At 47.4% G+C, this 72,089-nt stretch overlaps 1 protein-coding gene across 1 annotated transcript; it reads left to right on the top strand.

Moving 5' to 3' along the window:
- Positions 1 to 35,026: 35,026 nt before the first annotated feature.
- Positions 35,027 to 39,544, top strand: LOC120693466 (thaumatin-like protein 1b). Its single transcript, XM_039976912.1, has 2 exons — positions 35,027 to 35,982; positions 38,962 to 39,544. The coding sequence occupies exons 1-2, from the start codon at positions 35,219 to 35,221 to the stop codon at positions 39,146 to 39,148; spliced, it is 951 nt and encodes a 316-aa protein (XP_039832846.1). The 5' UTR covers positions 35,027 to 35,218; the 3' UTR covers positions 39,149 to 39,544.
- Positions 39,545 to 72,089: the final 32,545 nt, after the last annotated feature.

Here is a 72,089-nt window from a genome sequence, read left to right as displayed (position 1 = left end):
CTCGGAACTGGGTAATTAGGGGCCCGGACCTCGTTCTAAGCTCAAGGGTTGGCTTCCTAAGTCCTACACGGCAGGTCCAGCTCCATATCTCAAAGGTTCAAATGCGACAGAATGACCACACCCACTGCTAAGAGGGGTCTGGACCGTCAGAGCTAGGTCCGGTAAAGTCGTGTTTGTTTCCTGGAGTGGTCCGGAGCCCTGTTTAGCGCCTTAGCCTGGTTCCGCACCCTAAGCCTACACACTGCACCACTCTGTAACAAGCATTGAACTGCCTGGACCTGTTTATCCGGAGCTCCGAACCTCGTACTAGCCTGGGGGCCGGTCCAGAATAGGTCCCGCGGGTCTGCTACTAAGCTGTGACTTTGAAGTGGTACACAGGTTAAGCCTTGACTGGTGGTAGCTAGCCTCAAACCAATGAGCCTACCTACCAGGGGGTCCCGGCGTCTGCTTTAAAAGTTTCATGCAGATCGAAGGTCCAGTCTCGGTGGTAGACAGACTCAAAACAACAGAGCCTGTCTCCCAGGGGGCCCGGAGCATTTGCTTTGAGCCAGACATCACGGATCTGCATGCATCAAATAGCTAAGTTGCAGTATCATTACTACCATACAAGCGAGTTTGAATCTCCTCTCTGTAGTTCTACCTACTACACAGGGAATAAGACGCTCGTTCGATTTGCAATCTATGCTACACCTATCCCCAAGAACGCTTGCTCAACTGCATACGGGGGTCCGGAGTGTCTTCTTCGGCTCAGATGGCAGATAGGTCCAAACAACTGAACCTATCTGCCAGGGGGCCAGGGCGCCGGAGTGCTGCATACCGCAAACCAGCAATTGACAAACAGCTAAGTTGAAATTTTCCTCTATTTAAAATTTCAACAAGTACGGTACAATGTTTTTTACATAACACGAAAAACAAAAATAAAAGTACAATGTCCAGCTCAGGAGTCTGCAGGCTCCCGCTTGAAGTAGGTGGCGACAAAGTCGACGACGTCCCGCACGCCTTCCCGAGCAGAGGCCTCCGTCTCCGCCACTAGACCATCGACCACGGGAGCTAGCAAGATGGGCGGTCGTGGCTCCGGAGGCAGGTCAGGATGTGCTCCGCCACCATCCGGATCAGCTCGCGGCCCTCAGCTTCAAGCTGGCCAGCAACGACCGGCTCCAGACGCCGGAGCCTATCCGAAGCGGAGTTCAGCACTAGGATAGCGTCAGCAATCGAAGCTGGTGGCTCCGCCACTTGGATTGGGCTCATTCCAAGTGGCACCAATGCTAAGCTCGCTTCGCTCGCCCAGTCGATGATTCGCTGGGCCCCCACGCGCTGGTCCTCCTGCAGCTTCTGGACCACTTCCTGGACGCACGAAGATGGCCGTCAGGAGGATGGAGTGCGGCGTGAGGTGTTGAAGCTGGAGGCGAAAATCTTCCAGCATCAGCAGAAAGAATGAGGAGATCGGCAGCCCCAAGCCGGTGGAGATGTGCGAGATGAACAGCACAAACTCCCCGGCGCGCAGGTTGCCGAGGGGAAGCGAGCTTGCTCAAATCCCCCAAGCAGTCTCCTGTGCACTCCACCCAAGCAGGCGGCGCACTGTGTTCAGCTCCTCCTCAGTCTGGAAACGGCGGGGACAACCAAGGGATGCCATTTCGCTACGGAGGTGGGGAGCAATCTATGCAGGGAAGCAAGGTGTGAGGAGGCTCGAAGGCAAAGGAGCGCAAAGGTTGGAAGGAAGAAGGCGAATGCGGGAAAGTAACCACGGTATGCGGTTCGTCCCTTTATGAAGACTGACCAAACCGGCGCGCCCCGGAACCGTCGCTGGAACCCAAGCGACGCTCACGCCTGGTGTTACCGCCAAGTCCGTGACAAGGGGGCCCAAGCCCTCCTATCAGGGAGGGCGGGTAACAACAAAGGTGTGAAAAGGCGGGATATGAACCGTCACCCGCGCGCGAAGCGAGGCGGAAGCTGAGCTGACGTGCGCGCATCAAGCGCCGGCATGACCAAGCTTTTCGAGAACTGCGCCGGTGGTAAATATCCCATTTACTCCGGCCGCAACAATGCCGAGTGTTGGACGCGTGACTAGGAGAACCACTGTGCGTGGGGGCCACTAGTCAGTAAGCCGTTACGATGTGATGAGGCAGAGGAAAACCCGATAGTTTGTCAAAACCGGATAAGACTCCTGCAGTAAGAGGCTCCAAGTTATATAGAGCCAAATCGAAGTAGTGGCCCCACCTGCGGGTTCGTCACCTCTCACGAGGTGGGCCCGGGGGCTACTGTCGGTACCCTGAAGCAGGGATACCCACTCTTACTGCAGCAAGGCAGGACTCGCGTAGCCATCCGTAGCTACGCCATAAGGGGCGGAGCAGCCGGGCCCCACAGGTCAAGCTCTTTCCTCACCAGACCAATGGCCCCGGACCCGCTCCCCACTCTGGGAGGGGTCCAGTGACGCCATGTGTCCTTGAGGAGGGGAAACTCCGAGCCAACAACCGAGGGCTCGGAACCCCCATGGGGGTCCGGGACCTCCCCGCGCCCGCCAGACCTCCCGCGCACATAGAACCAACATACCGCCGAGGGGGTCCGGAACCGCCACGTGTCCCGCAGGCGCGGGCGCGAGCCTTCCGCTGGGAGACTCGCCCACCCTCCGCATTCAATGCGGGTGGTTGAGGTGTGCTCTGCCGCCACGGCACGCGGGGCAGCCTTTTGTCAGATCTCACTGTAGACCGTGTATTACCGAGGTACACAGTGCAGCCACCTGCGCCGCATCAGCACAGAGCCCGTCTGGCGTATTAATTGGATACGACGGCACGGCACTTTTCCATCATGCCACCTACGCTGCAAGCTACACGGCCCGTTCAGCTGTGTGGCAGGTGACGCCGCAAGCTACGCCTGGCGCCGTTTCGACAAGACAACGCCTGGACAAGCTGAACGGGGGATTCCAGGAGCAGGTAAGAAATCCAGGAATGAGATCCCCTTCGCCTGCGACGCCATAATGTATGAACTGTATGTTATTTTATACTACATTATTTGGGCCCACCTGTCGGGGACCCAACGGCCATGTACGCGCCTCCCTTGAGATATAAAAGGGAGGTGCTCGCTGTACACAGTGGGGGGGCTTCCTCGAGCACACACAGACACACGCTGGACTCAGCACAAGCTCTGGCAGACTCTCTCGAGGCAAGGCAATACAACACACAGTGGACGTAGGGTATTACGCTCCGGCGGCCCGAACCACTATAAACCTGCTGTGTTCATCGAGTTCCTGAGCGGGATCGAACTAGTCCTAGCTAACCCCCGAGTACTCACCCTCTGGGCTTAGGCGGGTGCATTCCGCCACCCGGCTGTGGTTTGCCACACCACGACACTTTGGATATTTTAGGAAATTCCAACCAAGTCCTTTCTGTAACACCCTAACTTAATTTTCCTAGTTAATAATAAATTTAATTGGCTTTATTTAATTTTCTAAGGATTTATTTTGCTTAGCTTGCATTTAATCTAAATGTTGTTCCTTAAGTAATTAAAATTTTATCATAGGTCTACTTTTAATGTTGCATTCATGCTGGTGCATTTATTTTACTTGTTTGAGTGTTTGAGTTGAATTCAAATTCAACTTTGAATTCAACTAGTTTGGTTGGGTTTGAATAGGAATTAGAACTAGAGTTAGAAAGGAAAAGAAATAGAAGAGGAAAAAGGAAAGGAAGCCCAAAACCCTCAACCCAAGTCAGCCCAGCCCTCCCTCTCATCCCGCTCAGCCCACTCCCACGCGGAACCCGAACTCACGGCCCAGTCCGGCCCATGGCCAATTCCCTCTTCCGCGCTGGCCCAACGCCCTCTCGCCCACGCGCCCAGCCCAGCGCCCGCTCCCACCTCTCCCGCACGGCCGCCACCCGCACGCCCGCGGCCCATCTCCCTTTCCCCCCCGGTCCGCTCGCACACGGCCCAGCGCCACGCCCCGCTCCAGCCCATCCCGGTCCGGTCCAGTCTCCTTCGCAGCCCAGGCCGCGCGCGCCGTTCTCCCCGCTGCCACTGACCCGACGACCCCACCCTGTCAGAGCTGCCTTCCTCCTTCAGCTCGCCCGCAACGACCGCGCCGAGATCATTGCCGTGATCTCTGGCGACTCCCTGCCATAAACCACCTCCGAAATCCTCGGCACATCGCCTTTAAACGCGGCTGCGCCATCTCTGTGCCGCAGCACCCCCAACGCCATCCACAGCTCCCAACCCTAGAGCCCCGTCGTGCCGTTGCTCGGAGCAGAGGTCAGCGCCGCCGCATTCCCGGTGCTCCCTGGCGCCTCCACCACCGCGAGCCGCAGGAGGAGCTCAGCCCGGAGTCCACAAGCTTCCCCGAGCACGCAGCCTCCGACCTCGGCCCCGCTGCCCCGTGGAAGAGCTCCGCTGTTTGACGCCACGCCGCCGTGCTGCCGCGGATCCACCTCTGCACCGCCACTCTCCCTCCTCTACGCCTCCCCGGACCTTCGCGCCGCGGTAACGAACCTCCCCGCGCCTCTTTTTGCCTCGGCCTGTCCCTGTCCCGTGCGAAATTTGTCACCGGTATGCCGCCGACCCGCCTCGCTGCCGAGCAACTCTCTCCGAGCCTCCCCGTGCTCATATGTTGCATCAGGTGAATCACGCATGGCGTGATGAACCTCCTGGGCTGAACCGCGCCTCAAATTGAGCCCCGCAGCACCCTTTTCGCCATCTCCGGCGACCTTGCCGCAGAGCGCCGCCGCGCGCCACCGGTTGCGCCGCCGCCCGAACGCCCAGCAGCCCTCGGCCGTCCGATCTGAGATCGGCGCGCAGGATTAGAAATCGCGTACCGCTTCGCCCGAGCCGCGCGATCAAGATCCAACGGCTCAGATCGGCGCATACCGCTTCGTCCTAGAGTTTTTGCATAAGAGCCCCTCCTTCTCTTTGAATTCAACCCGCAGTCCACTTCTAGTTAAAAGTATTTGCAGGTTAGTCCAGAAATTAGCGCCCGACCCCCCTGAGCTTTCCGGTATTAGTAACCGCCGTCCAGAGCTGTCAGTTTTGCACGATAGCCCTTAGATCTAATTGTTAATTACGTTTTAGTCCCTGGTTTTTGCAGAAAACCCCCTGGAACTTCAGTTTTCTTACAAATAAACCCCTAGAACTTGTTTTTAGCCTAGATTATGCGTTTTAGCTCCGTTTTTAGCGTTCTTTATATCCACGGAATCGTTGTAACGCGTAGAATAGTTTTAGACTAGTTTAGTGTGCTGTTTTTATGTATTGTTGTACTGTTTCTTAGTTTTTGTTAGAGTTTGCTTGTATGCTTATTTTTGTGCATTGTTTTGGCCATGTGTTCGTGAGTAGACGTTGATCCATCTGAGGAGCCCCAGTACCAGTTTCCGGAGCAGCCGTCTTCGGAGCAGTTTGAGCAGCAGCCAGAGCAGTACGAGGAAGGCAAGTATAACATGAACAACCCATCACTTTTAAATACATTTTCATACTGCATTTAATACTGTATGCCTATAAGGACTTCCCTAGCCACTTTATATCCTATATATATACCTTTGGGTTGCATTTTGGTTAGTTGTGCTAGGTTGCTGCGCTATAACACACTCTGGTCCTTTTTAATTAATTTGATTAATGGTTTACTTGAACTTAATTCTGAGAGTGGCACTCTGTGTGGCTTGAGTGGCTCACGTCTCGTTAAAAGATGGTTTTTGTAGAAACATGGTTTAGGGGGCCAGCACGGTGCTTAGTGCCTGGTTGGCCACTCTCCATAAGGACCGGTTCATAGAGCGACAACCTGGGACAACAGCGCTACCACAAGGCTAGAATGGGATAGACTTGGCTTACTAATTAGGTCTTTTTGGTTTGGAGTAACTTACCTGCGGGGCGAGAGTAGCAAGCTTCAATGGTCCCTGCTCCTCCGGCTTGGTCTGTGCTACGTGCTTGTACCCCTGGAGGTGGGCCCCATCGTCGCCGACCTAACTCTCGCGGTTACGCCTTACCAACGAGATTCTTTTTAAAGGCCTCGTAGTGAGTCGCTGGCCATCTCACCTAAGGAAGTGTGATGAACAACTGGCGTAGCTCACGACTTGTGGGTAAAGATGTGCAACCTCTGCAGAGTGTAAAACTGGTATACTAGCCGTGCTCACGGTTATGAGTGGCCCAGATCCTCCTTTTGAATAGTGAAGTTATCTCCTTCCGACGAGGGAGGTGCTTCTCGGGGTTACCTTGGTGGCTTGGTTTTGGTTTGGTTCTCAGTAGTATCATGATTAAATTTGACTAATTACTATGTAACTGGGTTAATGGTAATTCATCAACTCATAGTAAATAGTTTTAATAAAATTTTGCCAACACTTAAAAGCTAATGCAGTCGAGTCAGCCAGCCTAGAGCCTCATAGTTTGTGTTATACTTGTTGAGTACAAGTTGTGCACTCACCCTTGCCTCTTCTCTACTTTTTCCTCTTGGCTACGCTACTGCTGCTCAGTTCCTGCCGACACGAGGGAGTTCGTCCAGCGCTACCAAGACTACGAGGACTTCTAGGTGCTTCGTCTCCCAGTCGACGTCCCTGTGGCGCCCTGCTTCAGCTTCGGAGAGCTTTTATCGTATTTTGTACTTCGCTTCCGCTGTATCAGACATTTTGTCATTATTGTAATAAATAACATTCGTATTTCGATTTATTATATCTTTTTACGTGATATGTGCTATGATATACTGTTCATTCTGTTGTATATACGTGTGACTTGATCCTGGCACGTATATGATTGCTCGGTTTATGTTCTTTTATAAACCGGGTGTTACACTTTCACTCCCAAAAATATTTATAAAGAAGCCCCTCTCTTATTTATTTTAATGAATAAGCCCATCCACTATATAAAATATTTATGAGCAGGTCCCTGCCTAATTTCCAGAGTAGGCCGAACCTTTTCCAAAATTCTATTCAAGTCCTATCACTCCCAGAAATAATTACAAATAGGCCCCCGGATCCTTACTAAGCCCCTAAACCCCTCTACGGCCTATCATTTCATGCGCTAAAAATCCTCCGATTACCCCGAAACTTTACCACGCCATTTCTAACATAATTTCGGCCATGCCATTAAGAAATCTCCCATAAATATTCTTTCTTCCATCGTTTCTTAAGTTATTCCTGATTCGAGCTCAATGATGAAATGTTTATTTCTTTTTATTTATTGTGTGTCTGTTTGTGTGCGCCGTAGATCACGGAGTGACCGAGGAAGATCCCGTCGACGAGCAGTACTGCGAGCAGGTGTGCGAGGACCAATACCGCGAGCCCGAACCCGAAGGACAGTACTTCGATCAGGACTTCCCGGAAGGCTTTGCGAACGGCAAGTCCAATTCCATCCTTTGAACTGCATATTTAACCCAGTTTTTCAAACATAATCTATCGGCCTGTTTTACATAATTGCATATGATTTACTGCTGAAACCCTTTGGATAGCCACCCCTTGATTGATATGATTATTCCTTCATGACCTAGGTTAATCTCTAAATATGATTCGTTCTATTTAGATATTAATCACTGCTAGATATGCTTAGGACTTAGTTACTCTACTACACTTCAAAAATGATTACAATGAGTTTTCAAAAGGAAAATGTGTGTGTGTGTACAAAGGGAAAGATGGGATATTTGAGAAATTAAAGAATGTTAAGATGGGATGGATGAATGGCATTCCCTGTGTGGATTGTCATATGTTGGAGGCTCGTACCAATGTGGTTGAGCAAGAAGGTTGGGAGATATCCATCTTGTCACAATTAAGGACCGAGTTGATGTGTCATCTTGCCTAACTCAACTATCGTGCAAACCACTCGACCGTTGTGTGTGGCAACGGCTTAGCATAAACCCCACTAGTTAGTCTGATAACCATCAGGAGAGCTGAGAGCAATGGGTGATCAAGGAGAAGGGATAAGGTCATGGTGACTTATTGTAACACCCTAACTTAATTTTCCTAGTTAATAATAAATTTAATTGGTTTTAATTAAATTTCTAAGGTTTTTTGTGATTAGACTTGCATTTAATCTAATTTTTGTTCCTTAACTAATTAAAATTTTCCTAGATTAAAACTTTGTTGCTGCATTCATGCTGGAGCATTTATTTTGCTAGTGTGCTTTGGGTGGTTGAATTCAAATTTTGTTTGAATTCAAATAGATTTGTTTGAGTTAGAATTAGAATTAGGAAAAGAAAGAAACTAAACCAAACCCAGCCCTCATCCCAATCCAGCCCAAAACTCAGTTTCCCAGCCCAACCCGTGCTTCAGCCCAAGCCCAGTTTTCCAGCCCACTTCCCAAAACCCCAAACCCAGCTCTCTTCCTGCGCGGCCCAAATCTTTTCCCCTCACCCCGGGCCCAACCCGTTTTCCTTCCTCCCCACGCACCCGGCCCAGAACACTCTCAGCGGCCCGCTCCACCGCGCACCCCGCTCCACCCCGGCCTATCCCGCGCCCGACCTCACTCCGGCCCAGCACCGCAGCCTCTCCCCGCGCTCGCCCCAAGTGCTGCAGCCCGGCTCACCTCTCACTCACGCTCAGCCCAGCACCACCCTGAGTCGCGCCCCCGGACCCACCTGCAAGCCAGCACCCGCCCGCGCACGCTCGGCCCAATTCGCCCAGCGCGCTCCCCACCTTCGACTGACAGGCCGGTCCCGCGCCCTGCTCGCCCCACCTGGCAGCCACCGCAGCTGCGTCCCGCGCCCGCCGTTCACCCGCTGACCACGTGGCCCCACCGGTCAGTTTCATCTCCCTCCTCACCCCGTGTTCCCCGCTCGCGCGCACAACGGAATCCCGAGATCTTCGCCGGCTTCCTTTCCTGGGCACACCTGCCCAAGATGCCCGGGCCTTCTTTAAACGCACCTGCGACCCCCCTGCGACGCATCTCGCCACCGCAGACGCCCCAAACCCTACCCTCGGCCGCCTTGCTTTGCTCCGCCTGGAGCAGAGCTCTGCGCCTCCGCGGGCGCACCGCTGCCTCTGCGCCGCCGAGGTCCAGCACGCCCAGGCCATCTCCGCCACCAAGAGCAGCCGCAGGATCTCCTCCTTGGCGCCAGGACCCTCCCCGAGATCTCCCTCCTCGACTTCGACCCCAGCAGCGCCCTTCTCCACGAACGCCGGTCCACGCCGCGCCGCCGTACCTCACCCCCAACCCCGCTGTGCTTCATCTCCGCCCGATTCGGGCCACGGTGAGGACCTTCTCCACCTCCTCTCCCTTTTGCATTAGAAACTAGAGCCTGTAGGCCACCCCTTCGACCCTGTGCGCCGCGCCCCGGCGAGGCTCGCCGCCACCGCCGCCGCACCCATGCCTCCGAGCCACCCCGGGCCCAGATAGTGCCACCAGTGATTGACGCATGACGCGTACGCCGTTTCGGACCGAAATACGAGTCGAATTAGGCCCCGAAACACCGTTATCGGTGTTCTCCGGTGAAGCGCCGCCGCGGAGCTAGTCGCCGCCGAGCCGCCATCTCCGACGCGCGCCACGCTCGGAACCCCGATCTGCCCTTCTGGCACCGCCAGTGAATTACGCATGACGAGAGGAGCGTCCACGGCCAAACCCCGGCCCAAACCGAGCCTTGGAGGGCCGTTTAGCCAAACACCGGCGACCCCGCCGCCGTGCGCCGCCGCGCGCCAGTGCTCCTGCCGCCGCCCCGCGCGCCCAACGCTCCTTGGCCGCCCGATCGAGATCTAACGGCCCAGAAACACCCGAGTCCAGGTCAACCCAGGCGGATACCGGTCAGCGCTGGTAATCTTGCTAAAGAGACCCCCACTTTTCCCAATATAAACCCGCAGTCCTTGTCTGTTGAAAAATAATTCCAAAACCGCCCCTGCTTTTACGTTTTAGACCCTGGGTTTCCTTTAAAATAAAACCCGCCGTCCAGCCTGGTAGGTTTTGCATGCTAGCCCCTGGATCTTTTCGGTTATTATGTTTAGGCCCTTGGTTTTTGCAGAAAAGCCCCTGAGACCTTAGATTTCTTGCAGTTTAGCCCTTGAACCTTGTTTTTAGCCTAGAAAATGCGTTTTAGCTCCGTTTTAGGTGTTCTTTATGTCCACGCGATCGTTGTAACGCGTAGAATAGTATTAGAGTAGTTTAGTGTGCTGTTTTTATGTATTGATGTACTGTTTCTTAGCTTTTGTTAGTGTTTGTTTGTATGCTTATTATTGTGCATTGTTTTGGCCATGTGTTCGTGAGTAGACGTTGATTCATCTGAGGAGACCCAGTATCAGTACCCGGAGCAGCATCCGTCTTCAGATCAGTTTGAGCAGCAGCAGGAGCAGTACGAGGAAGGCAAGTATAACATGAACAACCTATCACTTTAATTACAATTTCATACTGCATTTTAATACTGTATGCCTTTAAGGATTTCCTAGCCAGTTTATATCCTTTATATATACCTTTGGGTTGCATTTTGGTTAGTTGTGCTAGGTTGCTGCGCTATAACACACTCTGGTCCTTTTAATTTAAATTGATTAATGTTTTACTTGAACTTAATTCTGAGAGTGGCACTCTGTGTGGCTTGAGTGGCTCACGTCTCGTTAAAAGATGGTTTTGTAGAAACATGGTTTAGGGGGCCAGCACGGTGCTTAGTGCTTGGTTGGCCACTCTCCATAAGGACCGGTTCATAGAGCGACAACCTGGGACAACAGCGCTACCACAAGGCTAGAATGGGATAGACTTGGCGTAATAATTAGATCTTTTTGGTTTGGAGTAACTTACCTGCGGGGCAAGAGTAGCAAGCTTCAATGGTCCCTGCTCCTCCGGCTTGGTCTGTGCTACGTGCTTGTACCCCTGGAGGTGGGCCCCATCGTCGCCGACCTAACTCTCGCGGTTACGCCTTACCAATGAGATTCTTTTTAAAGGCCTCGTAGTGAGTCGCTGGCCATCTCACCTAAGGAAGTGTGATGAACAACTGGCGTAGCTCACGACTTGTGGGTAAAGATGTGCAACCTCTGCAGAGTGTAAAACTGGTATACTAGCCGTGCTCACGGTTATGAGCGGCCCAGATCCTCCTTTTGATTAGTGAAGTTATCTCCTTCCGACGAGGGAGGTGCTTCTCGGGGTTTACCTTGGTGGCTTGGTTTTGGTTTTGGTTCTCAGTAGTATCATGTTTAATCTTGATTAATTACTATGTAACTGGGTTTATGGTAAATCATCAACTCGTAGTAAATAGCTTTAATAAAATTTTGCCAAGACTTAAAAGCTAATGCAGTTGAGTCAGCCAGCCTAGAGCCTCATAGTTTGTGTTATACTTGTTGAGTACAAGTTGTGTACTCACCCTTGCCTCTTCTCTACTTTTTCCTCTTGGCTACGCTACTGCTGCTCAGTTCCTGCCGACGCGAGGGAGTTCGTCCAGCGCTACCAGGACTACGAGGACTTCTAGGTGCTTCGTCTCCCAGTCGACGTCCATGTGGCGCCCTGCTTCAGCTTCGGAGAGCTTTATCGTATTTTGTACTTCGCTTCCGCTGTATCAGACATTTTGTCATTATTGTAATAAATAACATTCGTATTCGCTTTATTATATCTTTTTACGTGATATGTGCTATGATATACTGTTCATTCTGTTGTATATACGTGTGACTTGATCCTGGCACGTATATGATTGCTCGGTTTATGTTCTTTTATAAACCGGGTGTTACACTTATGCCCTGGTTAAACCTCGGTGATAGGTCAATGGCCCCTTGGTGGAGTCCGTGTTGGCTAGCCAGGCCTAGCTAAGGTGGTAATGGCTTTGTTGGGATCTGCACCGACACTAAGGTGATCGTGCTGTGGTACCCCACTTGTCGGTAAAATTGTACACCTCTGCAGAGTTAAAACCTATTCGAATAGTCGTGCCCACGGTACTGGGCGAGTTACGGTTTGGTCACATAACTAGCTTCTGGGATGGATTGTTCCATGGTGTGAGTTGTTTTTGGAAGGTGTCCGGCAGATGTGTCGTGAGCTACTGCGGATGAGGAGTCCGGTAGCATTTAAAACTTGGATCCTTTGTGTAGGATCAACCCCACTGATTACTCGGTTACTAAAGAATTGCTTTGGGAAAAACTCTTTTCAAAAATAAACCCTTGCATGTGTAAAATCTAGCTTTACTGCAAATAAACCTCAGCCTTATCCTTGGTTTATCCTGTGCATATCTGTGTTATCCCCTCCGTGGATGGGGTTGGACTTGTTGAGTACTTTTGTACTCACCCGATATATATTTGTGGTTTTCTTCAGAAGAAGATCCGGACTTTGTTGTTGAAGACGTCGAGTAGAGGTTGCGTCCGAACCCCAACTTTGCCTGTGGTGTTGGCCCACTGCAAGATGCTTCTGCTAGCGCGTTACTCTGAGCCCAAGCTGGATCCCATGTGGGTCGTGCTTTGGTGTATCACCGTAGCTGTTTTATTAATTATTATCATTTGTATCGAGTGTTCGCCTCCTCGGAGGTTTGTACGGTGATGTACCATCTGATGTAATAAATGTGTATCAGCCTCCTGGGACTGATATTTGTATCACATTTAAGTCACCTCTTATGAGGGGACGCTTCACAAAGCTACACGTCATCTGGGGCCTTTGAACCCAACCATGCAAGTCAACTAGGTAGTCACCTTTCTTCCTAGTCTATGGATCAAAAGCAACCCTGCCGGCAGACATCATGTGGCAATCCACAAGAGTTGAGATGTACGAAGAAGGAGAAGCAGATGATGAAAGAAGGCTAGAACTGGATTCAGTCGAGGAAGCAAGATGCAATGCCCTATTACAGTCAGCAAGGTACCTACAAGGAGTACGTCGTTATCATGATCGCCATGTACAAGAGAGATCCTTCAGTATTGGCGACATGGTATTACCGTATTTAGAATGAAGAAGGACTCCACAAACTCAATTCAAGATGGGAAGGACCATTCATTGTATCCAAAGTGACAAGACTAGGATCTTATCGTCTCCAATACCCGAATGGAATGGAAGTAACGAACTCTTGGAACATTGAGCACCTGGAATGACTCTACCCATAGAAGCATCCCCCAAAAAGAATGAATCAAGATGTACTAATGTCTCCAGATAATGATAAAGATCCGCTATTCAAAACCAACGCCGTACTGTCACACTTTTTTCGACTGGGCTCTGAGTGCTTGTCATGAACAAGGCACCCGGGCAGTCCCACGTCTGACGAGTTCCTAAACTCACTTTTTTTGGCTGGGCTCCGAGTGCTTGTCATGAACAAGGCACCCGAGCAGTCCCACGTCCGACGAGTTCCTAAACTCATTTCTTTCGATTGGGCTCCGAGCGCTTGTCATGAACAAAGCACTCGAGCAGTCCCACATCTGCCGAGTTCCTAAACTCACCTCTTTGGGCTGTGCTCTGAGAGCTTGTCATGAACTAGGGACCCGGTCAGTCTCACGTCTGACGAGTTCCGAAACTCACTTTTTTTAGCTGGGCTCCGAGTGCCTGCCATGAACAAAGCACCCAGGCAGTCCCACATCTGACGAGCTCCTAAACTCACCTCCTTCGGCTGGACTCTGAGTGCTTTTCATGAATAAGGCACCTAGGCAGCCCGCGTCCGACGAGTCCCTAATACTCGCTACTCCAGGCAACTGTTGATATTTTGTAATGTCTACTTCAGATACAGGGTTATTCAACCTGATCCCGGTAATACCACCAAAAATGTCTTGACATTTCATAGAGCAATTACTGGAAACAAAGCTATCATGAACCATGAATCATTCCGCAAGCAGATGGAATTAACGGTGTAGCATTTTACCCAGAGAGTATTCCGTGGTGTCATTTATATTTTCGTAGGGAAGGCGGCGACTAAATTGTGTCGATAGGCAAAATGAACTAATCTCAATGGAATATTCAATTGCATAAACATGCATGGGTAAGATAAATATTGGATAAGAGATTGTGTGACACACAAGTGAACTCAGCTCAAGTAAAGATAACAGAGGCAGGGAGCTAGACAGAAGTTAGCAGAACAGGTCTCTAATGTACTTACATTAATTATATAGTTTTAGTAAGTTTACTATTCTTTGCAGATGGTTAACCTAACTTTAGTTATTCGTAGTACAAGAGAGAACTATACAAATGGCAGACAGATATGATTGTCTGGCCATCACAACATTTTATGAACCTCCTACCCCCTAACCAACCGTGGAGGGTTACGATGTCACAAAAATAGGGCTATCACTACCTGCAGACTACCTCTACAAACCATGAGAAAGGGTGACATCCAGCAACACTTAATTAATCTAGACACCATGCCTACATTATTAAGCGATACTCTAGTATCCCGCGCGGAGCCCCCACCCTTCGGATGGACAAACATCATACTAGACCAAACATAGGAATACTGGAGTAGGTAAAAGGAAACTAAGGTTGTCTGTCTAACCATGCAAAGAATATAATTACAAAGCAAACTAATCGTGAAATCTATGTATGACACTGTAGGACATAGATCATGCAAATATGAATAACTATAAGATAAGTCTATTATGAACAACCTAGCAGTACAAAAGAGATCTAGTATCGAACTCATATCTATTCTCGAAGTACGCCCGGGGACCCGGCGACCACTTCGCCTAAACTCCACTAGCCTAGAACTAAACAAGAGGAATGAGCTTGAGCTTGCACTTTGGTTGTGTCTCTATTCTTATGCCCTCCCCCCTCCTCTCATATTTATAGAGGGTGCAAAGGGAGTGGTATCGGCCGAGTTGCAGCACCTCTTAGGAAGCTGCAGGGAAGCTTCTGGCCAAAGGGGTAAGACGGTGGCGCCTTGGGCCTATCGGCTGACCAGGGTCGTCGGCCGACTGCCCAGTGGGCCCCATCGACCTCCTGTTGCTCTGGTGGGCCGCCACGTGTTCCCTGGTCATTGCCGCACGTTCCTGGGCTTCCGGTATGTCGGTTTGGTACTGCAGGTGGGCCCTTTGATCCATGTGAGCCTGAATTCTGCGTCTGATTGGTCGACGATTTTCTCCTTGGATCATAAGGTTCTTACAACCTGCATTTTAGTTATATTTCCAACATTGCATAATTTCTAAGAACATAGTGGGTTTAGGCATTATTTTGGATAATGATTGCAAAATATTTAAACTCACAAGATTTTATGATCAAATTGACGCTTGAAATTGGTCTTAGGAAGCGTCAACAGCAACAACTACGACTACCTATCCGGGGCAAGTTCCCAAGTGCTCAAGATGTGCATGGTATTGAAGCCATGTACACAACAAGTAAACTTCATGCAAAAAAAAGTGGCAAATAGTTCATTATAGATTGTTCACTACATCAAACGATCTATTGCTGCTGCTCAATATCATCAACAATCTTATCAGCTACTGGCCGGGCCTCCTTGATATATTCTTCGAAAAGCTCGTCAGAGCAGTCGGCAGCTAACCCCCTAGCCAGCAGCTGCAAGCCAGTTTCGCGGTACCAGGATTTAAGAGCCAAAGGGCCGTCGACACATAGGACTTGATGGTTTCCATCCCGTAAGCTGTGAACTTCTGAGGAGGCTCCTGCAAGCGTTGCAGCAGAGTCCTCTGATCCCCAGAGTTGCCGGTGACGGGATCCACCATGTCAGCAAGAATTGCAGCCGCGTCCTTGACTTGCTTGAGCTCCTGGAGTTCTCCAGACAAAGACTGGATCTATTTCATGGATTCTACCATTTGGAAATCAGCGCCTTTTAGCTTCTTCTCCAACTCCTCGTTGGCATCTGTGTAACGGTATACATCAAGCTTCAAGTCAGTAAAGAAATTCTCCTTGACTTCTAGCAAGGCCTTGAGCTCTGCATCAAGATGCACAAGCTCAACGACTACATTCAAAGCTACAAAAACTACTTGATCCAATCAATGGAGTCGAGGGGCAGGATAAACATACCTTTCTGTTCCTTCAAGAGTTTGTTCTTAGTGTCCCGGAGCTTCTGGAGTTCTGCCACGTGCTGTTCCTGGATTTTCTTAAGTTCTTCTTGATGATGCTCCTTCAGCTCCTTTGGCTCCCAGACCACCCTGACATGCTCTTCTGCGGGGACAGCCCCCACAGACTGCAGCTGCTCGTATTTTCTCTTGGACCTCTCAACAAGATCCTGCACAAACAAATCAAGCAGTCAGCAACAGAAATCAACCCCAAAAGATAAAGAACAAGAAACCACTGACATTGGGGAACGCGTACACGCGGCGGAAGAGTTCTTTCATCTTGGTCACCTCCTCGTCCGACACCAGGGGCCTGCCGACTAGGTCTGGATCAACACCACTAGTCGGGGACCCACCCTAGTCAGCCCGCTCACTACTAGAAATTCGGGCTTTTGCAGTACTGAAAAATTGTGGCAATAGGGGTCAAATCATGGCACAATTTATCTAAAGTGCCACGACATGATGGTCGTTGGCAGCTGTGGCAAATAGTTTTGTGGTTAAAACTTTGAGCCACATTTTTTTTTCGTTGCAATAAATATGGTTTTTGCTACACAATGATGCATTGCATTTGATACATTTTGCAATGATAGAAGTCGAGGCAATAGTTGTTTTTGCCATGGATTTATAAGTTGCATTTGTAGGTTTTGCAACGACCAAAGTCGAGGCAATATTATTTATTGCCACCTATTTATGTGTTGCATTAGACATTTCTTGCAATGTTCAACATTGGTTCTATTTACCACGACCGTCGTTGTTGTTTTGCAACATTAGATTTTTGGGCGGGCAGGTGGGGTGGGGGAGAGCCGTGACTTGGAGGGAAATTGAAAATACATGCACAAGTGAGAATACGTGACTAGGGAGTGCACATGTTAATCTTTATGCACGTGTGTGTACGTTTTTCTTTTTGACTCAAGGTGTGCACGTACGTTTAATTGGGTGCTTGATGTTATCCACGTTCTATGAAAAAGTTTTGTCACGCTCAATTGGATATAAGATATACGATGAAGGTCCAAGAGCTTCGATGCCAAGATCAAACGTAAACAGCTCCAAACAAGCAAAGCGACCACGTTGAGCACGGCCTCTGCGGCGAGCCCGGCCACTACGACCTCCGTGGCGAACACGGCCTTTGTGGCGAGCACGATGAGCATGACGAGCACGGGCACCACGCCGAGCGCGACCTCTATGGCGAGCACGGGTACTTTAAAAACGTTTGTATTTCGGCATAAGGAATATTACAAGATCTACTGTTCCAAGATACTAGCAAGAGGTGCAGTCTAGGCCAGCTGGTTAAGGTGTTTAGCTCCCACCTTGTTGACCTGAGTTTCAAATCCTGGAGTAGCAACCTTTTCTTTTTTTCTCCTATAGATACCCTAGCGTGCAGACAAACCCAGTAGGCTGCCCTTCCTGACCACCAGCTTCGACGCTTCAACCTGACCAAGGCCCAATACGGTGGCATCGTGTAACACCCAGGCTCTTTTTTCTCCTATAGATACCCTAGTGTGCAGACAAACCCGGTAGGCTGCCCTTCCTGACCACCAGCTTCGACGCTTCAACCTGACCAAGGCCCAATACGGTGGCATAGTGTAACACCCAGGGTGTTTAATGCCTCTCTTTTTTCTCCTATAGATACCCTAGCGTGCAGACAAACCCGGTAGGCTGCCCTTCCTGACCACCAGCTTCGACGCTTCAACCTGACCATTGACCAAGGCCCAATACGGTGGCATCGTGTAACACCCAGGGTGTTTAATGCCTCATGATGATCGTTAAGCTTGTAAGAAAAAAATTTAAAGTTAAATAAAGTATTACGAGTCAAATTGCTAATTTAGATGAAAGTTGACTAAAAGTTAAATCTGGAGCTTTGAATTTCGAAAAGTTTGAACAGAATATGAGATGTTTAGTTTGAAGCATTTGAAACTTAGTGGAATCAAGTTTGGAAGCAATCCTAACTTATAAGCCTCTCAATTAAATTATGGAAGTTGATGATATGAAGAAATGAAAGTCTGAAACACTGATTGACAAATTTGAAGGATCAATTTTTTTAACTTGGTCTTTGAGAAAAGATTTCTTATATAACCTTTTGAAGATTTTGGACTGTGAGTAAACGTTAATCTATATGAATTATCTTGGTCAAGTGGTTTGATAGGAAGGTGAGAAAATTTTAAGTTTCCAGAAGATCACAGTTGAGTTTGGCACTGTCAGTTTAACTGACACTCTGACAGTACTGAATGGCAATTCCCCATTCAGTTTTAAGAACAGGGTGAAATGGTCACCTTTAGTCTGAAAGTTTTGGAAGAATCTGCATGTAGGAGAGGGGTTTATATATGCAAAATGGAATCCTTGTTATATGGTTAACAAGATACAGTGGTGGTTGAGTAGAATAATTTAGATTTGAATGGTTAAAATAAGGATCAAGGTGGAGCATCAGGCTGAACTTGGAAGGTTCTGACGAAACTGAATGGACATCCATTCAGTTCCCAGGTTCAGAGTTTGGGCTGGTTGGGGAGCTAGAAATCAGGTCGACTTTTGACCAAGTTCGAGGCATAATTTAAGCCTGTGCCAGAAAGCAAAATTGTAGGCAAATGTCAGGTCTGAGGAATTATGAGAAAAATTGATTCAAATCAACAGGTTTGAGGAAGCTTGACTGAAAACAGACTGAACCTAATGCATTCAGCTCGAGTTCTTTCATTACAATCCAGAAAGTGCAGTATTGGTTCTTCTTGGAAGTCTATTATTACAGCATGCATATGGAATCAAAGAAACACTCAAATGTTGAGAGGGACTCAGGCCTCTTCAATTATTACAGGTTCACTATTTCATGAAAACAAGTCTGTGAAAATAACAAATAAATGCACACAAGTTCAGATTTTCCTCACTTATTCCTTGAGCAAATTTTACACAAAAAAAATCATGGTCAGAATCTTCTCCCGGAGTACTGTATGGAGGTACTACTCCATCAGCAATGTAAGTGTCATCTGGGTGATCATTATTTCAGCCCTGCGATTCAGAGTTTCAAGTTCAGGATCACAGAAGGAATGTGACCTTTTCCCATGTACGGACGGCTCCATTGATGGTTCCTGGTCTTGGTGTTCAGGGGTTTTCCAACTGAAGATTGTGTGATTTCTATTGGGTTCAGTTCAGTTCAACTTGTTTTCAGAATTTGCATCAGAGTTCGGTTGAATCATTCTAGAGACGGAACCAATGATCACTGTTGTATTCAGCTGTGGTTTGTCAGTGTTGGCCACTGAAGTAGTACTTGGTTTGTTTTGCGCTATTATAAACTTATTAGTATGATGCATTGAGAGAACGCTAGGTTTTGCTATATGCTTTTCAACTGAAAATTGATTGATAATTGTATGCTTCACCCTTCACGGGCTCCAAAGTTCAGATGTTTGGACTTTTTTCCCTTGCTGAAAAAATATTGATGCTTTGTCTGGTTCAGCGTTCAGGGGCTTCAGAGTTCAGATGCAGAGGGTTTTATTCCTGCTGAAAACCAATTGATGCTTATCTGGTTATTTCAGGGGCTTCAGAGTTCAGTTGGATCGGCTATCAAGTTCAGTCTTTCTGTGTTCTCTGGTGGTTGCGATGACATACAATGCCTGCATGTTTAGATAAGGACATGCCGATTTTGATTAATACATACCATTATTAGTTTATTACAGTCCTCGAATAGTTCAATTGATTGTCAGAAACAATGGAGTGTGCTACTGAATGTTGCATCTAATCCTACAAATGTAATGCAGGGTGTTCTTTTTTTTTTTGGACCACACATGAATGTCCTATAGCACTCAGATTGCCATGTTGGATGGGTCAGGATGTAGGAAGAAATCACCTTAACAAAACATACTTTTAATATGATAATTTTTCATCTCTGCATTATGCTGGAAATTTTTGAACATGTGTGGCAATGCATGGGCACAATTAATGCTTAGGGCTCAACAGTATAGCATTTATCAGTGACAGAATTAGCACTCAACAGTAACAATATTAACATTCAGTAAACTTTATGACAGCTAGGTAAACATTTCCTATGCAAAAAAAATCATCGTCTGGTCCTTGACTGGAAGAATTGATAGGTGCTATGAGTCCATCATCAATGTAGTTCTCATGTGTGTCATCTTCTTCATCAGATAAGTCATCATCATTTGGTTCTGGAACAGATTCAGCAAGCGCCCTTTGTATGACAGTAGCATCACCACTAACTCCTTCCATGCCTGACCTTCTCCATTTGTTCACCTCCCTTTGTGTGTCTGCCACATTCATGTCCTCCACATCCACGACCAATGAGTCTACATCAATTTCTCCCTACTCTCATCCACCTTCAGGCATGGCGAACAAATTTCTTGGTTTCATTCTCACCACAGTGCACCAATCTGGTTTCTTTGAGCCTTTCACGTAAAAGACCTGCTCAGCTTGTGACCCCAGAATGTAAGGATCATCTGTGTATCGAAATTTAGTTGTATCAATATCAATAATACCATATTGATCCTTATTATACCCTCTACTTTTCTTCTTATCTGCAGCAGGCCATCATACCAGTCACACTGAAATATGACAACTTCCTTTTGATAAGGCAAATCAAGTGCGATAATTTTTTTAATCTTGCCGTACCAGTCAATATTTCCAGTACTGTCGTCACCTCTCACAGCAACACCACTATTCTGGGTAGGGTGTTCTCAATGCGGGTAGTTCGAAATAGAAAAACATTGATGAAGCATCTATTGAAAATACGTGCCCTATGATCTGGACCTCGAGAAAGGGCATAAATGAGGTCGCTTGTTTTCCCTTCTTCGTACAGTTTGTTGATCTGCACAAAGTTTGAAAATATCAATCAATATTCAAATTGATGAACAAACAAAATAATCCATGTTAATAATTTTAGTAACTCACTTTACGCTCAAACCAGCCAACAAATTGCTCCTTGTGTCGTTTTGCAACATTCCTTGGGCTAATATTTTTTAATTCCTCCTTATGCTCCCTACAAAGAAAAGGCAATTTCGTTTGTGTCATTTCAGAAAAATACGAAAATGATATTGCAATACAAGTAAGTTTAAACAACTACTTACATTATCCATGGAGTTGCCTCGTCACAATTCGTTATTATGTAGTGCCTCATCCGCTGCATCTCCAACATAGAAATTGACTCTATAGTAAATCCTTTCTTACTATAGTCAGTGTTTGCAAATATGCTAAGTCCAGATGGTGGTTCATCCACAACAGCACATTCATGATGCTTAAGGCGATTAAGCTTGGTATGAACATCATCCAAAAATCGGGTGCAAAATATCATGCACTCAGAAATGTATCTGTCAGCTATTGAGCCTTCTGAGTGCGCTTTGTTACGCACATAGCCTTTAAGCATTCGTAGATAGCGCTCAATTGGATACATCCATCTGTAGCACAAAGGTCCTCCAAGTTTAGCCTCTTCAGCTAGATGCACTGGCAAATGCATCATAATATCAAAAAAAAAGAAGGTGGAAATATCATCTCCAGCCGACACAGAGTTTCTCTAATCGATGTGCTCAAATTTTCAAGATCCTCAACAACCCCAACTCCTTGAAACAAATAGAATTGAAGAACCTACTAAGCTGAACCAATGGGATAACAACAGCTTTAGGCAATATGTTCCGTACTGCTATGGGTAGAAGTTTCTGAAATATAACATGACAGTCATGAGTTTTAAAGCCAGATAACTTGCACCCTTTCACGTCAACACATCTCTTGATATTTGAGGCGTAACCATAGTCACAGGATTTGGGGTCGATGCCTCGTCCCTCGACCCGGGAACGTCGTTCCGATTCGAGGGTCGGGGTCGAAGAGGGTCAGTGTCCCATTCAAGGTTGGATCGTATCCCGGTTTGAAAGGGGTCGCAGCCCCATTGCTAGCAGATTTAATTGGGATAAGGAGGTTAAGGACAGTGGATTCGTGTGGTTTTTGTTAGACAATGAGCTGAGTACGTGTAGCATGGTCTAAATGTACTCTTTTATATGTTTCTTATATGCTTGTGCAGATTAGTTTCTTCATTAGTAGCACATATATAGTTTTTGTCTTTATCGACCCGAAGATATCGACCCCGATGAATCAGGGTCGCGTCCAACATAATAATTTATCGTTCCATAGATGTATACTCCCTTCGTACCACAATTTTATAAAGTGACGACCCTCGACCCCGTTCCTCGACCCGATCGACCCAGGAACTTTGTGACTATGGGCGTAACCATCAGCATCTTCACTCCTTCTAAAAATTTGCATAAAAATTTCTTCTCTTCAACACCAAGATGGTACAAAGCTGGTGGCAAAGTGTACCTACCATTCTTGACCAAAGGGTGTTGGTCCTCCCGTATCCCCATATGTTCCATGTCAAGCCGAGCCTTCTCACCATCCTTTGATTTTTCTAGTATCTCTAGCAAAGTACCCAATATGCCCTCACATATATTTTTCTCAATGTGCATGACATCCAAATTATATCGAACAAGCAACTTTTCCCAGTATGGCAGTTCAAAAAAAAATACTCTTCTTCCTCCAATTGTGCAATCTAGTATCTTCATCACGCTGCTTCCTCTTTTTCGTCGTCTGACCAAATGTCACTTGCTGAATACTGTCATACTGCTTCAACACCTGTTCACCCGTCAGTGGCACTGGAGGCTCCCTGGTTTCAACCTTGTTATTGAAACTGGTCTTGTTCCGGCGCCACCTGTGGCCCATAGGCAAGAAACGGCGATGTCCCATGTAGTAATACTTTGACCCAAGTTTCAACCACAAACATTCAGTATCCTTGTGGTAGTATGGACAAGCAGACTTGCCTTTTGTGCTCCATCCAGATAGCATCCCGTATGCTAGAAAATCATTAATTGTCCATAGTAGAATTGCACCTAAAGTGAAATTTTTCTTCTCCTTCGCATCCCATGTTGCAACACCATTAACCCATAGATCTTTCAGCTCATCAATCAACAAAAAATACTGAAATTACAACTAAACATTGTTTGTGGCATTTTGGGTGACATATTGCGACCAAAATTGAAAAAGGTCGCAATTACATTTATCTATTTCAACAAAATTAGTGTTGTGGCAGTGCTTTACGTGGCCATAGGGTAAAAATGTAGTAGTGACGCCACGAGCGGCCCGGAGCAGCAGTCTACAAGCACAATACGCGCGAGACCTCGGGCCACTGGCCCACTGAGCATCCTTTCGCGCGGCAGCATTGGCCGCCTTGCGCTGAGCCTCCGGAGTTGAGACGCTGGATCCGTCCGTGGGAACACCGGATCCAGGTCACATGGCCAACGGAGTCGCGCTTTTTTCTTTTTATATTTAAAAAAAATCAAAATTTCAAAAATATATGTCCGTTTTGAAAAATATCAAAAATACCCCCGGTCGCCTCCCAATAGGGCGACAGGCCCTAGTGTAATTTTTTTTTAATTCGCAACAAGGTCCCTGGGCAAAAAAAAATGCAAGGGGTCTGTCGCCCCCCAATGGGCAACAGGGGGGCCTGTCGCCCCCCCCCTCGGACGACCGGGGTACCCACCCCTATATATGCCTCCGACTCCCATTCTCTTCTCATTTGAGCCCGAAAATTCCACTAAAAATCCAGAAAAAAAGAGAGGGGTGAGAAGAAGGAAAGCGGCGAAGCCCTGCCGGATTCAGCACTTGTGATCTGCAAGTTAGTACATTTAGTTTATTTATTTTTTCCATTGGTATTGTAGAGTAATTTAATTTAATTAGTGCTATAGTAGAACCATTTAAGTAGGAGTTTAATGATACTTTAGTTTTTAGTTACATATTAGTAAATTAGTTTAGAAAATTAGTACTACGCATTTATTATTACAATTGCAGTACTATTAGAGACGTGTTTATAAATTAATTATGATTTAGAATATAATTTGACATATGCAATATAGAATTTGAGTGTCATCACGTAGTTATGAATACTTATACGTTGTAGTTGAATTTCATACTTAGTTTTTACGGATTATTGAATAAGGTAGTGAAGTACAGAGTATAACTCGATAAGTATTCTGTGATATACAGATATGTCGAGCAAGATGCAGTTTCAAGTATTTTATGGTAACTACAATGTTTTGTATGGGCCAAATGGAGTAGATCTTTCTGCCTTTAAGTGCACATCTAGCGCCATAGATAAACCTCTGGAAAGGAGTTTTGGTTCCATATGTAAGTGGCTACAGCATGGGTTCGGTGTTGATCCGTTGACACATGTGATCACCGTCCAGTCTCTTGTTAATTGGGAGGTAGAAAGTGATTCATGGGAATTGATGATGATACACAGCACTGATGACTGGCAGAAGTACATGCAAGCAGCTCTAGAGCGTGGGTGGCCTCTGGCCATTCTTGTTCAAATCCGGGAGAAGACACAAAATGAAATCCAACATGGTGCAGATCAAGCAACTCCGAGTATTCGAAGAGAGACCAATTATGTTGAGCAAGATGAGTCAGAAGAGACAGAGAATCAAAATATGGAACCACATGGCCTTGCTGATGAGGGAGAGAGAATACATATCATTGTGGACGAGATAGAGGCAGAAGACCAAACCGCAATAGAGATGGAAGAATATGAGGGCTCATCTGATGACGAGCAGCACTCATTGGCAAAAGAGTGGAAGGAGCATGGTTTTGGCAGTCATGTCGCAGAAGACGTACAAAATCAGGAGTGGGAGTACATAGGGAATGAGGTAGTGCAAGGTGCAACATATCCAAACATTGAAGCCGTAAAAGATGCTGTGAGACTATGGGCAATATCATTGAAACGAGAATTCAGAGTCGTAAAGTCTGGCAGTAAAGCATATGAGGTGAAGTGTGTGAATGATGGATGTCCATGGCGAGTACATGCATTCAAGGGAAAATAGAAGTCGATCTGAAAATGTTCCATTGTGACAGAGCACACTTGTTTGCTATCAGAAGTTCTTGCCTCGCATCGCAATATATCATGTGACTTTGTTGCAAAGCAAATATATGGGTTGATTATGGACAACCTAAATTATGAGCCAAAAATGATTGTTCGACACATTGAGCAGACTTACCAGTACACCATTAGTTATTTGAAGGCATGGCGGGCTAAACAAAGGGTGTTCGAGATGCGGTTCGGCACATACGAGGCATCATATGATAACCTACCTCGTATGTTATCCCAGGTTGCTGCTAGAAATCCTGTAAGTTTTTATGACACATACCTCGTACCAGCCGTGACTAGGGGGCAAAGAATTATGCAACGAGCCTTCTTTTGCATAGGTGCTTGTGTTAGAGCATTTCAGTGTTGTCTTCCGGTGATCTGCATTGATGGCATATTTCTGACTGGAAGGTATAAATGTCAGATACTCACCGCAATCGAGGTAGATTGCAACAACCAAATAGTTCCGCTCGCATTTGCATTTGTTGAGAATGAGAACTTAGACAGTTTGTATTGGTTCCTTGAACGAGTGAAGGTTCATGTTGTTGCTGCACGTCCAGATATGTGCCTTATTAGTGATAGGCATGCAGGTCTGCAGCAATCAATACTGAAATTGCAACGTGGAACTGCGACAACGCCTCCATTGTGGCCCGATGTCCAAAACAGGTGGTGCATTAGGCATATGGGTGCAAACTTCTATGACCACTTCAAGAACAAGGATCTTAAGAACCTGTTTAAGAGGTTGTGCACCCAAAATTAACAGAGAAATTTCAATGCATTATGGCAGATGCTTGATCAGTTGACTGCAGAGCTGGTGAAGGTAAGGGCATCAGGAACAGGCACGAGTCAGGCTGTAGAGGCTAGGGATTCAATTGAGAAGCCATTTTCACACTGGATTCGAGGTGCACCAAAAGAGAAATGGTCATTCCTTTATGATACCAACGGAATACGGTATGGTATTCAGACAATGAACCATGCAGAGTGTTTCAATATGGTTATGCGTTCTTGTGGGAATTGTTGAGTTCATCATGTATGGGTGCATGAAGTATTCAGTTTTGCAGAAGAGTGACACAATATATGCAAGAGAAGATTGAAAAGGCCAAACTGCACCGCGTCATATCGACAGGTACAATGGAGCATAAATTTGAGGTTCTATGCAAGGATAGAACTGGTCGTGGTATCCGTAGAGATAGGGTGGTACAGGAGAGTTTGATTACAGTAGATGGCAAAGACTTCTGCACCTGCATGAAGCCTAAGTATTGCATTTGTCATGCTCGCATCTCATTGCGGCATGTGCAGAGTCTGGGTTGCAGCCAGGAGTATTTGTTTCATATTACTTCAGCAAGGAAGCAGTTGTATCCACCTGGGGACATGAGGTATACGGGATTGGAATAGTGGGGCCTTTCATTCAGGATAATGAGAATAAGATGTTTATTCCTGATCCAGTCACTAAGAAAGGCAAAGGCCGCCATCAGACACGTCGTATTCGGAATGGTATGGACGAGTCCGAAGCAAGCAAGGCACAAAAGCGTTGCAGCCAATGTGGAGCATTGGGTCACAACTACAAGAAGTGTCCTCAGAATGCAGTTCACGATGCTGCTGACGTCGGTCCTTCCGGAAATCCCAGAGATGGAGCACCTCCTACGTTCAGACGACCATCGGCGAGAATTGCTCGTGGAAGGCATTCGGTGTCATGATCCACAATTGTATCGAACATATTTGTAATATGTAGTAATCGTGCGTCCAGTTTGTATGGAACATATCTGTAATGTATAAATATTGTGCGTGGAGTTTGTATCGAACCTATCTGTAATATATAGTAATCGTGCGTGGAGTTTGTATCGAACCTATCTGTAATGTATAAATATTACGCGTCTAGTTTGTATGAAACATATATGTACCTATGTGTTCTCATATATTTTTGAATGCAGGTATGGAGATGGACTCCTTGCTAGACCCAGTTATCGACTCGAGCCACAGGTCTTACTTTGCAGCTGTTGAGCACCGAGCCCTAGAGGTGCTACGTCCTCGTCCACCCGGGGAGGCGATCTCTATACACCACGATTGGTGTGACAGGTATGTAATGAAATATTATTGTTTATCACTTATGTATTCGTCGGTATTCCTTTGTTTCGACAATTTTGTTTATTGCAGGTTACGTGAGGCCGGTCTACTGGCCGGTCTACTGACTCTGAGCCGTCTTGTCGAGGTTGGGCCTATTCAGCTCGACCGATCCCTCCTGACGGCGCTCGTTGACAGATGGAGGCCGGAGACACACACGTTCCACCTCCCATGTGGGGAGATGACTCCTACGCTGCAGGACGTGGCCAACCTCCTCGGCCTCCCTATCGTCGGGGAGGCTGTAGGGCCGCGTGTGGTGGCGGCCTCGTGGAAGGATGACCTGGAGGCCCGTTTTGCCCTGGTTGACCGCGTGGAGGAAGCAGGTTCGTTCAACCCGCACCCGCGAGCAGCAGGTCCTTCGAAGACCTGGTTCCTACAGTTTACAGTACGTATTCATTCCATATATAAATTTAATTGTTATAATTCACATGTTCCATTATCAGTTGAAATCATTAATCTTAATTGTTTATGCGGCCTACCCTGTTGGCTGCGGATGCTGACGAGTACAGTGTGACCAGATCGCTGGAGGCGTACCTACTTTGGTTGTTTGGTTACATCATGTTCAACAACACTCATGCAAACTCGGTCGATAGGATTCTCCTTCCGTATGCACGGGAGATTGCGGATGGGGACGAGGACGTACCGCCCTACAGCTGGGGTGAGGCGGGTACTTGCAGCCACTTACCGTGGACTCTGCGACGGCTGCATGAAGACACATGGGAACGCTATCCTGGTAGGGTGCCCACTACTGCTACAGCTTTGGTCGTACGAGAGGCTAGCCGTTGGTCGGCCTATGGTCAGCCACGAGCCTTACCATGGGGGCATGTACGGCGACGAGGAGGACGAGAGGCCCACTATGGAAACTATCTGGATCTGGCATCAGGTACGTTCGCAACAAATCTAATTTTGTTATTCATTGTTACATGATGCATTAGCGCACTTTTAATTTTACTTATTCGGAATGCAGAGGTCCTGGGCGCATGCGCAAGTTAGACGCGCATATCCTGAGTTTGTTTCGGAGCTCGACATGCTGACGCCCGAGGACGTTGTCTAGGAGCCTTACAGCCCAGAGGCTGTGGCTACCCGTGCACCAGTAGGCTTGTCTTCGCACTGCTCCGCGAATGCGAGCCTGTGGCTTACTACCGCCGTCCTGGTTTATGACATCGCGGTTGAGGCATATTGCCCCTGGAGAGTCAGGAGACAGTTTGGGCAGCGCCAGGAGTTTCCGGTGCCCACCGCGTTGGAGCGTGTCAGTCGCCAGGACCACAGGTAATTATGAATGAACTTGGCTCATACATTCGTGTCGAATCTAACGATTCTTCGTGGTCCACTTTTGTAGGTTGTCAAGGAGTGGCTTGCCGTGCTCTGATGATTGGCTCACCAAGATGCAGCCGTGGGTGGACCAATGGGAACAGGCAGACGAACACTTGGTCCATCCAACAGAACCACACACAGACAGCTCCTTCAGGGCTTATCTCACCTGGTACTTACCCCGGACTCGGGCTCGTCTGGTTTATGTTGACACTCACCCGCAGCCACACCAGGCGAGGCCTCAGGATGGCTATGCCCGGCACCACGTGGAGGCACTAGCTGGCGCGGTGAGTCTCTTGATCATTTTTGCACATATATATATATATATATATATATATATATTCATATTCATAAGATAATTCATATGTTTCTAACTGTACCTTTACTGAATGGATGCAGTTTCGCCTTTACAACATGATGGAGACGGACTGCTCGACTTACCTGACGAGGGTACGTGCCGGATCCCCAATGACCCAGTTTGAGCAGACAGAGGCATGGTCGAGGCAGCGTGATCAATTGCGTTAGGTAGTGCACAACTTGGGAAGCCGTGTGCAGTACGAAGACAGCCACGGGTCGTCCCAGGCCTCGTCGTCGTTCCCGTGTCCGTCGACCGTGCACGGGCCGACGTCACAGTTCTTCCCAAGTGCAGGTAACGTACATATCTCTTTAAAATTAGATCAAGTATTCCTACATATTTACTAATATCACATACAGGATACGATCCAGCTACTGCGTTCGGCCATACTGGAATGTTTAGAGGGACAGCACCAGTTGGCAGACCGTATCCAGGGATGGTACCGGGGCCACAGATACCGGTCTACACAGGATAGTTTATGTTTCGTATTTTGGTTTCTACATGTCATGACGAAATACACGAGCGTACGCTAACATCCACATTTTATGTGTAGGATTCTACCCCGATGCGGGCGCCGGACCTTCTTCTTCCTCCTTTCGACCAGATAACGAGGGCTTCACCTTAGACGACCTCGACAGCTTGACTCCAGAAGAGCCTGCCGCGCAAGGTGACCCCGATGTCTTGGGGTATTCACAGCTAGGAGGAGCACCACTTGGGATCTCTCAGCAGCAGACACCGCAGCCCCTTGCGCGTCCTGAGCAACAGGTGAGGTCTCCGGATGTTCTCACCTACTCCGAGGGCCATGTCCGTGCCCAGCAGAGGGCTAAGAGGGTCCGACGCCCTAGGGGTGGTTAGATATATCTGATATTTGTATATCTGATGTTTATTTGTAATAAGATAGCTGTGGACCGCTTATTTGTATCCGATGTTTATGATTGTGCTAGTTTACTTGTCATTTGTTTCTATAGATACTATTGATGTGAACTTGTTATGTTTGTGGGTTCCATAATGCTCGTGAAATAAGGGAAGTTCTTGCGAATTTTTTCCGTGATTTAATGAAGGACAAGTTAGGTGCGGTAGGAGTTAGGTGCCGAGATCCTGCCGATGATGATGACGACTACACGCTCGAATAGCTCAAAATAGGAACCATAGTGTATCTAGCTGCGAGTACGAGATCACAGGTTGCCACTGCTCAGCACGGCGATCACGGGTTTCCCAAATGTCGCATTCTTTGCCCAGACATACATGACCCAATAGCAGTGCCCTTCCACCATTTCAAAAAGATGTGACAACACGGCAACCACACCAGCTCACCTTCAAAGCAGTCTCTCTGGTGATGACGACGGACCTGTCATTCTACAGCGAAGGTCTGTGGCGTGTAGTGGGGAAGGCGGCATCTAGGCGCGATCGACCGAGCGGCAGCAATGCAGTGCTGTGAGTCTGCATGCACAGAGATGCATCGAGTAGTCATTTCGAGAATCGAATCTAGCATTTTCAGTGTTAGGTCAGCTAGCCTCTTCACTGTGTTGTCATGTAGGCTTTTTAGGTGTATTTACACTCCACATTCTGGGTATCAGACCTTTGTGCGCCTATAAATACTCCGAAGTTTGTGAACTCCCAGCAGCACTTAAACACCAAAGCTCATTGTATACCTAATGTCTGGAGGTGGGTCTAGCGGGAAGAATTACTACGGTTTTGGGAAAGGAAAAGGGGGAAGAAAGGGAGACCCCATAATATGGGAGGGGCCTCTTGGACCTGATTCCTTTCCGGAACCAGTGTTTGAGTTTCCGCCACAGCACAAGAGTGAATTTACCAATAAAACTCATCTTCGACAATACGATAACCGTAGAGAACCGTAGCCAAAATGCAGACATGGTGAGGACTGCTTAGTGCAGATGTGCACCGACGGGATGGATGGCGGTCGGCGTTTCTTTGAATGTCCACACGCATGGGTAATACTCGGTTGTTTCATTTCTTTATCTTCAATGAGACACCTTACATGAAATTTATTTTGCAGTCTTCCGATGCTCCAGAAAACTGTGGTTTTACTAGGTGGGTCGATCCTGCACCAATTGATTCTGTTCAGGAGTTCATCGAGTACCTCGAGATAAAGATCTTTGATCTGGAATGCAAGGTGAACCATTATGAGGAAGTGAGCGAGGGTAACAAAGATGACGAAGTTGATGATACCAGCAATGCTGCCGGTTCACAGGATGAACCATGCACTATTCATTACTACAACTGCCCTTTTCACAAGAAGAAGGGCCCTGCACCTCCGGCACCACCGCCTGCACCACCTGCAATGGGTGGATACTGCGGAGAAGGCTCAACGCAGTTTGCTACGTGGGGGTACGGCTACTAGGACTACCCTAGTGCTAGTGACATGCTGCATCGTTGTGTTTGTTCTATTTTTTTTAAATTACCTAAGGCATGTTAGGTTAGTCCGGAATCTATTTACCGTAGTTTGCAACGGGTTCTGCCATGCCACTGCATGTGTGATGTGTGTTTCATTATCGTTGTATTATGATGTAAAATTTGATGATTCACATTATGTAATGCATTTCTTAGTTCTTATTTTTTATCGTTATATTAATTAAATGTGTGTTTTTTAGTATTCTAGTGACATGAAAAGCTCCGAGGGCCATGTCCGTGCCCAGCAGAGGGCTAAGAGGGTCCGACGCCCTAGGGGTGGTTAGATATATCTGATGTTTGTATCTCTGATGTTTATTTGTAATGAGATAGCTGTTGACCGCTTATTTATACACTTCAACGTTCGCCTCTGATCCCTCTCGTATTTTCCATTACATACAATAGATGGTATGTTTATACTTCGATGCTCCATTACGACTAAGTACGATTCAAACTCGACATTATGTACATGTCCAGTGAATGCAAGTTAGGTACGAGACATACATACAAGCATAATACAACATTAACAATACTAAATGCGAATACATCTTAAACCGATGAACATCATATGTTATAGATCACGGCATGAAATCATCTAGGTCGTCATCCCAGTTGACAGATGGTGGTGCTGCAGGTGGTATAGTATGGCTCGACGAACCTCTTGGCTTTTCCTTTCTCTCTTTTCTGGATCTACGTTCATGTAAAGGGGGAGGAACATCATGTGTTGGAGGCCATGGTTTGGGGGGCATGAAGTCATCCATGTCGTCATCCCAGTTAACACAAGTTTGTGCTGCAGGTGGTGCAACATGACTTGACGAACCTCTTGCCTTTCCCTTTGTCTCTTTTCTGATTCTAGGTTCATGTAAAGGGGAGGAACATTATGTGTTGGAGGCCATGGTTTGGGGGGCATGAAGTCATCCATGTCGTCATCCCAGTTAACACAAGTTGGTGCCTGAGGTGCTGAAGCATGACTCGACGAACCTCCGGGCATCTGTTCTTGCGCAGGCCAAGTACTATCACCCGAAGATCTTATCCACCTCCTTCGTCTAGTTTGCGGCATAAGTCCACCGAAGATACATACCAATTTACGGAAATTTGGTATCGTTTTGTTAATCAACTCCGTGTCCTCGGGGTAATCCTAGCATATAATTAAAAAACAATGTTACTGTTTCATAAATATGGATTCGAAATGATGGACGGGATTACAACTGAATGAGAGTTACCTTAATGTGCATCTCATACACCTCTGACCGCATCCATATCTTACAAGAACTTTGTAAGAATCCAATGATATTAGGATGATTCGCTAGTTCACATACTCTCATGTATATCTTCCGACGTTCTAGCATGTGTCCCTTTACATCTTGCGTCGTAATACCTCGAAATAATGTGAAATCTTTAAACCCTACTACTTTGGACAACACCATCTCTATCGTACCATCCGCTAACGGATCCAACTTCTTACTGATAACAAGATGGGTCATCATATCAAGTATTATACTAGATTTTTCTTCGGTCCATGAAAATCCTCCACAATTGGAGGCAGCCATTGCCTTATGCTGCAATATCAATAAGGTACTTTCATAATTCTATTCTAATTCATAATTAATTTAAAAACAAGTCTGTAATAGTACTGAAATTGTAATACTAAACGAGTGTTCTAAAGCACCAAATTTAATTCAGCTAATCCGCTAATTAAATTAAATTGTTATACAATATCAATGGATTCATACAGAAGTTACCGGTAGATCACAAGTACGCAATTCGGCAGAGCTTCGCCGCTTTTCTTCTCCTCACCCCTCTCTTTTTTCCTGAATTTTTAGGCTCAAATGACAAAGAGAATGACGGCGAATGGCGGCCAGGGCTTATATAGAGGGAGGGACCCTGTCGCCCCCCCCAACGGGCGACAGGCCCCGTCGCCCCTGGGGTGGGCGACATGCCCCTGTCGCCCTCGCCCGTTGGGGGGCGACAGACCCCCTTGCATTTTTTTTTGCCCAGGGACCTCGTTGCGAATTTGAAAAAAAAATTACACTTAGGGACAATCGCCCTATGGGGCGACTGGGGGTATTTTTGAAAATTTTCAAAACGGATATATATTTTTGAAATTTTGATTTTTTAAAAATATAAAAAAGAAAAAAGCGCAACGGAGCCGGTCCCGGCGACGGTGGATCTGTGGCGCGTCGGCCCACGCCCGCCCACGCCGGTGCAAGCACCGTTGGGCTGAGTTACCTACCGTCGCCCTCCTCGTAGTCGTAGTTGCAGAACTTCCAGCTACCCGCTCCTGCGAACGCGAGGAGAAAGGGAGCGAAGTGGCGGGACTGGCGGCCTGACGGCGGGGCGACGTGGGAGCCCCCGTGTCGCCCAGTTGGGAACAACCCACTGACCTACTGTAGCGTGAGCCACTTCTTGACACGCGCTGCAAGAGTCTAACGCCAGGCTCTGTGCTACGCTCGAGGACACTGTGGGTAGGCTAGCTACTGCTCCCTTTGTGTGATCCATCCTGATTCCAGTCCGTTTATATCTTAACTGGGTGTTTACATTGTGGGTGCAGACTAAACTCAACAAGGAGTATGCATAATTCACCTGTGCAGTTTTCCAAGTTGGACCTACAGATGGTGTCATCTTTGATATACTTTTTTTTTCATGATACGGGCCGTCAGGACCTGTACTTTTGAACTTCGTTTTGCAGGAAGATTAGAACAGCTAGTTCAGGTGGAACTCATGCTAATTAGTAATACATCAGTATTTAGTTTTCTCGATCCTAATATAATAAGGAAGTCTTTATCATTGGCAAACCTGAACTTCAAACCAAAATATGAGAATTTTGCATATTGAAACTTTTAAACTCAGATAAATAGTTAGAACAAAATGCTACGATTAATCATAGCACAAAGCGTTACTGTAGGACTACCTTGAGAAATATAATTTGAAATTACATTGCTTTTGCTGCCTCCTGCTTTGTCCTGGAAAGAAGCTTCCGGTTCCTGAGTAGGTGTGTATATAGCTCTTTTAAGACGGATAAGGTAAACTAGAATATTGGAAGTTTCTCCTCGCTGATCTTACATTGACTCTTGTGCTAATTGGCGGCTAAGACAGACGCACGTGGTTAATTGATGGGCCAAAGCGTCTTCTCTTCAGGTCTTGGGCAGGGTCAAAACTGAAGACAAGCGTCAGGTAGAAGTTGGCGACGAATCAGTTCAGGATAAACCGAAGTCAAAGTTTGTCATATGCGGGCACACAGCCAGACCGTAAGCATACATGCATGCTAACCCAACTGATTCCCGGTCAGTTTGAATAATTAATTACTGGTAGTCGAGCTGGAACGCTAATCCCGCCCAGTGCCGTCCTGGTCGCGAACGTGGTTTCTATTTTATTTAGATGGAGACAGGACTCAGGAGACGTCCACATCGGGTCGCAGGGTGTGCCCCGTGTGCAGCAGCCAGAAGGCGCTACTTCCATCGACAAAGCTACTATTTTCTCCATCTTGCGAGTCATCTACTAGAAAAAAACATAACAATGAAACGGAGTGAGTAAGTGGTGCCCTAGGTAGGAACAGAGTACGTGAAAGGATTCCATGACCGGCCGAGCAATTTGCAATCGATCGAGCATAACTTTAAGATTACATTTGTGTTCTTCAAAAAAAAAATACATTTGTGACATGATCTACCGTCACGAGGTGCCGATACAGCGGTTGCAGCTGCATGCAACGGACGGCCAGCGTCGACTCGACCTGCTGTGGATGATTGCAAGTGCAGCGAAACGGAGGCCGCGGGTTCGGAGATTTGGACGATTCCTTTCTTGGTCACGATCGACGGCTCACAACACAGCGCGAAACCTGGTCAAGGTCGAGGCTACCCGTAGGAAAGGAGTTTGGTTGGTTTTGCAAAGCCGATTGGACTCGAGCGATCAGTAGGCTGGCTCTACTACTTTTTTCACAGTACGATGTAAGACTAGTCAACGCGCCACATCAGCAGTTGCGGACGCGGACATGGGTCAAAAAATGATTTTAAAATCTGCCGCCACGTAAGCAGGAACGCCAGCCCGCACGCACTCTGCTCTGCCTGTGTTGTTTCGCACGAGTTCTCTCTTATCTCTCGTCCTCTGCTTTCTCCTGCGCTTCCCCTGTCGCCGTCCCTTCCGCCAACACCCTTCCGATAAATACCTCGCCAAGTCGCCATAGCCGTTGCGCAACACCATCTAATCCTCCACGGGCACCACCAACTCCAGCCGGCAAACGCACGCACGAACGCGCCGCGCCGTCCGATCCCGAGACCCGGAGGAGAAGAGAAAATCCCAATGGCGCCGCGTTCCTGGCTCCTGGCGCTCGCCGCCGCGCTCGCCCTGCTCAACCGAGGCGCGCGGGCAGCGACGTTCACCATCGCCAACGGCTGCGGGTACACGGTGTGGCCGGGGCTGCTCTCCAGCGCGGGCTCGGCCCCGCTGCCCACCACCGGGTTCGCGCTCGCGCCGGGGGAGTCCCGCGCCGTGGCGGCGCCCGCGGGGTGGTCGGGCCGCCTCTGGGGCCGCACGCTCTGCGCCGCCGACGCCGCCACCGGCCGCTTCGCCTGCGCCACGGGGGACTGCGGCTCCGGCGGCGTCCAGTGCGGCGGCGGCGGCGCCGCCACGCCCGCCACGCTCGCCGAGTTCACGCTCGATGGTAGCGGCAGCCTCGACTTCTTCGACGTCAGTCTCGTCGACGGCTACAACCTTCCCATGGTCATCACGCCCAGTGGCTCCTCCTCCTCCTCCGGCAAGTGCGCGGCGACGGGTTGCGCCGCGGAGCTGAACGCCGCGTGCCCGGCGGGCCTGCGTGTGGACGCCGCCGCGGACGGGCCGGTGGCGTGCCGGAGCGCCTGCGACGCCTTCGGCGACGCGCAGTACTGCTGCAGCGGCGCCTACGGGAGCCCCGCCGCGTGCCGGCCCTCGGCATACTCCCAGTTCTTCAAGACCGCCTGCCCGCGCGCCTACAGCTACGCCTACGACGACGCCACCTCCACCTTCACATGCGCCGCCGGCACCACCGACTATACCGTCACCTTCTGCCCCGGCGTACCCACCAGGTACGATTATTCTAGCTACCAGCAACTAGCATTTTACATTTCACACCAGGTGAAGAAATAAAGAATGACTGCTCTGGCCTGAAGTAAGAAATGGAATGTCATCCTTCCATCATTCTTAGTCATATAGTTATATACTTTCCCGTTCTAAATTATAAGTCATTCCAAAAATTTTGGAGAGATAAATTTTTTTTAAGTTTGACAAAAATTTATATAACGAGATAATAACATTTATGATATTAATTAGGTACCATTAAATTCTTTGTTAGCTATATTTTTATAATAATATACCTATTTGATGTCAAAAAATTTTATGTTTCTCTCTATAATTTTGATCAAACTTTGAGATGGTTTGACTCTCCAAAATTTTTGGAATAACTTATAATTTGGAATAGAGGGAGTATAAACTACCGACCCAAAAAACCAAAGAATTAGCATGTTTGACTTTGATTCTTTCATGATCGGATTCGGTTAGCATTGCTGATTGACCACTGCCAACTGACAAGTGGGAGAGGTAATTGAGGCATTTCCAGGTAGAGAGTTACCAACGGCTAGTTAGAAACGGCTAGGAAGGAAGGCAAGCACGTGCGCGCAGGCACGCCGGCAGTCCACGTGGACATAGGACAAGGATGCTACTCCGTTTCAGCCGTTCAGGCTCTCTCACACGTGGTCGCTCGCGTAGTCTTTATGGCACCGTCCGGTAGCAATTTTTTTATATACAACAAATACAACAACACGGTAGGAAGACAGTTTAGAGCCTGCTTTAATCATGTATGATACGGGACGTATCCAGTGAAAATCCGTACAAATCACAGGTGACCGTGCAAATCACAGCAAAAAATCACAACAAATCTGTGAAAATCACACAACCTCCGTTTTTTCGCGACCGTGCCTTAGCACGTTTTTCATTAAGAAGAAAGCTGTTACAGACACAATCTTGATGCGGCCAAACAGATCTTGACCTACACAAGAGCACAGAGGACTAAAAATAAAGAAACACTGAAAAAAACACACATAGGCGAAAACTCACACCAAAATCACAGCCAGCAAGCAACACGGGACAGCCCAATCGAGGGAGGGTGCCAAAGCATCCACCCAGAAGGCACGACCAAGATGGCAACCTGGAGCCGAAGACCATGGCGGCAAAGCATCCGCACAAACAGAGTATAGGTGGCAAAGCATCCACCCAAAGAGCGTGACTGAGACGGCAAAGTATCCGCCCGAAGCAAACCTCAACCAACAAGGCGGCAAAGCATCCGCCAAATTGTAATGATCTGAGCAACCAAATTGATGATGGCGACATGAAGCGAAGGCAGGACGACGAAGACGATGACCACCACCGCCACCAAGCCAAGACGACGCCTCAACCAGCCGGCAGAGCTCCAAAGATAAGATGACGCCTCCAGGAAGGATGTGACGCCACTGGCGCCACCGTCGTCTGACCAAAGTGGCCTAGGTTTTCACCTGGAAAGGTTGCCGGAGAAGCAGGACGAGGGGTAGTCGATGACGCCTTCAACAAGGTAAACGTCGCCATGGGCATCGCCGTCATCGGCCGACAAGCGGGCAATCGGCTTTTCGCCAGTACCCCTGATCCTCCCCCGAGCCCCCAAGAATCATGCAGCTGGGCAGCAGCAGGAGGCCCTCGAGAGCGGCGCCGCCACCAAGAGGGTCCCCACCAGGCCAGGACGTTGGCGCAGCGGCGGCGCACCCTGCCCCGCCACGGCCGGAGCCGTCCTCTGCCTAGAAGCCAGCCCCCTCACCGACGTAGAGGGCGTCGAGGTCGGCCGCACCACCGGGACGGCCGCAGCCAAGCCGGGGGAGCGGGGCCGTACCCCGCACACCAGGGGCGATAAACCATGGCAGCCCGACGGCGTAGGCACAGCGGTGACGGGGCGGCAAGGGGGGGTGCATCCCATGGGAGAAGACCGCGGCAGAGGCCGAGGCGACGGCGGCGGCCGTGGCGTCGGCGGGGAGACCGGCGGACGCAGGGGAAGGCGCCTTGGCGGCCACGGCGCGCGCCGCGGAGGCGATCCGCGGGAGGTCGCGGCCGGACTGCCGCACCACGCACGCCGCCGACGTGAGGCTGGCGGGCCCCACCCGGCGCAGCGTAGCGTGAGCCTCGGCTGCAGCGCGGCGAGCGCGACGAGTGCAGATCCGGTGATGGGAGGGGCAGATCCAGCCGCGGACGATGCGGAACTGGCCTCCAGTAGCCGGCGTCGAGCCCGGCGGTGGCGGGAATAGCGTCACCAGTGAGGGGGCAACACGGGCTTGGGTCTGAGCGGGAGAAGGGGGAGGTGGGAAAAGGGAGGGGAGGAGGGAGCGATGGCGGGGCCGCCGCCGCCGACGACCGGGGGCAACAGCGGCCAACGGAAACGGCGGACGAGGGAGCGGGGAGGCGAGTCGCCTGAATAGGGCTCGGGGGAGGGCTCGCAATTTTCAGAAAGTTCTCAATTGGATTTTCACACAACCTCCATGAAATTCCGTGCAAACCATAGCTAAAAAAACAGTCTAAATTCACCAAAAAATCACACATATATATGATATAATAATACAGAATTTTGTAAAATATCTTGTCCAAACTCTACCTCATCTATGAGATATAAAATAAAAATAACAAATTTCTAACAAATCATTTGAACAACTTTCTGGTTTGAAATTTGTTATTTTTATATCTCACAAACAAAATCGAGTTTGGAAAAGATATTTTATAAAATTGTGTATCATCATATCATCTATATATGTGATTTTTTTGATAAATTTAGACGACTTTTTTTATCATAATTTGTATAAGTTTTTACGAAGTTGTGGTTTGCAATATATATATATATATATATATATATATATATATATATATATATATATATATATATATATATATATATATATGTTCCCGCACGATACACCCTACGCTATAAATTCATGCTGCAAGATGCTTCTCTTGCTGACCGTTTCTATCCAACATTTGTTTTTGGCTTGCAACAGCGTGAAGTCGACGGGGCAGAACCCGCAGGCCGCCGGGCTGCCGCAGCAGGCGAACAACGGTACCACCATGGTCTTCTTCGGCGGCAACGCGCAGCCCAGCAGCGCCGCCGCCGCCGCTGCCGCCACGAACCTTCTCGTCGCCGTCGCGGTCACCACGGCCGTGGCCCTCTCGTCTCGCGTCCTCTGAGCGCAGCCGCCGCTACTGCGGGTAGGTTGGTGGATTAGCCGCCGCGGCGCCACGCATCCAGCAGCGAGGCGCTGCCGACCGGTCGCCATCGCTGGAGGGTGGGTCCCGTCCCTCGCGGAGGCATTTGACGACGGAAGAAGATAACGCTGACCGGGGCACAGAGTGTGAGCTACCAAGCATGCTGATCGGTTCAGCTTCTCGTTATTTTATTGTATCTTAGGATCAGTAGACTAGCTTTTCTCTTCCGGTTATTATTTTTTCTACTTTGAAAAATTATTTTTATCTGTTGGGCGGCGGAGACAGCCGAGTGACTCATTCATTATTCTCTGTCGTATATGCAACGGAACAGAGTGGATTCATTGTAACTTGAAAATGATTATTCATTTTTTTGGGAAAGTGCTGGGTTTTTTTTGAACATTGCCAGGACACCCATGCTGATCGCGCGCTCAATGCAGATGGACTGCCAAGAAGTCTGAAGACGCACCTACCGAGGCTTACGCGCACACACACCTATACACATGAACACACCCCGGCCCCCTCGTGCGACACCAGCGAACGCCCAGAATGAGATTTGAATGCTAGTGGTAGGGCTCGGTTCGGCTCGGTTCGGCTCGGCAAGTGAACGAGCCGAGCTCGGCTCGGCTCGGTGGAGGCTCGCGAGCCGGCTCGAGCCGGCTCGCGAGCCACACTAAACAATGTGAACTAAACTCAAAATAAATTAATTTACTTTTTTTTGAATGATAACAATAATTATGTGGCATATATTTTTTATGTACATACAAATTGCTATGTTATGTGTATAAATATTAATTTATACCACTAATGATGAAGAATTAATTCATCAATCATCGTGAAATTATTCTTAAACTGTATTGGGTCGAGCTCGCGAGCCGGCTCGCGAGCCTGAACGAGCCAGCTCGGCTCGGCTCGCTATTTTTGCGAGCCAAAAAATCTAGCTCGGCTCGGCTCGTTTGAGGCTCGCGAGCTGCTCCGAGCCGAGCCGAGCCGTTCCGAGCCCGAGCCGAGCTACGAGCCACGAGCTATTTTTCCAGCCCTAGCTAGTGGGCAGCTCGGCCACTGCCGGAGCTAGCCACCGGTCCGTTCACGCTGGATTTAAATATATATATATATATATATAATAATAATAATAATAATAATAATAATAATAATAATAATAATAATAAAGAGGGATGCATCCGAACTTCATACAAAATGTTGAACACATGTATGGTTTAAATATGTTTGTGAACTTGTCATGTGTGTTACCAGTCGTGTCATCATTTGAGACTTCTGTTGGAAGATGCTGATGGCAACCCTATTTGCTTTGAAGACTTGGGTGTAAGTTATGGTGTTGTTTACCCATTTTGTTTCTACTACAAATTGTCCATTCTCAACAGAATCAACATCATTCTGATTGACTATTTCATTTTCAAATTTCCTTTTAAGTTTTCATTTCGAGCGATGTTGTTTTAGATTTTGTTTATGAGAAAAAAAGATTCAAATTGAGAACACTTTAGCCTTCTTCCCTAGTAAACAGTCATGATAAATAGAATTATTAATTGCACCCTTTGAATTTTATTCCATATGCAATTTGAATCCTGTGACTACTCATCAATTATTCAATGAGGTGGGTGGGGAAATGGCAGCGTGGATTCTCTGACTTTCTCAAGGGAAGTCACCACTGCCTTTCCCCTACACAGATGCCCATCCATCGCAAATTCAAAGGCTGCTGCATATCTTACCTTCCACAATGTATAAGAAGCCAGCCCAGTTCATGTACTCAGCCCAAATAAGGCCCAACTCGGGGATAGAAGGGAGCGCGGTGCTGTGCAGCCGCCGAGATTATGTTTGCGCGGAAGCTCGGCAGGTGGCAATTGGCATAGTTTTGGCGGGTCGCCGTGCACCTCCACTCGTTTGTGGGCCCTTTTTTAAGCACGTAGGTAATGATCTTCTGTGTCTTTTTGTGCGTACATTTGTGTTTTCTTTTGTATTTCAATTGTGGATGACTGCAGATCATAATTCACCAAAACTTTTGTATTTCCTTAACTGCCGATCATAGTTGACCTTAACTATAACATTCCTTAACTAAGTTTAGTGAAGGAATGTTATGAAATGTTGTTGATGTTGACGGACGATTTTAGGAGTTAAGTACTGTCAACAACGGCGGAGGCGGGTTGCGAGCGGCGGGGAGACATGTGGTGGGTTGGGCACCGGGCGGCGGAGCGCAGATCCGAACTGATTAGCGTTGGCGGCGGTGGAGGGCGGCAGTGGAGTCACCGGCGGAGGGGGTGGCGGGGGAAGGCATGAGAGCGGCGCTAGGAAGCTTCTACGATAAATCAACGCCAACTCACACAAAGCTATAAATAGACCACCCTCCACGCAACTTGCTGACTGCAATGTAACAGAAATGGGCACGTCCAAAAAATGTTGAAGAAGTGAGAGAGAGAGAGATGGATGTCCTTTTCATGGGTGTGGATTGGGGCAAGCGGCTCCTCAACGGCGATCCTGGGAGGTGGTGGCGTGCCGATGCATGCAGACTCTGCTCTACACGACGCCCTGCAGCAATCCGCAAGCGCACAACGGTCTCCAACAGCAGTGGAAACCCAAATACCACACCCATTTGCTAGTTTGGGTTGCGAGCAACAAAATGGTCAGGCACCCAAAACTCCTCTTCTCCAACAGCGGATGCAAAACCGCCACCTCCTCACCGTGCCCCGCTCCCCACCGCTCCCGTTTGGCCGCAGCCTGTTGTGCCCCGCTCACCATGCTGGAACCGCCTCACCCCGCTCCCCTCCGCGCCGGTGGCTCCCTGCAGCTCCCCACCTCGCCGCCATCGTCGGCAGTGCCCTGCCTTGCTACCACTACCCACCTCGCCATCAGCGCCCGAGCCCTGCCGCGGTCCCGCCTAGCCGCGGAAGCGCCTCCCCGTCATGGGCCCGCCTCCCGTGCGGCTTTAATTTGGGTCATGGAGAGAGATGCAAATTTTCATGCCTTCTTCCCCGGGATGCAAAATGGATCTCCTCTTTGCCTACTCTGTTGGAGGGTATTTTTTGGGAGCAAATTCCTTCTATAACATTGTAAAATACAACTCATCCCATACATGCCATTGGAAAATGTCTAATTCCTTCAGTGCCATCGTTTATAATTCTTGATCCCTGCTACTGCCGTTTGTTTTCACCGTCAAAATACAGTAGCGCCGTTAAAAACACCCTCGCCTTACCATACTCGGACAATTTTACCCCACTGGCGTCGGGTTCCGTCGGACGCTCACCTCGCTGGCGTCGCCCAAGTCGGTGGCGCCGTCGTTCCTGCTGGACTGCGCATGGCCCAAGAAGCTTTCGTATGCGCGGGTGCGATCCACCAGCCTCCCCGTGCGCCTGCATCCAAGAAAAGACCCAACGGCTACAAACGGCTCTAAGGACTTGGTGGGCTATATATATGCCATCCTCCGGGCATTTCAAGGTTGCTGGAGTTCAGAGACATCACACCCACATCCAAGAACACCTCCAAGCCATCCAAGAGCTTAATGATCATATCTCTAGTCCTTAGCACACATTTGGGAGTGTTAGTACTAGGTTAGCTCTTTAGAGAGTGAGAGAGCAAGGCTTTGAGTCCTTGTGCTGTGGTTCTTTAGTGAACCAATAAGATATCTTGGTGTGCCGGTCCCTTGGAGCTTTGAGGCTCGCCGGCAATGTCAACGACCCTCCGACTTGGTGTGGAGCGGTGTGGACAACCTTGTGCGGGGACGTGGAGACCTCCATCCTTTGTGGAGAAGCTCTTTAGTGGAAAACGGGATCAAGGTGACCATGGTTGAGTCCACGGAAGAGACTTGATTGCCGGGAAGCGATACTCTTAGTGAGTGCTTCAACAACGTGGATGTAGGTGTGCCTTTGTGACTAACCGAACTACGGGATAAACACCCGTGTCGAGAGTTTGCTTCCTCCTATCCCGCTCTTTACGTTTCCACATTTTATACTAGCTTTCTTGTGTGTCTTTACTTTCGTAGAGTAGTATCTTGATATAAAAAGCTATAGGTTGCTAAATTTTTTTGGGATAGTAACGCTCTCTACTCGTGAAGGCGTTTATAGGCCTCAATGGAGGTTGCCTTCCGTTCCCGTGGGGTCAAGCTTAGCTGATTTTTGCATGCGTTGCACTTCCCCGGTGGCTCGTTCAGGAGTTTTTTTTTATAGTCGGAATTGGGCAAAGACTATGCACAATGTATGACACGGGAGATTATAGGACGAAAAAAACTAAAATAGCTATGGTTGTGAACTGCAGAACGAAGGTGAAAACAACTAAACTAGGAGTAAAGTGCAAACCTGATAGTAACATCTAAATAATCTTTGATTATCACTTGATAGGAATGCGGGTGTCCAAACTTCCCTTAGATGAAGGGAAGCATCGCACATGTTGTAAATGACATGAATCTTATTCTCATGCAAGTAATGATCTTAATGTTTTTCATCGACAAATACAATCGGCCAATTGGCCATTAGTGAAAGAGATTGCTCATTAGAAGTATGCAAATTGATTGTAATCCTTTCCCAATTAATTCAGTCAAGCCAGGCAGAATCGACCAAACGTAGCTGGTGTAGAAAAGGAGATTTAGATTTTAATTTCAGTATCAAAAACTGAAATAAGTTAGAGTTTCATTCAAGCTTGATTAAAAAATTATGAAAAATTCATCACTTGCCTATAGATGTCTTGTTCTGCTAGTTGTCTGAGATGCACACTAAACCCACACACCAAACAATTTTTATTAAACATGCCAACATAAACCACTCCAAACCATACTAAAAAACGAACCCGAGATTTTGACCCTAAAGATGTCTAAACCAAACCACACCACCTATAAAAGGTAAAGAAGAAGGTGGAGACCGCAAGTAGTGTAGGAGCACGACTAGTCAAGCAAAGCAGAAAGATGTGCACGGTGCACAGCTGCCGCTCGATGCTATTACTGTCCTAAACCAAGTCAAATTGTTTCACTTGTGAAACCAAACTAAACTGGATTGATCGCTAGAGCAACTATATATTTTTCACCAAATTTAAGTATAACCAAAGTAAAATTCAAACCGCTGCAACCAGTTTCCACCCAAACCATTAGCAGTTTGACTTGTTCGTGTGCGTTACGTTTTGAGCACGTCTCTTAAAACAAGGTAGCACATCAACACTAAACTTCTTAAACTTATGACGGTCCAATTAATATTTTCAAAAAATTTGTAACGCTTCCTATTTGTCATGGAAATGGGGGTTTTTGTTATTTGTCCCTCATCCTTCTTGTAATTCGTGGATAGATTGGTACACTAATAGAAAACTAGCTATTGCCAACAGGCTATTACCACCGGTTCAAAATGAACCGGCGGTGAATGCCTCATCACCGCCGATTCTAAAGTTGGTGGCCGTAGTGGGCGTTGAAACTGGCGATTCAAAAATTTTATATATCAAGTATATATTTATAGCACATAATTAAATACCAAAATAATTTGTAGGGTGGGTGAGGCTATGATCTGCCCCTACGAATGCATTTGTAGGGGTGAACACGTTATCCGTTCCTACAAATCGGTTTGTTGGGTGGGTGAGACTATAACCCACCTCTACAAATACATTTATAGAGGTGGGCACGTAAAACTCCCCTACAAATTGATTTTTAGCTGCGAGAAGTAATGGCAGGTATCGCACCCACCTCTAACAAAATGTTTTTCCTCCCCTCTAAAAATATTTTTTGTAGTAGTGACAGAATGTCAAACAGGTTGTCATGCCTAACAGGTTGAGGGTGAGGACAAGCTGGAGAGGGGGAGCCACGAACCACCTGCGTCCGTGGAGGCGTGAGCACGAGGGCAAGGCCTGTCGTGCGCGACAGCGTGAGAAATAAAGAGAAGAGAGAGAGGGCAAGAGGGTGGCGGCCGGCTTGATAGGGTAAGAGCAATTCTAATAATCAGCAAGAAGCCGGCGAAAACCAATGCGGAAGAGAAACAGAGAGAGAGTGGGATGGGCGTCTCGCGACGCGCCCGCGCTCAGCCGGCGAAGACGGAATGGAACGCTGCGGTTGGGTGAGCTCTCTCCTATCCATTAAATGCCAGGGAGGTCCATCGTCCTCACGCGCCAGATCACCGCGCCAGACGCCCGCGGGCAGGCGTGGTCATTAGACCTGCTCTAAGGGGAAGGGATGATGATTAAGAATGAGATATGCAAATGAGAGCGTTATGGGCCGTTAACAAGCTAGTCGTTCTTGGTCAAAAATCATGTCTTTCTTGGATTACGTGCCAAAGTGGCAGCCCAGGCAAGGCCACGAGCACTATAGTTATCGGGCCAAACCAAGCTAGTGTAGTGTTTTCTTAGTGCCAGGCCCTGGTGCCACCCATGAGCCTAGCCCATCTGATAAGTTATACTTGGAACTTGGAAGGCTAGAGTTTATGAGTTTGAACTCTTGATAGAAAAATCTCATTGGGCTGTTTGAAACTAGGGAAATTTGTCCACAGAACACTGTGAAAGTATGATTTTGTGTAGAGCACATCGTCAAACTCGAATTTGTTCCCAGCACACCGCGAAAGCGTCATTTGGCCTAGCACACACTGCATCCAATAAACAATTCATTTTCACGTGAGAGGTCAAATAAAAGACTGTTTTGTCCCTGCCCTCTTCCTCCTCGCCTCTCTTCTTCTCTTTCCCCTCCGTCTCCTCACTGCCGCGCCCATCGCGGCCTCCCGCGGCCGCCCCACCTCGCACCCTACGTCCGCGCTGTCGCCGGGCACCTCCGCCCGCTGTGCGCGCGCCGACCGCCGCACTGCTTCCCCGTCCAGCTTACCACCCACCTCACCTCCCTTCTCCTTCCCTCTGTTTCCAGTCAAAGCGGACGCTCGCCGCCGGGCCCCGCCATGGCCCTCCTCGCTGGCTTTCCTCGCTCGCCAACGCCGCATCGACAAGGCCGTCCTCATCCTTTGCCCGAGCCGCCAGCGCCTTCCTCCTTTTCCCTCCTGGCCGCCACCCCCCTCTTCTTCTTCCTCCTCTGCCTCGAGGCAGCCACTCGAACAGAGCCGCCCCGCCGGCCAAACTCGCCTCCCTCTCTCCACTATTCTCAAATCCCTCGCCACAGCAGCCCCACCAGCTCCCTACGCTTCGCTCAGAACCCTCCATGCCGAGCTCCGGCCATCGGCTGCCATGGCCGCCTCCACGCCGCCGGTCATGTTCGGCCTGGCTTCTTCGTGCACATCACCCTCAGTTAGGTTCGCCTCGGCCCCCTGGAGCTCGTGCTCGCGCTAACTCGGCGCGTTCGCCGTAGCCGTGCCGGGAATGCGGCTGCGCCGCCGTTGGCCGCTCGCCGCCGCCGCTCGCCCGCTGCGGACCGCGCGCACGGGGCCCTGAGCCATGTGGCCGTGCGCGCCGGCACCGCCCTGCCGCGCTGGCTGCCGTGCCGCGCCGCTCCGCTGCCGGCTGGCCTTGCCGCCGTGCCGCGGTGCCCCTTTCCCCTCGCCGCCGTGCTGTTGACAAGGCCGCTGCAGGGGCCCCTGCTCCGGGCGAACGCAGGGGACGAGGGAGACACGCGCGCGGGGGCTCTGCGTGCGGGCCGCCGCCGCAGTCCCGGACGCGCGCGCGGGCTCTGCGTGCAGGCCCAGGGCGCGGCGTGCTGGCCGTCGCCGGGTGTGGGGGGGGGGGGCGGAGGCGACGAGGCGCGTGGGTGGGGAACACGGACGGCTTGGCGCGATGGTCCCTTAAACTGTTAAGGGTATTTTGGTCTTTTCACATGATGTTCTCTCACCTCTCAGCAAGCAAAAGAGTTGTTTAATGGGGGTGGTGTGCTACACACAAAATGAGTCATTCAGAGTGTGCTACAGACTATTTCAACGAGTATAGTGTGCAGCGCACAAAATCATGTTTTCGGAGTGTCCCACAGACAAATTTCCCTTGAAACTATTACCCACGCCACCTAGTTCCAAACAGGAAATGATGTGCTATATTATCATAGGCGACTAAATCTAACGATCCCCAAACTGGTGGTGATGTGCCTCTGTGAAGTGTGAACCCACGGTGATGAGGTTTGTGTAGTAGTGATAGGTACAAGAATACATGTTCGTAATGTACAGGATTTCAACGGAATTATGGAATTAACACAAGAGACTCCTGACTCGAGGTGACTAGAAACTACTGTAATAGAAGATGTTAGCGGGGATAGTATTGAGATCACGATAACGAAAATTAAATTGGACATGGTTTTGACAGGGTTTCCTGGTACAATATAGGGTTTGAGAGTCATTTGTACATGTATCTATTGCTTTATTGAAAAGGTGGAGCTCGCTCCTTCAGTAGTCAATATCGGAAGGGGGAATCAAAGCATAAAGATGTCAATCAGCTGGACAGAATGATGTGGTTTGCAGAGGCGATGACGAACGCCCCTACATTTTAACCTAATGATGCCCACGGCGCTGCATCCGCAAAGCTTGCTCGCTTTGTTGGTTGCCTGCCTGCAGTAAGGCCTGCCGCTCCTGCCGGCCGGCCCTCCTCCATCCGTAAGGCAAACCTCTGTGCCCACGTTCCTGTGTGTGCGCGCGCGCTTAGGCTCCTGCGCGCCGGCTGCTCGATCGCTTCCTCTTACTGTGTGAGGGAGAGGGAGAGAGATCGAGAGACTGGGTGCTGGACCAGCTGAGCAGCCATCATGCGTGGATGCAAGCATGCCGCTGTGGGATCGGGGCTGAGACAGAGCATGGAGGCCGAGCGCAGGTGCTCCCTGGGATGGTCATTGCAGCGCATCCAACAGATGCGTCGTGGTGCATGCATGTGGCGTAGTGATCGCGGCACCCCTCGCCTGCCCCTGGTGTGTGTGCTCAGGACCAACAAAAACGAAACTGCACCGCGCAATGGACGTCGATCCGATCCCCCGCCGCGTCATAATACGAACTGACGGAAATAGGCATCACCGTCTGTTCGTAATATGAGCCAACGGTGGTCACCCTCTCCCTCATCTCCATCTTATTATTGCTGTCTCGGTGACATGGCGGTGATAGGCTGACCCTAATATAATGGATCTCCGAACCGCAGTGATGGTATTTTTAACCTGACGGTGATGAGGCGGTGAAGCAAGATCTCCTCATCAGTTTGTAACGATATACAGATGTTCGGGGAGAAGTGTTGTGCAAACAAACGGAATCTCTGTCAGCAGATGTTCAGGCAACGGCGGAACATTGGGTGCCACCATCAAGGGGAGGTGGAACATGAGCCAAATGGCGCACACCGTTGCCGGCCGGCTGGTTCAAGGGTGACACAAAGAAGAAAGGGCATGACTTCATGAGAACAAGTTTGTATCTCTGACGAACTGAAATTTGAAACTTGTAGCTGTACAAGCTAGCTGATCTCTTTGGTCGCCTGTGCAGCAACTAGGGAAAAAAGTCCTTCAATATATGCATAGTAGTGTTGGTAGCCAAAACTGGCAACTGCCGAAAGCCGACCGGTCTGACCGGTCGAGCCGACCAGTCTGACTGGTCTGGTCCTGTGTAATCCGAATCAGGTTAGATCTGATTTATAGAGTCCGTTTGTAATCCGATTTGGAAGGGATACGTCCTCCCCGGTATATAAATATAAAGGCCACGGCCGATTGAGGTTCTTCTACCCAATCAAATCAATCAATTTACACTTTTTCTATTTTTCCTCAAACCCTAACTTTTCCAATCTCGTGCTGTTCTTTGTTCGTCTTTACGACGTTCAAGGGAGTCTTGGGTGGCCTGCTGACTCCAAGACAATCCTAGATCTGCGAGCTCCGATGGGCCCCTCCCAAGCTTGCGGCCCTAGGTCTTCGCGAAGCTACTCTACGTCCGACTGGTCTGACCGATTGGCACGACTGGTCTGACCGGTCGCCGGGGTACTTCGTCTGGTTGCGATCATTGCAATCCTGCGCGATCTAGCGCTTGTGTGTTGGCCAAATCTGCGTCAACATACTTTTTGGCGACTCCGCTGGGGATAGATCTACATCCATCGGTTTCAATGGCCGGTGAAAAATCTAACCCCTCCAAGGTAGATTCCACTCCCGTCGACGTCAAGTATGAGGACATACCTAAGGAGCTGCAAGCAATTCGAGGCCGTGCTCACGCTCCAGAAGGAGCAGGAGGAGGCTAAGAAGAGATTGCGTGCATGCTATGGTGTAACGAACATGGCACCATTTATGCCATTTCGAGTGATTTTGGTGATCGAATGACAACACAATACTTGGACTAATATGATTGTTAAGATGATCATTCTCAGACTTTTAGGTTCAAGTGATGACAAAGAGAAAGAGAAAATAGGCGTAGCAAGGCCCGAAGGGCAGCCCCTACGGGGGTTCCGCTACCCGGTTAGCGGACGGGGGTCGAGGGGAAGCCGCTCCTCGCGGGTCTCAGGGCAGCGCCCTGAAAGCTCTTCGGATCAGGAGCATTGGAAGAACCGATGCCTAAGCATCGGTGCATCCGACGCTTGTCGGAAGAACCGACGCCTTGATGTTTGGTGCAGGAGGAAATCGAAGCCAAGTCAGACTATAGGCACCGGTTGAACCGACGGTCCAAGAAAGGGCATCGGTGCATTGGGCGTCCTATGTTCCAGAGACGATGTCAAGTGCCCAGGAGAAGTTTCTTCAGCACCGGTTTAACCGACGGCGCATCGGAGTATGGCATCGGTGCAATGACGTCAGCGCCCAGGAGAAGACTCTTAAGCACTGGATGAACCGGTGATGCATCGGTACAAAGCATCGGTTCAACCGGTGGTCACTGTGTCAGCTGTCAGAAGCTCAACGGCTACTTTGGGTTGTGAGTGACCGGATGAACCGACGCTACCCTTGCCAGAGGCATTGGTTCAACCGGTGATACGCAGAATTCTGCTGACCGTTGGAGCAATGGCTACAAGACTTGGTGGCCTATATATACGCCTCACCCCGACCATTTGAAGATTGCTGGAGTCCCAAGACACCTCATACACATCCAAGAACATCTCCAAGCCATACAAGAGCTCATAGATCATATCCTTAGCTTATAGCACTAGCTTTGTAAAGTGTGAGTGCTAGATTAGCTCTTAGTGAGTGTGATTGCAAGGCCTTGAGCCTTTGTGCTGTGGTTCTCTAGTGAACCAAAACAAGAGCTTGGTGCGCCGGCACCTTGGAGCGTGAAGCTCGCCGGCAACGTCATCGACCCTCCGACTTGGTGTGGAGCGGCGACGACACTTTGTGCGGGGGACGTGGAGACCCCTATCCTTTGTGGAGAAGCTCCTTAGTGGAACCCGGGGCCAAGGTGACGGTGATTGTGTTCACGGAAGAGACTTGGTGGCCGAGTAGCAATACTCTTAGTGAGTGCTACAACAACATGGATGTAGGTGTGCCTTTGTGGCTAACCGAACCACGGGATAAACACCCGCGTCAAGAGTTTGCTATCTCCTATCCCGCTCTTTAAACTTCCGCATTTCATACTAGCAATTTGTATGCCTTTACTTTTATAGAGTAGTTTCTTGATAGGAAAGGCTATAGGTTGCTAAACTCTTTTGGGATAGGGGTTTTACACTAGAACAACCTAGTTGCACATCTAGATAGCTTGTTTTAAGTTTAAGTTTTGTGCAAACTAATTGGAGCCATAGGTCAAAGTTTTTATTAGTGCCTAATTCACCCCCTCCCCCTCTTAGGCTAGAGCACCCGATCACTTTCATATGGGAAGACTCCGCAAGGCGTGTTCGAGAAGGATAAATTCGTCATGCCCACATTCGCGCCGCCACCGCCGAACCCATCTACTACAGCTACTACTGCTGCTTCATCTGTTTTTCACTACAAGTGATATAAGTTTTTCATTTGAATCTATTAAGAAGTTTGTAGAAGCCTTCTTGGGTAGATTCGAGCACTCGCAAAATCTTACGCAAGATTTACTTATCGACTTGAATCTATAAAATAGGGGTAAGAAATCTGTTAATGATTATCTTAATCAAACCCCTAACCCTAGTCTTTCGACCGCACCAATAGATTATCAGTATGGTATGCCACCGAATTACTTCGTGGGATAGAAACCACCGCCAGGCTCAGTTCGGCCATCCAGGGCTGAACCGGTCAGATCGGTCGCTTCGACCGGTCAGACTGGTGCCTCGGCGGGCGGATCGGTCAGACCAGTGCCATGGTGCTCGGTTCTGCGTCATAGCCACCACTCGCACCCCTTCCTACTTCGGCTGCTCCTAGCCTGAAAGAAGAATTGGCCGAGTTTATACCGCCGTATACCATAAAATCATACGACGAACCTCCGTGTCCTCCACCATTGCCCAAGGATGTTTGGGATGATTGGCTTAAGAAAAATCCACAATATGCCACACAGACGATGTCCACTACTGATCCCACTACACATCATTTAGGCCAAGCATCTACCGGTGACTATGAGGCCGATCTTCTTAGGATGAGAGAAGAATTGGCTAGCATGTTCAATTCTAAACTTGGTTTATACGTGGTTAGGAGTCTGCTTTACCAAAGGCCATATGTTGATGCTTTCGATTTGATTCCTTACCATGCTGGTTGGCGTGTTCCCGATTTTGTCAAGTTTAGCGGTGATGACAACCGGTCCACTTGGGAGCATATCAGCCAATATATCGCTCAACTTGGGGAAGCTGGTTCTAGCAAGTCTTTGCGCATTCGCTTGTTTTCTTTGTCTTTAACTGGAACCGCTTTCTCTTGGTTTTCGTCATTAGCCCCGAACTCGATTCGTTCTTGGGACGAATTAGAGAAAAAGTTTCATGATCACTTTTATAGCGGGATAATGAAACTAAGTTAACGGATTTGACATCGGTTAAACAGGGTAGAGATGAGTCTATCCATGAATACTTTAAGAGATTTAAAGATGTTAAGAACCGATTAGGCTCTTGCGGATTTGCGTTCTAGTTATAAGGAGAAGCTTGATGGTTCGAGTTTTTATTCTTTAAATCAGCTTCAGGTAAGAGCTTGAGACAAGAGGTGAAATTTAGAAAAGAAAAAGATACCTACAAGTCTTATCGTTCAAATACACATTTTGTTGAATATGATTCTGATTTATCGGACGATGTGGATAAAGAGGTTTATGCTACTGAGTTTGTTTGGCCCGCTTCGGCCAAACCATGTACTTGTACATCTCTCAAGCCGACTCAAAGGAATCGGCAAGAAAAGATGAAATTCACTTTTGATGTGTCCAAGTGCAATCGTATCTTTGATGAAGTGTTGAGACATGGACATTTAAAGATTACTCATGTTATACCGCCGCATGAGGAGCTAAAACGGTGTGCTTATTGCAAATTTCATAATTCTTCATCTCATGCAACTAATGATTGTAATGTTTTTCATCGACAGGTACAATCGGCCATTAATGAAGGATGATTGACCTTTCCGGAGATGAAGATAGACAAAGCTTCGTTCTCAGTTCACACCATTGATCTTAACAATGCAAAGGTACTCATTTGGCCGGATCAAGCCAAAGGAGCAAAAGGGAAGAATGTGATCATTGGTAACGATAGGCTGTTGACTGTTGATAACAAGATTCTGGCCAGGCAGGTAATTTAGGAGAAAGCTCCTGATGGGAAGAAGAATATGAGGATCAGACTTAAGCCTCGAACACTCGGGGCCAAGAGGGTTCTTCTTCAGGAGACCGGTCTGCTGCTTAGCCAAGACCGGTCAGACCGGTCCTGGCGGCCGGTCAGACCGCCATGGCGGTCTGCCCTGGATGTTTAAGCCTAAATGTCCGAAAGTGGGTACATGGAAGACAAATCAGCCAAAGGTGCAGGGCAAAGTTGCAAATTAGAAGTCCACCTTTGGTCATTTGGTCAGTTGCTGAACAAGTATTCAAAGGCTGTTCGAAACGATCGGCCCCTAAAAAAGAGATCGAGGTCACCTCCACGTCAAGGCGCACCTTCATCTCCTAGGGGAGAATCAAGCAAGTGCATGAGTGATGTAGTTGCTTTGTTCCCTCCACAGCAGAAGCAGCTGATGTATGCTACTATGCCATGGGCTCCACCGGCGTCAGACTCTCAGTTTCCTGCATGGGAGAACGGGGGATTTTGAATGAAATGCTATCCGATGCCATATCCACCACACTTCTAGGGGGTGGGAAGCTCCAGAGGATCTATGTTTGACAGGTTGAAGTAGCCGGTTCACGACCGATTGGGGCAACACCAATCAGGTCAGGGGCAAAAACCCAGACCGGTCTCAGCAGAGACTGGCCCAAGTTCGTCCTATGTGCCAAGAGTATCGCGTCAAGGAAAAGAAGGACGAACCTGAGCCAATGCAATTTGATTCTGAGAAGGCTCCAGTCAAGGTTGTGCAAGTTGAAGACGGGAAAGGTAAAACTAAAGATGCACAAAAAGGACCGGTGATTGTGGAGAAATTGGTCAATGTTTCTCAAAAGCTTGTGTTGGCCAATGATCATGAGGCCAGTAGCAGCATCCTCAAGGACCAAGACAAGGAGAAGTACTTTCAGCCTAGGTGGTGCCCACCGGGGTTGACACATACTCAGAAGAGGAGGTTGCAGCGTCTTCACCGCCAAGAACAGAAGGAAAAAGAGACGGAGAAGTTGAGAGATGAGCAGTTCGAGAGGTACAGACCAAGGATCCCTCAAGGTAAGGTGTGGCAGGTCAAGGCAGCTGACCATCCCACAGGACCGGTTTGAGGGGCCGGGCCGACTGGTCTGACCGGTGTCCCGGACCGGTCTGACCGGCCGAGCCGACTGGTCTGACCGGTGTCCCGGACCGGTCTGACCGCTCAGAGCAACCAGTCAGACCGGTTGACCCCGAGCCTGAGCAGAAGGCCGAAGAAAGTATTCTCGCTTCGGTTCCAAACGCAACAAAGGTTCCAGCAACTCCTTCAGCACCAGAAGATGAAGAGTTGGTGGATTATGAAGCTTCTCCGGAATGCACAAACATGGAGATCAATGTTGTGCATTTTTCTGATGATTATTGGGCGATTCCGGAGGAGGAAATTGCTCATCTGGACTTTGGGCCGCGCGAACCTATTTTTCAGAAGCCCAAGGATTCAGACAATCACTTGAAGGCTCACTACTTGAGGAGGCTTAACAACGGGAAGCCAGTTTCTCGTATGCTTGTGGATAGTGGGGCAATTGTGAACTTGATGCCCTATTCACTCTACAAGAGGCTTGTCGGGATGGACGAAAAATTAATCAAGACAAATATGACGGTCAGCGGCATTGGAGGAGGTGATCCCATTGGTGCCAAGGGGGTTGCTTCGATGGAGTTGACCGTTGGGAGCAATACGGTTGCAACGGCGTTCTTCGTCTCCGAGGTGCAAGGTAACTTCAACCTCATACTTGAACGTGATTGGATTCATGCCAATCAATGTGTACCATCTTCCTTGCACCAGTTTCTCATTCAGTGGATCGGCGATGAAATTGAGGTTGTGCATGGTGATACCTCTTCTTTCAGTGGGACCGCCGATTCTGAGCTCATTGGTGCGCATGATCACATCAAGTGTTTATCGGGCCGGGATTTGACCGATTATGACTTGATCAGTTGCACCAAAGAGGGTTTTGTGTTTGCCGTCTTAAAGCCGATGAAGAATCGGCTATATTTACTTCTATGATGCAGCAGGGCAACAACACAGAGCCCACCGGTCAGACCACAGCCTCTTACCGGTCAGACCGGCCGACCGGTCAAAGCGGTCTAGCGCAGACTGGCTGCAGCAGTGCATCGGGCACTATCGGTCAAAGGCGAATGATATGTGCGAGGCTATTGAGGACTTCGGTGATTTTGATAAGTTAGGCCAAGGTTTTACGTCGGTTGATCCATTAGAGAATGTAGATATTGGAGATGGTTCTATTCCTAAGCCGACTTTTGTAAATGCAAACTTATTGGATGATTGTAAAGCTGATTTAATAAAGTTATTGAAAAAATATGTCGATTGCTTTGCATGGGAATACTCTGAGATGCCTAGTTTGAGTCGTGATTTGGTTGAGCATCGGCTGCCGATTAAAGATAGTTTTAGACCTTATAAACAACATGCTAGGCGTTTTAATCCTGTTATGTATGACCGAATAAAAGAAGAAATTAATCGTTTACTAGATGCTAGATTTATTCGGTCTTGTCGTTATTCGGAGTGGATTTCTAATATTGTGACCGTTGAAAAGAAAGATTCGGGCAATATTAGAGTGTGCATTGATTGTAGAGATCTTAATAAAGCTAATCCTAAATATGAATATCCTATGCCTATAGCCGATATGTTGATCAATGAGGCTTCTGGACATCATGTTATCAGTTTTCTTAATGGTAATGCGGGTTACAATCAAATATTTATGGCCGAAGAAGATACGTCTAAAACGGCCTTTAGATGTCCTGGTTTTGTTGGTTTGTTCGAGTGGGTTGTTATGACTTTTGGATTAAAGAATGCTGGTGCTACTTATCAAAGAGCTATGAATTTAATCTTCTATAATTTATTTGGTATTATATCGGAGGTCTATATTGATGATATTGTAACTAAATCGGCCGGCTTGAGTCATCATTTTATTGATTTAAGACTTGCTTTTGAGAGGATGCGTCAGTATGGATTGAAGATGAACCCGCTCAAGTGTGCTTTTGGTGTATCGGCTGGGAAGTTCTTGGGCTTCATTATTCATGAGAACCTCTTGAGAAGATTTATATCTAATTTGTCTGGAAAGATAGATGCTTTTACTCCTATTCTTCGGTTGAAGAATGAAGCTGAATTTACTTGGGGGCAGAACAGCAAGAAGCTTTTGAGAAGATCAAGACGTATTTATCTTCACCACCGGTTCTCAAAGCGCCTAGAAGAGGTATTCCTTTTAGGCTTTACGTGGCTGCGGAAAATAAAGTTATTGTTGCTGTTTTGACTCAAGAGACCGAAGGGAAGGAGTATATTATTACATATGTTGGCCGACGGTTTATTGATGCAGAAATAAGGTATACATTTATTGAGAAATTATGTTTATCATTGTATTATGCTTGTACCAAGTTGAGGCATTATCTTTTATCAAGTACTTTGCATAGGTACTGGTCAAGCCGATGTTATTAAGCATATGCTACAAAAGCCGATTTTGAGTGGCAGAATCGGAAAGTGGGCTTATGCACTTGTTGAATTTAATTGGGCCTATGAATCTTTGAGAGCTGTTAGAAGCCAAATTGTAGCAGATTTCATTGTTGAACATTGGATTAATGATGAGCATGATTTGCGAATCGGCTATGTTACTTGCACACCATGGAAGTTGTTCTTTGATGGATCGGCTTGTGATGATGGTCAAGGGATTGGTGCCGTTCTTATTTCTCCGAGTGGCACTATTTTTGAGTACTCAAATCGATTGGAAAAAGAACGCTCGAATAACCAAGTTGAGTATGAAGCACTTATATTTGGCTTGAAATTCTTAGAATCAATAGGTGTTAACCATGTGGAAGCTTATGGTGATTCACTCCTGGTGGTGCAACGAGTATCCAAGGTATGCCAATGTTACAATATATCATTAAATGCATATCTTGATAGATGCCTTTATATTATCTCTTGCTTTGATGAATTTGTAATTCGACATATTCCAAGAGATAGTAATAAGAAGGCAAATGCTCAGCAAGCATCTGGCTACAATGTTACTAAAAAATATTTTAATATGAGAAAGCCGATGCGAACAACAGCCGAGTTGCTGGTTCTGGACGAACTGTCAGACCGGATGCTCCGACCGGTCTGACCGCCCAGACCGGTCTGACCACTCTAGAGACTGGTCTGACCGGTCGAGCAGCTAAAAATAGTGATTCGGCCATTGTTTCTAATTCCAAAGAGATTGCCGAGGTTGCTGATTGGAGGGTGCCTATTATGATATATTTAAAGGATCATGGTCATGGTGCAGAGAGAAATATTCAGCGTTTGACCTTTAAATATATTTTGATCGACGATGAGCTTTATCGTCGAACCGCCAAAGATGTACTTCTCAAGTGCTTGGATTCTGATCAGGCCCATGTTGCTATGGGAGAAGTTCATGAATGCATATGTGGTATGCATCAATTGGCTCCTAAAATGAAGTGGTTACTTAGGAGAGCCGGTTTCTATTGGCCAACTATGATGGCGGATTGTTTCAGATATTATAAGGGGTGTGAAGAATGTCAGTGGTTTGTTAATGTTTAGTTGGTGCCTGCTGTGTTATTATATCCTATTATCAAGCCATTACCATTCAGAGGTTAGTGGTTGGATTTCATTGGTCAGATTAATCCCCCTTCTTTAAAGGGACATCGTTTCGTGTTGGTTGCTATGGATTACTTTACTAAGTGGACTGAAGTGGTTCCTTTGAAGAATATGACACATCGGGAGGTAATTGAGTTTATTACAGAGCATATTATTTATAGATTCAGCATTCCTCAAACTTTGACAATGGATCAAGGCTCATCATTTATTTCAAAGGAGGTACGTGATTTTGCCGAATCTTATAAGATCAAGATACTCGATTCATCTCCATACTATGCTCAGGCCAATGGTCAGGCCGAGTCTAGTAATAAGATCTTGATAAAGCTTATCAAGAAGAAGATAGAGGAGAATCACAGGAGGTGGCATGAGGTTCTATCTAAAGCATTGTGGGCTCATCGTATATCTAGACATGGTGCTACTAAGGTTACTCTTTTTGAGCTTGTATATGGTCAAGAGGCCGTTTTGCCCATTGAGGTGAATATGAACGCTTATAGATTGGCTAAACAAAATGATCTTACTGCTATTGATTACTATGACTTGATGATGGACAATATTGATGAAGTAAGCGACAAACAGTTGCAAGCTTTGAAGGAAATTGAGAAGGACAATCTTCGGGTGGCTAGAGCTTACAACAAGAAGGTAAGAGCCAAATCTTTTCAGGTTGGTGAGCTAGTATAGAAGACGATTTTACCTCTTGGGACAAAGAGCAACAAGTTCGGCAAGTGGTCGCGAAGTTGGGAAGGACCGTACAAGATCATCAAGGTTATCTTCGGCAATTCTTATATGGTGGAGACGGTGCAAGGAGAACGTCTTCCAAGGGCTCTTAATGGAAGATACTTGAAGAAATATTATCCAGTGTGTGGCAAGATGCTTGAAGACGAAGACGGCCGGTATAGAGTATCGCCCTTAGCATTATTTTTAGCCTTGTATTTTCTGTGTAAATTCATGTAACTAGGCTAGCTTCTAGTACTTGCTTTTTGGCTTGCAAAGCTCACCAAAAAGCAGGGGGGCCATATGTTGGCATCCAAAATTGGTAACTGCCGAAGGCCGACCGGTCAGGTCCTGTGTAATCCGAATCAGGTTAGATCTGATTTGTAGAGTCCGTTTGTAACCCGATTTGGAAGGGGTACGTCCTCCCCGGCATATAAATACAAAGGCCACCACGGCCGATTGAGGTTCTTCTATCCAATCGAATCAATCAATTTATATTTTTCCTCAAACCATAGCTTTTCCAATCTCGTGCTGTTCTTTGCTCATCTCTACGATGTTCAAGGGCGTCTTGGGTGGCCTGCCGACTCCAAGACAATCCTAAATCTGCGAGCTCCAACGGGTCCCTCCTGAGCTTGCGATCCTAGGTCTTCGCAAAGCTGCTCTGCGTCCGACCGGTCTAACCGGTTGGCGCGACCGGTCTGACCGGTCGCCGTGGTACTTTGTCTGGTTGTGATCGTTGCGATCCTTTGCGTTCTAGCGTTTCTGTGTTGGCCAAATCTGCGTCAACAAGTAGTTCTAACTAGTAGTTTATTGGCAAACAAAAATTAAAGGTGCATTGAACGTGCCATGTCTGCTCAACCATGAGCTGGGAACCCCTCCATTGGATTCTATATCCCCTGGCCTTCATCTTAGAGGATACAAAGCAGCATGTAAAGGTCGCTATAGTTTGAACCTTGTGGCAGAAAAGAATGGCGGCACGATCGACAAAATAAGCCACACCATCTGACCATCATAGGAAGCTCGAAGCAAGACGCGACGCGCATCTCAATGACGTGGAATATCTTGATCCGAACTTGATATATGCACCTAACATACGGAACTAGTTAATTACATGCAGCGTGCACGCATCATCATCAGGGCGACCTGCTTGAGGATTTTGCACGACAAAAGACATGGTGTAGCCTGCTGTGGCCTGAACGAACAATGAGAGTACTCTGAGAGACGGCATGTGTATATATGATGCCTCATAAGTCATAACAACTCTCCGTATCTTTATGAGAGTCATGCGAGAGAGTAGTATATATGCGAGAATAAGATCAGGCAGGGATCTCCCAAAGGAATAAAGTACAGAAACATACACAATGCATGCAGTCGGGGTCGACGACACTTCTGAATTGAATGCTCAGGTCGAGCAGTATAATAACAATACTCGATTCCTCCTCCTCCTCAGGTACTACACATACATACATGTCAATGCAATGCGGCCGTCGCCTCTGAGGAATCGATCGATCGGTACACTTTAGCACCGTACCACAAAAAGTGGCCTCCTTTGACAATTAGTCGATCGGAGTCCCTTTTGCCAAAGGCCTTGTCTCATCTATCTACACCACTACACGTTCCAAAATCCATCGTCACGAGCAGCTAGCGTGTGTGTATGCTCTCTCTCTCTCTCTCTCTCTCTCTCTCTCTCTCTCTCTCTCTCTACAGTTGCATCTGCCGCCATGAGATGATGAGAATGAGCGATGGATCGAGCATACGGAGATTATTCCAGCTGCAACCCCCAATGGCAGCAAGTGGTGGTATGTGTATGATTCGTTATGAGTAGAAACATACCATAGTGGCGCGTAGCCAGGCGCGCAGGGATACCGGCTTTGTCTTGAGTAGGAGGCCGCCGGGTGCCGCGCGCGGCAGCCCACGAGACGCGGCGGGCATCATGTCCCCTTCCTGCGGGCGCCCCTCGTCTCATCCCTCGTCGCTGCCGGCTGCCGCGCGCGCTCGCTTGCATGATGGAGAGTAGGGGGGTGCAGGCCGGCCAGCAGCTCTGCTGTCTGCCTGCTGCATTTACGCCTTCAGATGGCAGCATGCATCGTTTTTTTTTGTTTCTTAACATACATGCAGCTGCTTATATATGCATGCTGATGAGGATCCAGACAGTGTGGGGACCGGAATTATACTTAGGATTCCAACACAAGTTCTCTGATGGTGAACTGAGTTTATTTAACTAGTAAGAAAATTAGATTTGACCGTTGAACTACCAGCAGCTAATTAATATGTAAATAATGAAAAATTGACAGAAAAAAGCATCATACTATAGCCTTGCTTCTCTCCTTTTTTTTCTGAAGGTTGAAGGTGTGAAGTGTTCACACATTTAAAGTTCATAGGATCGATCATTTAAAGATGCTGAGCTGATAGTGAGTGACCATACCAGTTGGAGATTATTATTAGAATCCAAATAAAGCCTAGCCGACTGCTATAATACACATGATCTTAAAGCAAGCAAACACGGCGGGCGTGTCGCCGAGAACATGCGGCCATCATCGGTGAGGGGTTTGCTAGCTAGTGCTAGGAGGAGCCCCAGCCGGCCGGCAGAAAATCACTTCAGCTTGACCGGTCATGACCTTAACATGCCTTGTTGTTATGCAAGGGGTACCTAATAGGGCATGCGTGCCACTTCAGCAAGATGAAGGTTTGGACAATGTTTTGGCTGTACTCCTATCGGGGTGTCAAAAATCCCCGTGGGGGCGGATCCCCGCAGGGACCCGCCCTGTTACCAGCGGGGCTGGGGGAATTTCCCCCCGCGGGGAGGCCGGGGCGGGGCCCCGAAATGCAGCCGGGGCGGGTTCGGGTCTCAAATTTGCTCCGCGGGGATCCACAGGGACCCGAAAGAATAAAAAAAACAAGGGAGAAACTGCTGCAATCCGTCGTCCCCGATTCCCCATCCACCCTATCCTCTTCGTCTCCTCCTTGGATCTTGCCGCTCGCTTGCTCCGCCCCATATGCGCTCGCCTGCTCCGCCCCATCGGCACTCGCCTACTCCGCCCAATCCACTGCCGCCCCGCCGCCGCATCTGCCCCACCCACCTTCGCCGCATCTCGGACCGCCGCTGCTCCCGCGCAAGGGAGCAGAGTCGCCGGCGACCACCTCCGCTCCCCCGCACGGGAGCCGAGTAACCTGCCGCCGCCGCTCGCCGTCACTCGAGCTCCAAGTCGCCGCTAGGCCACCCGCCGCCAACCCCAGGCGACACCACCGGCCATCCTCGTCCGGCCGTCGCAGCAGTCCCCGTGGGGCTCCATCGGGTTTCGGGGGCCCGCGGGGATCGGGGATGGGGGACGAAATCGCCCCGTCAAGCAATTCGGGGCCGGGGCGGGGCTCAGGATTCGGAGATCGGGGCGAGGACGGGAGCTGTGTCCCCAACCAGCCCCACGCCCGTTGCCACCCTGATACTCCTGTCCTTTGTTTCTAGGATCCTAGAAATAGGGGTACGGGTACCTAATAGCTGGGCTAGCTCCAAATGATGCCTACATTCCAGGGCGAACAATGATGATAAATGGTCAAAAAATTTGGTTTGACCACTATCCTGAATTGTACTACTGGCTACTTTTTATTTTTATTTTTAACTGCCATGAACTTCTCTGAAAACTCGATTCCTATATATTTTCTCTTATTATATTGTTTCACAAAACAAGGCCATGTACTACTGCACGAGCGAACATAATTGACCTCAACGACCTTGGCCACGCCGAACTCCCCTTTGGAGTAGATACACCATGCCAAACCGACCTGTTTAAATTTCCCTTCCACATGAGATTATTCATGTACTTTTAGTGAGACGGTTTCAAAGTTCAAACTCAAGATAAAGAGGCGGGCTTCATTTTTTTTCTAAACAGAATACTCCCTCCATTTTAAATTATAGATTGTTTTAACTTTTCTAATCTTAATAGTTGATCATGCTCAAGCGTCTGTGATTAGCTATAGGCTCTCTTAGTTTGGTCCCACTATACCGAGATTGGCCAAGGCAAGTTGCAGCAGTACGTGGCTGTGGCCGCTAAACATGAATCCTGCGGAATCTAAACGGAGTAGCACGCTCGACGCACAACAAATTCTACTTAGCTTTGCTCTAAACAGAGCATCTCCAGCAGTTTGGCAAATCGAGTTGTCATCTTTGATTTTTGGCAAAAACGTTAAAAATACTCCTCCAACAGTTTGTCAAAAGACTTGGTAATTTTTGGCAATTTGGGAAAAACCAGCCTCTAGCACGTAAATATACGCGCGCGGCGCGCGGTTGGCATCGTGGTTTGTGGGAGGGTGAAAAAAAAAATAAATAACAGAGAAGGGTTCCTGATTTAAGTTTTCAAGAGGTGGAAAGGCATAAATATAATTTTGTTTCTCTCTCAGAGTTCCTGATGTAAGTTAGATCTGGATTTGGCAAGTGAATTATGTCAAACTGTTGGAGATAAGCTCTTTTTTTACTTGACATATCTTTTTAAAAATTGATAAAACACAAAATATACCAAGTAAAATATGACAAACTCTTGGAGATGCTCGCAGCATTTGCATTGGAGGGGCCAAAAGAGAGCAGGGAAAGCGGAGACACTGTGGCGGGCGGGGCGAAGGAATGTCCCCCAGCCCAGGTTGCCGCCGTGCCCCCCGGGGCTCACGCGCTCTGCTGCATGCATGCTCGTCCCAGCCTGCTTCTAGATCTCACACTTACATCTGGGTCCATCGCTGCATGAACCGCCGGGAGGGCCCACATCCTTGCTTCCGGGCCCTCTGGCAGCGGCACGCAGATGCTAATGAGTGCCATGATGTGTGTTTCTTGCTGCTGCTGCTGCTGCATCACTGGTCTCCATGTGTGCAAAGTGCCTTTGGAGTTTGGAGTGCTCATACCATTCTCTCTCTCGCTCTCTCTCTCTCATGGATGGATGCAGCAGCTGAGATAGGGCGGGGAAGAAAGATATTATAAATAAATAAATAAACAAGAGGAGGGAACGCATTGCAGTTCTCAAAAGCTGGTGACACGCTCACCACAAAACGCAATGATGCGGTTCTCTGCTCTCCATGCCCTCCGCTCCTCTCCCCGATGCCCGGGAGGCCGAGATAGTTTCTTTTACCATTCCTTTCCCTCTTCTTTGTTTGGATGCGTTGGTGAAGCTCCCAAGCCTTCATTCCCCAATGGGTCGCGATGTTCTAGCTAGCTCGTGTTGTTGGTATGCTGTCATATTTTTTATGAAAAAATATTTTTGGGTGGATGCAAAAAATATATTGTTGGTGTGCCGACCATGCATGCATGTACCCATCATCAGTGTGTATACTATATAAAGTACAATTTCAGATGCAAACTACCTAGGGCTGTTCGAATTGAACATCCTGGACGTGCAGCGCTATCAGCTTTGATATGCATAGCATATTCAGTATTGTAACCCCGATCGATGGTCGAGATGGGGGGATTTCAGAATTTATGTTCCAATTCAGGAGCCTTTCAGTATTTGACCTCCTGGTCCACATGCCAGTGACATAGATTAACCCCCCATATCATTCTGATAATATGGGGAGAGGGGGGAGCAGCCCTATAGTCCAGACATGCATGAATCTATACTGACTGATAGAAGAAGATGTTTGACCACACCCATGTCGAGAGGGATTTGTTTGTCAATTATTTGTCATCCAGAAGAGAGCTACAAAATCTTCTTGGAGCTGCAAAATCCAGAAGTCATCCAAAACATGACAGACTCAAAAGTACCTGAAAATAAACAATTTATTAGCTTATCACGCATTCATTTCCTGTACTGATCATAATAATTGAGCCTGGGGCCTAAGGCCTAGAAAATTATCAGGCATTATTTTTGGTAAGGATTTAAGCTCAAATAGGCCGGCCCTCGTACACACCAGTCTCTGATACGATCAATAACCTCATCGCCCTTGCCTTGCACTGATACAGGAATGCATGACCACGTATGAACAGGTTTCCAAACTCTTACATTCAGACTCAAAGAGTCAAGAATGGAGGTTGCGTGCCATCAAGAAAGCATGCCTCTCATTCGATAACATGGAGGAGGGGGCCTAGATTCCTTAGCTGCCCCGTGCTCCTCCATCATTGGGAGGTATGGGTACCTGCCTCCTCTAGGTTAAACATGCACGATGCACCACACCGTGAAATGAGTTTGTTCCAATAAGTTGGCAAAAAGGGTCTTCTCTCACGGCAAAATAAAAGGATTCACTGTTTTACCCCACACTTGCTTCATGCAGAATGCAAAAAAGTTGCATAGGCGTCCCGAAAAGGCTACATTCGATCTCGACAAGCAGGACAGATGATCACCTAGCTTTGTGTGTATTTAGTCGTCCACCGTTTTCTTAAGTGAATGAAATGGTTTTCCTTGGTGATCCGAGATAGAATATACTGATACTGATGGGAAAATGTGGCAGCTTGTATGGCTATAGCATATTTGAAGTGGGCCATACATGGTACCATACCGAGGGGGGAGTGGCTTCTAAAACATGATATCCATTGAAGGAATGAAGTGTTTTCAGGTGGTAGCTAGTGTGGTACCGGTGACAAGTCAATACCTTCCTACATACTAAAATTATAGCAAAGCTACTGACTTGAAATATCGAATAGAAGGTTAGAGGGGTAATTATACGGGAGATAAGGATGACTCGCAACAATGAGATCTAATTATCCAAATATTCGCCCGAAACTGGTGATTATTCTTTAAAATGACAGGAAGAAATTTTTTTTTTTGAGTAATGGAAACTCAAATAACAACACATATTTTAATGAAAATTTCTGGTGAAATTCAATAATTGACATGGTCACAAGCACACATTGCAGTCATATTTGGAATCCAGTAACTATGCTTTTGAACATTGCACACATTGATTTCATAATCCACACAACTGATGGAAAATTTGTATAGTAGGAAGAAGAAGACAGTTCCAAAATCGACAACAAGAGAAATCATAAAGTTCCAAAATAAACACCAAGAGAATGTACATGTTGACATCTAGCCATGCATGCATTGCATTTGTATGTTTATTACGCCAATTATATGGTCTTAGTGCTTTCTTCATGATAAGTTAAATTTAGAATCAGTCATAGATCCAACTTTATTAGGAATTAGGATACTTTCAGAAATTATTAGTCTAATTGCACGAGTTTTAAAATGGTTTCAGCTTTAATAGTTCAGTGTGGGGTATTTAAAACTTAACTTAAATATTATCTAATACTCATGTGCTATTCTACACCCTATGTGTAGTTACACCTAGCTAATTACTAAATAAATTTTTAGCAATAACTATGCATGGGTACTGACAACCTTTACTAAACATGATTAAGTAATAAGGATATTTGGTTCACTATTTTTTGTCAGTTTGGCCAGCAATTTTACTGCTATGTGTAGAATGACCACTATCGCTAGGTGTAGAATACTCACTACTAGAAAACGGGCCAAAGGTCCTGGCCAAAAGTACCAGCTACTGTTGCAACCGGTACTAATGCCACGCATCAGTACCGGCTGCAAAAGCAGCTGATACCTTTGGCCAGCGGCGATCAAAAGTAAGGGGTTTGGTACCGGGTTAAAGCATCACCCGGTACCAAAACCCCAGTATAGGCACCGGTTAGTGCCACCAACCGGTACAGTACCGGTTGGTGGCACCAACCGGTGCCTAAAGTGCGGACAATGGCACCGGGTTTTGCCATGATCCGGTGCCGCCACATGCCCACCACAAAGCGGTTGGTAACTTCAACCGGTGCCTATGCCTATTGTTTGGCACCGGTTGTTGAGCACTAACCGGTGTCTTTGGCCCACGCCTATAAATACCCCAACCCCTTCCCCCTCCAAGCTGCCATGAACTCACTATTCATGGCAGCTGAGTGAGGGGAGGGGAGGCGAATTTTTATTTTTTTTTTCAAAAAAGGTTAGTTATTTTCTCCATAACTTAGCAATTGGTTTTTAGAAGCAGTTATCACTTAATTTAGTTTATACATGTGATAATTATTTTTAGTTGTAGCATCTTATTGTAGTTATATGCATTATTAATTTATTTGATATGTGAATACTATCAAATTATTGTATTTATATGTTTTATCAATTTATTTGATAAGTGAATAGTATCTATTTATTATAGTTATATGCATTATCAATTATATATTTGAATTCAAATTTTGTATGGAAATATTATCAATTACATATGCAAGGGGGCTTTATTTAGTTCTCTTCAAAATTTCAAAACTTTACAAGATTCCACATTCGAGATGCATGCTGCACCAATTCGAGACCCGCAGCTCATCTAGGCCTACCGCTGCTGCGCTACAGTGTGCGCGTCTACAAGAAAAAAACATTATCGTGCCAGTGCCTTTAATACAGCTAGAATTACCATGCCAAAGAGAATCATTGCACAGACGATGATGCCAAATCCTCAAGGCTCTAGGCAAACAAACCAAGGTCCATATATAGAAATAAAGTTTTTTACCCAGTCATGCAGCCAGAAGGCCACATGCATCGTTTCTTGTACAAAAATATAAAGTTCCATATAGAGAAATAAAATTTTTACACAGTCATGCAGTCAGAAGGCCATATGCATCGTTATAATTTTGTAGTTAAGTTTTATTAATAGCGAATTCAATGTTAGTTATAAATTGGTAGTATGAATGAACTATTTGTACACTACAATGATGTATATAAATGTATTGTGGACCCAGATGAGTCGGCAATGGATGTACATGGCCGACCGGCGTTCAAAGGAGTTTATTAATGGCGTGCATGAATTCATAGAAGCGGCCGAGAAACACAAGTATGACGGTTTCGTTCGTTGTCCATTCAAATTCTATAAGAATGAGAACGATTACTCATCATCAAGAACCATCCACAGTCACTTGTTCAATAGTGGTTTCATGCCGAACTACTATGTTTGGACCAAGCATGGAGAAAGAGGAATTATGTTGGATAATAATGTAGAAGAAGAGGACAGGATTCCTGACTTTGCAGCCAATTATGATGCCTTTTTCAATGACACTGCAATGGGTGAGCCTGAAGAAGATACTGAAGGATACGTTGTAGAAGATGATCTTGGTCAGATATTGCGTGAAGCTGAGGAAGTTTGCGAAACAGAAAAAGAATCGAGAGATCTGAAGCGTATGTTGGAGGACTATAGAACATTGTTGTATCCAGATTGCAAACAAGGCCAAAAGAAGTTGGGTACCACATTGAAATTGTTGCAATGGAAGGCATCAAATGGTTTGTCTGACAAGGGATTCGAGGAGTTGCTGAAACTTATAAAAAACTTACTCCCTGAGGGTAACACCTTGCCAGAGACAACATACAAGGCAAAAAAAGTAATTTGTCCTTTAGGATTATAGGCACAGAAGATACATGCTTGTCCTAATGACTGCATCCTATATCGAGGTGAGTATGAAAATTTGGATTCATGCCCTGTATGCAACGCATGCCGGTATAAGATCCCTCGAGATGATCCAGGCGACGTTGAGGGGATGCGTGTCAAGAAGAGGGTGCCTTCCAAGGTGATGTGGTATTTCCCTCTAATACCACGTCTGAAACGTTTGTTCATAAACAAAACGAATGCTAAATTGATGCGATGGCACAAAGAAGAACGTAAACAAGACAATATGTTGAGACACCCCGCTGATGGGTCGCAGTGGAGAAAAGTGGACAGAACATTCCCAACATTTGCAAATGATGCGAGGAATATAAGGTTCGGCTTAAGTACGGATGGCATGAACCCTTTCAGTAAGCAGAGCAGTGGCCATAGTACTTGGCCTGTGACACTATGTATATACAACCTTCCTCCCTGGTTGTGTATGAAGCAGAAATTCATTATGATGCCGGTGCTTATCCCCGGCCCGAAGCAACCCGGTAACGATATAGATGTGTATCTGAAACCACTGATTGAGGATCTTCTATTGTTGTGGAAAGAGGAGGGTGTTCGTATGTGGGATGCGCACACAGAGGAACATTTTAACCTTCGTGCATGGCTTTTCGTAACCACCAACGATTGGCCAGCACTAAGCAACCTCTCTAGACATTCCAATAAGAGTTATAGGGTATGCACCCATTGTTTAGAAGAAACTGACAGCACATAGCTCAAGCACTGTAGGAAGATCGTGTATATGGGACATCGTCGATTTCTTCCGATCAAGCACCCATTAAGGAGGAGGCATGCTCACTACGATGGAAAGACATATCATCGTACCAAGCCTAGGCACCGTTGTGGGAAAATGGTGTTTGAAATGGTCAAAGATATAAAAGTAGTATTCGGAAAAGGACCCGGCAGCAGATCAGTGCAGAGTGATGACGGACGTGCACCTATGTGGAAGAAGAAGAGTATTTTTTGGGAGTTACCTTATTGGAAAGTTTTAGACGTCCGCCACGCAATTGATGTGATGCACCTAACAAAGAATCTTTATGTGAATCTTCTAGGCTTCCTTGGTGTCTACGGTAAGCCAAAGGATACATTGGAAGCGCAGCAAGATCTTCAACGTATGAAACAACGGGCCGTCCTACATCCAGAAAAAAGGGATAAAGGACGTTATTACCTAGGTCCTGCGTGCTACACTCTTAGTAAGGAAGAGAAGCAAAGTATGTTCGACTGTTTGAACAGGATCAAGGTCCCATCAGGCTACTCTTCGAATATAAAGAGGCTACTGAACATGAAAGAGAAGAAATTCGCACACGTAAAGTCCCATGACTATCACGTGTTGATGACACAATTGATTCCAATTGCACTTAGAGGTATTCTACCATATAATGTTCGAGCAACAATCATAAAGCTATGCGCCTTTCTCAACACAATTTCTCATAAGGCAATCGATCCATCGAGTTTAAGCAGTCTACAAGATGATGTTGTCAAAAGTTTAGTATTCTTGAGATGATATTTCCTCCATCATTTTTCAATATTATGACGCATCTTCTAGTTCACCTAGTCAAAGAGATTGGTATTCTCAGTCCTGTTTTCCTTCATAGTATGTTCCCTTTTGAACGATACTTTGCTGTCCTAAAGAGATACGTTTGTAATCGCGCTCGTCCCGAAGGAAGCATTGCGAAGGGTTACGTCACAGAGGAGGTCATTTAGTTTTGTGTTGACTATGTAGAAGAACTCTGCCTAATTGGGATTCCAGTATCACGTCATGAGGGGCGACTGATTGGAAAGGGCACACTTGGGAAAAATCAGTAAATACCACAGATCATGTCACGTTGAGCAAAGCACATCTCACAGTTCTGCAACAATCAGCCTTGGTGGCTCCATATATGAAGGAGCACATGCAAATTGTGCGAAGCATGTACCCTTTCAAGTCTGAGACATGGATTACAAAACATCATAACGATACATTTGCCTCCTGGTTGCAGAAGGAAGTCATGGACAATGATCAAATTCATGAGCAGCTAGCTTGGCTGGCCAGGGGTCCGGCAAATTCAATCCTGATATACCAAGGATATGAAATTAATGGTTACACATTTTATACAAGAGCCCAAGATAACAATAGCACCAATCAAAATAGTGGTGTCCGTATTGATACCACTGACTCTAGTGGCCAAACGAACTCATATTTTGGTTACATTGAAGAGATCTGGGAACTCGACTATGGGCCGCTGAAGATCCCTCTATTTCGTTGCCAATGGGTTAAACTAACAGGAAAAGATGTCGATATCGACGAGTACGGAATGACAACGGTAGACCTCAAACAGCTTGGCTATCAAGACGAATCATTCGTCCTAGCTAAAGATGTCACTCAAGTTTTCTATGTGGAGGACATGTCTAGCAAACTGAGAAAGGACAAGTCCAGAAATAAATCAAGTTTTCTAGGTGCGGGGGATGAGCCAAAGCGCCACATAGTTCTGGCAGGCAAAAGGAAAATTGTGGGAGTCGACGATGTCACAGATGAAGAAGAATACAACAAGATTGAAGATATGACTCCGTTCGCAGTGGAGGTTGACACATGTATTCTTTTAGCCGAAGAGGAGGCTCCCTACGCACACCATGATCACAATGAAGGGACGATTGTAAAGCGAACCATTGTTAATATTCCATTAGTTGAATAATTATGTCTTGTAATATTTTCCATGAACATTAATAGATTTGTTATGCAATGACCTGATTTATTGGTCAATAATCAGATTTAATATGTAATTATCCGATTTATTATGCAATTATTCGATTTAGTATGCATTTAAATAATTTATTATGCAATTATCAGATTTATTAGGCATTTAAAGGATTTATTAGGTAATAAATAGAATTAATGTGCATTGAAATGATTTATTATGCAATTATCTGATTTATTATGCAATTATCAGATTTATTAGGGATTTAAAGGTTTTATTAGGTAATAAATAGAATTACTAGTGCATTGAAATGATTTATTATGTAATTATTCGAATTACTGTGCATTGAAATGATTTATTATGCTATTATCAGATTTATTATGCATTTAAATAATTTATTAGGTAATAAGTAGAATTATTGTGCATTTAAATGATTTATTATGCAATTATCAGATTTATTATGCATTTAAATAATTTATTATGCAATTATTCCATTTATTATGCAATTAAAATGATTTATTATGCAATTAAATGATTTACTATTTAATTATTAGATTTGTAAATAATATATTGGTATCGGTTGAAACCTTCAACCGGTACCAAAGACTTGGCGAAAAAAAGGGGGCGCGCGTGAGTCGAACCCGGGCCTCGGCGATTAGAATAGATAGGGTTACCACTGCGTTACACGGTGTTTCCGAAATGGTTGGCGGCAAAAGACTTAATGTACAAATATTTCATAATGCTTAGGCACCGGTTTTTGGTTACCAACCGGTGCCTAAGGCACTTTTCAACTCCCGCTCTTTGTAGCCTTAAGGTACCGGTTGGTTGCGCAACCGGTGCCTTAGGCCTCCTTAGGTACCGGGTGAAGTTTTCACCCGGTACCAAAGGGGTCGGCATATTTAAAGTATACCCTTGTTCTTCTTCTTTCACTTTTCCTCCACGCCCGATCGTCGACCTCGCTGCCGCCCTCACCGCGCCCGATCGTCAACCTCCGCCGCCGCCCTCTCCGCGCCCGATCGTCGACCTCCGCCGCCGCCCCCTCCGCGCCCGGTCATCCTCCGCCGGCCACCATTGGAGCTTCGCTCGGAGCTCCGGCCGCCGTCGATCCCCTCCCTCTTCATCCTCCGCCCGTATCGGTGAGCGCCCCTACACCCTCCTCATCCTCCCCGACCCCTTCTTTGACCTCCACAGACCACCCCGTCGCCGGTAGCCGAGCTGCCGGACCACCTCCACCAATGCTCCGCGGCCAGCCCCCTCCCGACCGCCTCCCGCCCTAGCTCTCGTCTCAAATCGGTCGCAGGCGAGCCCCTCGATCGTGCTTCCCCACCACTTGTGCCGAGCCCGCCTCTGTTTTGCCTCCCCTTCCTTCATCTCCGGCGAGCTTCTGCTCTCCGTGGACCCACCGCCCCAATGCTGCTCCGCCCCTCCGAAGCTCACTAGTAGCTTTGCCTTGCTCCAGCACAGCTCATCGGCCACTCCTTTCCTGCCCTTGACCGCCGGAGCATCGCCGTCGACGAGCATCTTCGCCGCCGCGCTCTGTCCATCGCCGACGAGCCTCCTCCGACCACTCCTCGCCCCACCAAGCCCTCTACAGGTGCGCCTTGAGCTCCTGATCCTCCCTAGCCCCTCAGCCCTCGCCGCTGGCGAGCTATCTCACCGGAACACGGCCGGCCCTTCCCCTGTTCTTCTTCCCCTTTGAGTCAGGGACCCATTTGCAAAGATTTAAATGTTTCCAAGGTCTTTTCTGTAAAAGAAACGATCCCTTTTCTATTTTTTTCTTAGTGAACTTTGGAAATTCATAAGAATTTGTAGAAAAATAAAAAAAATGCAAAACTAATTTTATTATTTTCCTTGTGAGTAGCTCTACATGATGATGTCATGAGTTTGTTTTGAAACCTTGTGTAGCTAGTTTTAAAAATAGGAGTAACATATAGTTTTTTTATTTTATACTAAGTTCTAAAATTATTCACCTTATGAGTTTTAAAAATAGGAGGAACAAGTGTAGAATTTAGTTATTAGAGAGAATTTCTATTATTAGTCT

The sequence above is a fragment of the Panicum virgatum genome, chromosome 9N (genome assembly GCF_016808335.1).
Source record: "Panicum virgatum strain AP13 chromosome 9N, P.virgatum_v5, whole genome shotgun sequence".
In the NCBI taxonomy this organism is placed as follows: domain Eukaryota; kingdom Viridiplantae; phylum Streptophyta; class Magnoliopsida; order Poales; family Poaceae; genus Panicum; species Panicum virgatum.
The sequence above is the reverse complement of the archived record's forward strand: the minus strand, read 5'-3'. Positions and strand labels throughout refer to the sequence as shown.

Excerpts from the sequence above, each read along its gene's own strand:
- LOC120693466 (XM_039976912.1), top strand. The coding sequence starts at position 35,219 with ATGGCGCCGCGTTCCTGGCTCCTGGCGCTCGCCGCCGCGCTCGCCCTG. Across the intron at positions 35,983-38,961 it reads TGCCCCGGCGTACCCACCAG|CGTGAAGTCGACGGGGCAGA; the intron begins GTACGATTATTC and ends GGCTTGCAACAG.